Genomic DNA, 72,089 nt, shown 5'->3' with positions numbered 1-72,089 from the left:
AACAACTCCTGCTGCTTGTTGTGTTAAGTTTGGTTCTAGTTTTGTTCTTGGCAGTTTTCTTGTAATTCTCAGCTGTTTCTTCAACTGTGCCTGGTTAGTTCTTTACCTGCCTTTGTTAATGACCAGTTGATAGATTTGTTTGCATTTTGCTTGTTTTACTAGCTTGTGAACCCTATCTTTCAGAATTCATCCAGTCAAACTATTTACAAATATCTGACTTACTATACTTGTTTCTAAATGAGAAGCACAATGCATTTTTGGTAAGTAGTTATTTAGAATGCAGAAGAATAATACAAGGTAACACTTTACTTTGCTTGTCGCCTTGTAGATATTCAACACACTATCCGAAAGCTGGTCAACTTTCTGGCAACACAGGAGCAGTAGCTTCACTCAAGCTGTACTCAGCTGGGGTAGTAATTGCCCCCTCCTTTTCTATAAAATTCTATACCATCTTAGTTCCCATCATTTCCAAACCTTACATTTCCTTGGGAACCCTTATTTCCAAACATACATGAGATATGTTTTTTTTATTTTTATATCTTATCTTAGCTGTACCAGGATATTCCACTCTCCCAATGGCATTAGCTTTGACTGGTTGCATTGTAAATTCACCTACTCCAGAACTGGTTCTTATCTCAAGGACAGCTCCTCTTTCTTCACACAGCAGATTCTCACAAGCTTCTGGAGGCCTCTTTGCTAAAAAAGTTCCCATGCAAGCTATGGCCTATCTTACAGTGTAAAGACTACTATTCTTTTGGTTAATAAATGCTACTTGTTAGAACTATCAAAGATAAAGATTATTTATTCAAAACATCCGTCAGGTGTCAGACTCCATTTCCCTGGTGGAGGTCACTGAGGTACTTGGCCAGCTCAGTGGGAAGGCACCGGGGTGGATGAGATTCTTCCGGAAATGCTTAAGGTTCTTGAAGTTGTGGGGCTGTCATGTCTGGCACACTTCTGCAATGTTGCATAAATGTTGTAAACAGTACGCTTGGACTGGCAGACCAGGGTGGTCATCCCTATTTTTAAGCAATAGGACTGGAGAGTGTGTGCTAATTACTGTGGTATCACAATGCTCAGCCTCCCTGGGAAAGTTTATGCCAAGGTGCTGGAAAGGAGACTCTGACCGATAGTCCAACCTCAGATTCAGGAAGAACAATGTGGTTTCCGTCCCAGACATGGAACAATGGACCAGCTTTTTATCTTTATGCAGATTGCTGAAGGGGCATGGGAGTTTGCTCACCCAGTCTACATGTGTTTTGTGGACTTGGAGTAGGCTTATGACCATGTTCCCCAAGATATTCTTTGGTAGGTCCTCCAGGAATAAGGGCCACTACTCTGGGCCACTTAGTCTCTGTACTCCTGGAGTGAGGGTTGTGTCTGTATACTCGACATTAAGTCAAACTTGGTCAGTGTTAGTTTTGGACTCTGCCAAGGTTGTGCCTTTGTGATGTTCATGGACAGGGTGTCAAGATGTAGCCAAGGTCAGGAGGGCATTATGTGTGGAGGCCGGAGGAGATCAAATTTCGTCCCTTCTACTTACAGAGAGAGCACACAGCTGTTATTGTTACTGCAGCCTACACCCCTCCTGATGCTAATGCTAAGCTAGCTATGGAAGAGCTAAGTGAAGCAATCAGCAAAGAACAAACTGCACACCTAGATGGGCTCTTTATTGTTGCTGGGGACTTCAATCATTCTAATTTGCGATCTGTGCTGCCAAAATTCCACCAGAATGTCTCCTGCCTGACCAGAGGAGACAAAACTCTAGATCATGTCTACACAAACATTGCAGACTCATACAATGCTGTCCCCCTCCCCCAACTGGGACAGTCTGACCACGTCTCATTGTTTCCGCTCCCCAAGTATGTGCCACTCATCAAACATGTGAAAACATCTACAAAGACTGTTAAAGTGTGGCCAGAGGGGGCTGTCTCCTCTCTACAGCATCAGTTTCACAACATTGATTGGATTATGTTCTCCACTGAAGCCCCTACAGACTCTCACCTGGACTTAGACACATACACCTCAGCTGTAATGAGTTATATCAACTCCTGTATTGACAATGTCACCTTTGTCAAGTGGCTGAAAATCTTTCCTAATTAGAACCTAATTAGAATGCTTCGAGGATGAATGAGGTTCGGCTACTGCTGAAGACAGTTAGACCCAGTTTTCACTGACATCTACAACCTGTCACTGGCCCAGGCTGCTGTTCCCACATGCTGGAAGGCAACAACCATCATCATTCCGGTGCCAAAGCGTTCTTCTGCAGCATGTCTGAGAGACTTCCGCCCTGTCGCACTCACACCCATTGTGATGAAGTGCTTTGAGAAACTGGTTCTCAATCATCTGAAAGCAGTGGTCCCACCATCACTGGATCCCCCCCAGTTTGCATACCGCTCCAACAGATTGACAGAGGATTCCATTTCCACAGCTCTTCATTCTGCCCTCACCCACCTCGAAAATCAGAACACATACATTCGGATGCTGTTCATTAACTTCAGCCCCACATTCATTACAGTCATCCCAGTGATCTAGGAATCAGCACTCCCCCTGTGTAATTGGGTCTTGTACAAACAGACCCTAGGCTGTCAGATTGGACCATCATATGTCTTCCACCCTCACCCTGAACACCAGTGTCCCACAAGGCTCAGTCATCAGCTCTTCTGCCTGTTTACCCATGACTGCATTCCTCTGCATACATCGAACATCATTATTAAATTTGCAGACGATACCACAGTGGTTGACTACATCAGCAACAATAATGAATCGGCCTACAGGAACGTGATCCAGCACCTGGCTGCCTGGTGTACTGCCAACAACCTCTCCCTCAACACAGCCAAAACCAAGGAGCTCATTATGGACTACCAGAAAAACAAAAGCCGTACACACTCTGACTGAATCAACGGTTCTGAGGTAGAGTGTATCTCCAGCTTCAAGTACCTGGGAGCACACATCTCCGAAGATCTTTCATGGACACTCAACACCCCACACTTGGTTAAGAAGGCACAACAGTGCCTCTACTTTCTGAGGAGACTAAAGAAGGAACATCTGTCACCTCAGATTCTCACAAACTTCTACTGCTACACCATCGAAAGCGTACTGACCAACTGCGTGACAGTGTGGTACAGCAGCTCCACTGTGGCCGACAGGAAGGCCCTCCAAAAAGTGGTGAAGACCACTGAGCGTCACTGGCACACGGCTCCCTGCCATAAGAGACATTTACCACCAGCGCTGTGTGTGCAGAGCGTGCAGCATCATCAAGGACTCCTCCCACCCCAGCCACACACTGTTTAACCTCCTCCCATCCGGGAGAAGATACAGACGCAATCAGACCAGAACCAGTCGGCTTAGGTCAAGCTTCTTTCCCTCCACCATCACCCTGCTGAACTCCACACCACTCCACTAACCTTCTACTTGTATGTTGCACACAATATACTTAGTTATTATTTATTATTCCTACCATTTCTAAACAACAGACTGTTCACTGTATGTTCAATACAACACATAACTGCTTAGTCTAACAGTATGTAACATTCCGTATATATTGTTTATAATTTTATATATATATCATAGTCATAGAGTATTTGTAATTGTGTATGTTGTTTGTATGTATTGTGAGATGTTGTTCATAAAGGTATGTTTATATATATATATATATATATATATATATATATATATACATACATTTGTGCCTTTTATTGCACATTTGCAATGTCTGTTTTGCAATATTGCTGCTATTTGCACTTCTGGTAGATGCTAACTGCATTTCTTTGCCTTGTACTTATACTGAATAATGACAATAAAGTTGGTCCTGATCTTTGGGTAATGACTGAAAGAATGAGATTGCAGGTACAAGCTGTGGAAATGAGCTTTCTTTGCAGGGTGGTGGGCTACACTCTATTTGATAGGGTAAGGAGTTATTTTGGTCCTACCTTGGCTACATAAATATAATCCCTCTATTTTTGGTCAGACCTTGCAATATCCAATTGGTCTTCCTTTTGCCAGGACCAGTACCTTGATTACCCCAGCTTAGCTTTACCTTTTTGTACTAATGAAAGTCCTAATGTGGACAGTCTTGTATCTATCCCCTCTGAATATGAGGATCTTAACCCTTGTGGGATGTTGATGTTTTTGTTACTCAGTGATCTGGTGGACTCACTGTATTATTGTTGTTTTAAATCAATACAGCCATAACAATTTATGTTAAAATATCAGATGTTTAAAATTTCAAAAGCAGCCAGCGTAGGGTTCTCCTTTAGCAGCTGTAGCCAGTCAGCAGCCTGTCCATGTTGTCCACCCTCACACCCTCACACACACACACACACACACACACACACACACACACATATATACAAACAAATATACACACAGACACACAGACACACACACACTAACAAGCAGGCCATGTAGGAGGAGAACAGAGTGAAGGACACAGCACCTCCACACTTTTATTCCCTGTGGGTTCACCCAACACCACATGTGTACTATAAATGTATGGGGGGAGTAAAGTGTGAAGTCTTTGAAAATTAGTTATTTTATATGTTCTTCACTGAAAATGAGCAAAGGCCAAGAAATCTGGGGTTGTAATAATAAAAAATCACATCATTTTTTCTTTGTCAAGCACTGAAAATGGGTCCCACAGACCTGAAAACAGAAGGACCTTCAAGAACTTTAAAGAAGTCTTCAGTAAGAGTAAAGCCACTTCCTCCTCATCGTAAAAATGATTGTGCTATTAAGCTTATTGTTCCTCCTAAATCTAGAGTATACCCTCTCACCCAAGCAGAAGAAAAAGCTATGGAGGAGTATGTTCAGGAGACTTTAGCTCAGGGGTTTATTCACCCATCTACTTCTCCTGCAGCCACTGGTTTCTGTTTTGTTAAAATTAAGCATGGTGGCCTGTATCCCTTGCCTTTACTTCCTGTAGCCTTGGAGCAGCTTAGAGGAGCCACGATTTTCACTAAATTGGACCTCCTCAGTGCATACAACCTGATGAGTGAACTGCCTTCACCAGTAGGGGGCACTGCAAGTATTTAGTAATGCTGTTTGGACTATCTAATGCTCCTTCTGTTTTCTAGCCATTCATAAACAATATCGTAAGAAACATGCTAGGTAATTTGTTATCACGTACATTGATGGCATTCTTATTTACGCTCTTGATCTCCAGACACACATTCTCTATGTCAGCCAACCAATCAGTCATCATTTAGAATTCTAATCGTTGTCACCTGTTACCCCTTGCATCTGTTTTGCCAGTGTGTAAAGAGCCTTTCTCATTTGTTTGTTCTCATGTTATGACCTCGTTTTGCCTGTCATTGTTGTTTCTCAAAATGTTCCCTTTGGCTGAAGTTACCGATTTGTTTGCCTTTTGGATGAAACCCTTGCTTGTTCCCTCACAACTCTTTTTATCTGATCCCATGTACCATGTTCTGCTTGTTTCTGGTCTGGGGTTAACTCTACTCTTTTGGATTGTCTCCTTTTTAATAAACCTTATGGTCTGGGTCAGATATAATACTTCTTTCCAATCTAATGACAGAGTGCTCATAGCCTGCACTAAGAGAGGAGTGCTGGTTACCACCAATGACTTTCCATGCAGTTTTAACAACACTAGCTAATTTGTTCTTTGGCTGCGTTGAAAGATTACCAAACAAAACTGAAGTACCATATCTTAAAATACTCTCAAGTACTATCAAGTGTACTCTCAATATAGACACCCACCTACTTGTAAGACAAAACCTGAGACATAGTGTTATTGTGAATAACCACCAGATTGTGATTCCCAATTCCCTTTGGGCTGAAAACAATTTCATTTCTTTGTAACATTTATATGAAAGTGGTTCTTAATACACTGTTCACCAAATCCTTTTATTTCAGCAAAATAATTTGTGAGGCTGCAGTTTTTTCAGGCTAAGCTAAAAGTGGCAGTATCATTCAAAAATTTAAATTAAAAATTGTCTGGGTACATACTTTTACAATTACATTACATTAGTGTAAAGTATACATGATATTTGAGAAATAATGTAACCTTGTGCTACACCTATACTTAAAGGTAATGTAAAGTATGGGGTTATCAAAATGTGTAAAAATCATATGCATCAGGCTCACAATAGCATCATCTGTGCCCCTTTTATGCCTGTATGCAAACTGGAAAGGATCTGAAGGACATTTGAAAAATGGAGAACCATGCCACAGCTAACTCCACACTACACAAGTTTAAAATAAAAGCAGATATCACATCTGGCCCCAGTCGCCTTCTTCTGACAAAGTTTTGAAAACAGGGACTGCACTGTAATTTGATCAGTCACTAACGTTGGGCATTGCCCATCAATCTCCACTGCTGAGTAAGCATTCCCTGAGTCAAATCTACAAATAAATTCATTTAATTTATTAGCTTTCCCACCACATTCACTGTACTAATGCATGTCCTCCCTGTATCCACATTAGTCATGCTTTTTAATACTTCCCACATTTCCCTGAAATTCTTACAATAACACTGCTTCTGATGTAGTTTTGTTGTAACTGAAGTTTGGGGGGAGGAACATGGCTGAAACCCCTTCTTCTTCCAATCTAATGCCCTATAAATTCATATCCTTGCCTTCCGTTCCCATGACGACCTGTTCATCAGTTGTGTGAAACCAGTGCAGCTATGAGCTACAGACCTCGATTCTCTCTCCTGAATTTCCTTCACCGCCTGCCTGCTTAAGTCACTTCCTGAAAACATAATAGAAGTACAGGCTACCGTGAAGTTTGGGCATGATAGGGCTGGGCTGTGGGCTGGTCAATTCTGATGATTCCTGCCTGGATCATCTTCTGTACTTCCTCAACAGCCACGCTCCCGTGTCCACTCAATCACCATGCAGGTTGTTGTTCCCATGCATCACATCCCACTCTAAAACCATGGGCGTTAATATGGAGTAGCTCTCTTTGCAGCTATAACAGCCTCCATTCTTCTGGGAAGGCTTTCCACAAGATTTTGGAGTGTCTGTGGAAATTTGTCCATAATTTAGATAATCATTAACAGATATTAATAATCTCCATCAATAATGATGTATATTATTGGCAAAAGGACCCATATTATTCCTGTGGACTGCAAGCACCCTATGATGGTCTTCTGGCCTATATTATTGCTGTGATCCATAGTGGGCAGTTGCAGTCATTTTGTAGCAAAAATCAATAAGAAAGTATTTTCAAATTGTAACAATAAATACAAGCCCTGTAACAACAAAAGGTATAAAATACATCCCACTGACATTTCTCTCCTCCACTTATGACTGGTGTGAGCTGCAGTGGAGAGACATCTCTCTTCCAAATTTTTCAGTATAAAACAAGCTTACGTCAGCCTAATCTGTTAATACTGTATGTTCAAACATCTTCTATTGTGGGATTTGGCACCCAAACATCTGTGATGAAAACCCCTAAAATGAAACTGAGCTTTGTTTTCCTGTGGGCCTTCATGCTTTCTAATGATAACACAGGTGGGCTTTGAGGTGGAAAAGTCTACAAAACAAAAATTGTTGCAAATAATTATAAATATTAAACTAAAATTCTAATTCTTTGACTCATAGAAACGTGGAATCTTGGCAAGTCCAAACAGCTGACTCTCGTGTGGTTTTCAAACGCAGACTGAAGACAAATCTCTTTTTTTACAGCACTTAAGTGAGCACCGAGTTAAGTATTTATTGTAATGCATTGCACTGTGCTGTGTTTAACTCTGTTCAATTTTTCTATCAACATGGGCTTTTGTTTCTAGAAATATTTGAGCTCAGGACTAGCTTTTTCTATAACCTATTGGTAACTAGTGTGACCAAAAGAGTCTGAGCATTGCCTTGCACAAGTTTGCACCACCGATTTGTTATTTATATATTTTCTTATTTATTTATTTTTTTTATAAAATAAGATATGAAACAAGGACATGCCTTTCAAAATAAAAATACACCAATATACCTTTGAAAGACAAAATTGATTATTCAAACCAAAGGACATAAGATATAATCCTTATTCAAGCCTAAAATTTCCACAACACAATATGTCCTGCTTTAAACATCAAAAGTGGATCATCAAAAGGTATAATCTTATTTAAAAAAAGAGTAGAATCAAGTTTATTCCTTTATTTAAACCTACCCACTACACTAACCAGCATTAGCAAAGGGTAAGCCCAAGTGTTGGTGACTGCCTGTGGGGGAAGATTAAGAGCTCCAACACCTCATAAATTAGGTGTCACGCCAAACACACACACACACACACACACACAAAAAAAAACACACCACACAACCCAGTGCAGTGATGAGACGTCTAAGCGATCAAGACCACTTAGCCTAGCCCAATCCAGAAGAAAAAGAGGAAAGAAATACCAAAAGAGACATTTTCAACTAGACAAAGTTATACAGTTCATATACAACCTCAAGATGAAAACACTTAGAACCTTAAAACTCATCTTGAACAAAGAAAGTTCACTAAACAAAAAAAAGAAAAATGCTGAGAGATCCAACTGCTGTCTTAGAAGGCCACAACAAACAGCACCAAAGGCCAACAAAGTAAGCCGTTTAAGGACTCAGACACCTGCAACCAATTAATAGAAGGAGAACTACGGGAAATGGGAAGACTACTACAATAAAAGCCTGCAAAGGAATATTGCACCTATCATAATAAAAGGCAACCAAATACTTCATCCTGCCACACTAGTAAAGATGCTTTCTGTAGGTAGAAAACAAAGTGCTTTTTGTAAGTTGTTCTGGATAAGAGCGTCAGCTAAATGCTGTAAATATAAAAGTAAATGTAAATGCAATACTACAGTTCAACTGTTAGAACAAAAATATTGCAGAAGAAGTAGTATAGTTATTAATACAGTAGTTTTTGTCAGCATAAATATCTGACATATTCCAGAAAATTAAAATTTTCATGAACTTAAATTTCTGTGTAAGCTTTATAACTTATAAATGTTGTTGACTTTGGGTTATGCCAGTTGCCCAAAGTCTAAAACAGAAGGACTTTTCTGTTACATGACCTTTTGCAACAACAGCACTGTTTATAAGTCCTGTATTTCTGTTTCTGTCATTGTGATTCAGCGCCAACACTTTTGATGCAATCTTGTAGTGGTTATTTAGCAAGAGTTGGTGCAGGAGCTGTCCAAACATCAGGGTCATTCTCAGGCTGTTTTGGCCTAGGTTAATATCAAAGAGCATCAATTTATATGCTGATCAGGCAACTCAGAATATTTATGTTCAGCTGAACATTACAGAAGTGTTCATATTTAAGCATAAATCATGTCAAATCCTGCCATGTGTTGTCATGACCGACTGTGCCAACCACTTACATCAACAGTCCAGTTGACTACCTGTAATCATAAAAGTCCAGGACTTGACAGTGGATTGAAGGTCTGGCTTTGAAGACTTCTGCTCTACAGTTTTGCCATATGAGGTCAAGTGCCCAATTTGGAAAATTTAGTAATGGGGTGCACGCTGAAGCCAACAGTATGCAAGATATGGCTAATGTACAGTGCTAATATCCCAATTTGTTCTATTTTGCATATTTGTCATACGTGAATGTTTCAGATTATCAAAGTACTTTTAACATTACACCGAGTAAATTCAAATAGATGTTTTTAAATGATGATTTCATTTATTTATGGAAAAATGCTGTTCAGTCCTACATGACCCTGTGTGAAAAAGTAATTGCCCCCTTAGCTACTAAATCAACCAGTTAACCAAATTCAATTGATTGTTAAGTCCAGTTTCACTAGCCACAACCTGGCATGATTACCTGCTGAATCTAACCATCACTTAAATAAAGCTTGTCTAGTAATGAGATGCAGGCTAAAGGTCTCAAAAAGCAGCACATGATGCTACATTTTAAAGAAATTCATAGACAGATGTGAAACACAGTCACTGAAATCTACCAGTCTAGAAAGGGTTATAAAGCCATTGCTAAGGTTCTGGGGCTCCAGCATACCACAGTGAGAGCCATTATTATGGTGAACCCTCCCAGGAGTGGCCAGCCTATCAAAATTTCACCAAAGAGTGCATGGACGACTCATCCAGGAGGTCACAAAGGAGCCTAGATGAACATCTGAAGAACTGCGGGCCTCATTTGCTTCAGTCAAGGTCATTGTACACAATCCCACTATAAGAAAGACACCGTGCAAAAATGGCATTCATGGGAGAGATGCAAGGTGCAAAACACTGCTTCCCTTCCTTGTGTCCAGCCGTCATCTATATCACTTCCTTCTAGTAATTAACACAGGCAAGCGCGGCGGCATTTGGTTTAGCCAGGTCTTCTGCGGTGCATTGTGGAGCAAAACTGCATCTCATGAGACGTTCCATGGTTTGGAGTTCACCACACACGCATGAGTCAGATGTTATTATATTCCATTTCTTCTGGCATGCCTTACAGCATCTCTCACCGACTCGCAGGTGGTTCAGGGTTTTCCAGACAGTCCAGGTTTGGTCATGGGCGGAGGCAAGGTGTTCATTTAAGGTGATCCCTCTCTCCATCCATAGGGCTGTCTGACTGCCTAAGCTGTTCCATTGTTTAAGCTGTTCGCTGACCCTGGCATTTGCTCCAGTACGTCGGTGGTGTCCAAAAAACTGCTCCTGGAGCTAAGTCGTTTATGGGCAAGGAGTAGGTGCTGGATGTAATTGGCTTGCTTTGTCCACTCAGCTTGGGTGGTAATTAGGAGCAATGCCTGAGAGAGCATAGAGACAGGGTACTGGAGTTGTTTTAGGGCACCCAGTCACTATCCTGCAGGTCTCATTGAGGATAGGGTCGATTCTGTGTGTGTGGCAGGATCTGCTCCATACTGGACAGGCGTACTCAGCGGCGGAAAAACACAGGGCTAATGCTGTTGTTCGCAGTGTGCTTGCGTGGGCCCCCCACTTAAAGCTTGTTAATCATCGTAGCAGGCTGTTTCTGATGGAGACCTTGGCTCTTGTCTTCCTAATGTGTTCTCTTATACTCAGGGTACAGTCTAAGGTTACTCCCAGGTATACTGGATACTGGTTGTTTTCTAGTTTCATGCCGTCCCAGGTTATGTTAAGCTCCCGTTTTGCTTCCCTGTTTTTGAGGTGGAAGCTGCAGATTTGGGTCTTCCCAGGGTTTGGGCGCAGATGGTTTTGTAGATAGTATGTTGACATATCTGAGAGGCCTTTTTCCAGGGTTGACTCAGCTTCTGGGAAGCCATGCTGCTGCATTGCCAGGGCTAGGTCATCCACATAGATGAACCTGCTGCATCCTCCCGGTAGGGGCTGGTCATTGGTGTACACATTGAACAGGAGAGGTGCCAAGACACTGCCCTGTGGCACCCCATTAGTCTTGTGGAACCATCTGGTTTTCTTGTTGTTGAGTGTGACATAGAACATCTAGTTGCTCAGGAGGCATCTGATTACACTGCATAGTTTAGCATCTCATGTCATGTTGTATAGTTTTTTGATCAGCAGCCTGTGTTGAACAGTGTCATCGGCTGCTGTCAAGTCGACAAAAGCGACGGTGTTTATCAGCTTCTTTTGATATCCATCTTCGATGTATTGGGTTAGGTTCAGCAATTGTCCTGTGAATGACTTTCCGGGTCTAAAGCCAGCCTGGTCATCAATTAGCTGGGCATCTATCTGTGAGGATAGATGTGTAAGGAGCAGTCTCTTGAACAGCTTGTAGGTGATACATAGTAAGGAGATGGGCCGGTAGCTTTTTGGGAGGTTGGGGTCTTTCCCTGGTTTTAGCAGGGTGATGGTGATAGCTTTCCTCCAGTGAGCTGGAATATACTGGGTCTGAAGGCATATGTTAAACATATTTAAGGACCATAGTTTGGCGACTGGGCCTAGGTGAGTTATCATCTCAGTCATTATGTAGTCAGGACCCGTCACTTTGTCCAGCTTCATGGTGCTAAGTCCTGCTTCAAACTCTTCCATTGTGAAAGGCTTCGTTAGTATAAACATGTTCTGTTGGTTTCCTGGGATGTTTGTATAGTGATGGTATCCTTTAGCCCTGCGCCTGCCTATTCGTTTCCCATTGGCTACCAGTTGGCTCCCGACCTTGTTTGGTGTGATGTCCGGTATGGTTGGTGGTGTGATCTTATCTCCACTTAGTTTGTGGATGGTGGCCCAGGCTTTTTTGCTCTTCTGAGACATATTGGTGATTTCTATGAGGTCTTGCCAGGTTCTCTGCCTCTCATTTCCCAATAGTTTATGAGTGCCTCTCCTAATTCATGAGTGGTATCTGAAAACGGGTCCTTTTCAAACTCTGTTTCATATTGCTCCAGCAGCTGTGATGATTCCTCTATGACGCCAGCTATGTGATTTTTTCCAGCATCCGCGAGGAATATGAGCACGTGCTGTCTTCTTTACAGCCTGGACAAACCAGGCATAGTTGTCAGGTGAGCTTTCAATGTCCAGAAGAGCATTTTCTATTTCCCCTCTATAGTAGTCCCATTTGGCCTTCCTGAGGTTGTAACGGCATTTAAAGGGGACCTCAGACTTTGTTATGGCAGACTTTATAGTGATTGAGATCGGGCGGTGTTGTGACTTTGGGAGCAGTTGTAGCACTGCTTTCTCGCTCAGATGTGCTAGTCTCTGGCTGGTGCAACACAGGTCCGGGTTGTAACCTTTTTCCAGCAATTTTCATGAACTTAACTTTTCATGTAAGCTTTACAACTTATAACTGTCATTGCTCAATATAATGACTTTGAGTTATGCCAGTTGCCTGAAGTGTGAAACAGAAGGACTTTTCTGAAACAATGACCTCCTACAACAACAGCACTGTTAATCAGATAAGTCCTGCATTTCTGTTTCTGTCATTGTGATTCAGTGCCTACACTTTTGATGCAATTTTGTAGTGGTTATTGGGCAAGAGTTGGTGCAGGAGCTGTCCAAACATCAGGGTCATTCTCAGGTTGTTTTGGCCTAGGTTAATATCAAAGAGCAACAATTTATATGCTGATCAGGCAACTCAGAATATTTATGTTCAGCTGAACATTACAGAAGTGTTCATATTTAAGCATAAATCATGTCAAATCCTGCCATGTGTTGTCATGACCAACTGTGCCAACCAGTTACATCAACAGTCCAGTTGACTACCTGTAATCATAAAAGTCCAGGACTTGACAGTGGGTTGAAGGTCTGGCTTTGAAGAATTATGCCCTACAATTTTGCCATATGAGGTCAAGTGCCCCATTTGGAAATTTTAGTAATGGGGTGCACTCTGAAGCCAGCAGCATGCATGATATGGCTAATGTACAGTGCTAATATCCCAATTTGTTCTATTTTTGCATATTTGTCATATGTGAATGTTTCAGATTATCAAAGTACTTTTAACATTACACCAAGTAAATTCAAATTGATGTTTTTAAATGATGATTTCATTTATTGATGGAAAAATGCTGTTCAGCCCTACATGGCCCATTGTGAAAAAGTAATTGCCCCCTTAGCTACTAAATCAACCAGTTAACCAAATTCAGTTGATTGTTAAGTGCAGTTTCACTAGCCACAACCTGGCATGATTACCTGCTGAATCTAACCATCACTTAAATAAAACATGTCTGGCAATGAGATGCAGGCTAAAGGTCTCAAAAAGCAGCACATGATGCTACATTCTAAAGAAATTCATAGACAGATGTGAAACACAGTCATTGAAATCTACCAGTCTAGAAAGGGTTATAAAGCCATTGCTAAGGTTCTGGGACTCCAGCATACCACAGTGAGAGCCATTATTATGGTGAACCCTCCCAGGAGTGGCCAGCCTACCAAAATTTCACCAAAGAGCGCATCGATGACTCATCCAGGAGGCCACAAAGAGTCTAGATGAACATCTAAAGAACTGCAGGCCTCACTTGCTTCAGTTAAGGTCATTGTACACAATCCCACCATAAGAAAGACACCGCACAAAAATGGCATTCATGGGAGAGATGCAAGGTGCAAAACACTGCTTCCCTTCCTTGTGTCCAGCCATCATCTATATTACTTCTTTCCAGTAGTTAACACAGGCAAGCGCGGCTGCATTTGGTTCAGCCAGGTCTTCTGCGGTGCATTGTGGAGCAAAACTGCATCTCATGAGACGTTCCATGGTTTGGAGTTCACCACACATGCATGAGTCAGATGTTATTATATTCCATTTCTTCTGGCATGTTTTACAGCATCCCTCACCGACTCGCAGGCGGTTCAGGGTTTTCCAGACAGTCCAGGTTTGGTCATGGGCGGAGGCAAGGTGTTCATTTGAGGTGATCCCTCTCTCCATCCATTGGGCTGTCTGACTGCCTAAGCTGTTCCAATGTTTAAGCCGTTCGCTGACCCTGGCATTTGCTCCAGTATGTCTGTGGCGTGGCAGGATCTGCTCCATACTGGACAGGCATACTCAGCGGTGGAAAAACACAGGGCTAATGCTGTTGTTCGCAGCATGCTTGCGTGGGCCCCCCACTTAAAGCTTGTTAATCATCGTAGCAGGCTGTTTCTGGTGGAGACCTTGGCTCTTGTCTTCCTAATGTGTTCTCTATTACTCAGGGTACAGTCTAAGGTTACTCCCAGGTATACTGGATACTGGTTGTTTTCTAGCTTCATGCCATCCCAGGTTATGTTAAGCTCCCGTTTTGCTTCCCTGTTTTCGAGGTGGAAGCTGCAGATTTGGGTCTTCCCAGGATTTGGGCACAGATGGTTTTGTAGATAGTATGTTGACCTATCTGAGAGGCCTTTTTCCAGGGTTGACAGCTTCTGGGAAGCCATGCTGCTGCATTGCCAGGGCTAGGTCATCTACAGAGATGAACCTGCTGCATCCTTCCGGTAGGGGCTGGTCGTTGGTGTACACATTGAACAGGAGAGGTGCCAAGACACTGCCCTGTGGCACCCCATTAGTCTTGTGGAACCATTTGCTTTTCTTGTTGTTGAGTGTCACATAGAACATCCGGTTGCTCAGGAGGCATCTGATTACACTGCATAGTTTAGCATCTCATGTCATGTTGTATAGTTTTTTGATCAGCAGCCTGTGTTGAACAGTGTCATCGGCTGCTGTCAAGTCGACAAAAGCGACGGTGTTTATCAGCTTCTTTTGATATCCATCTTCGATGTATTGGATTAGGATCAGCAATTGTCCTGTGCTAACTTTCTGGGTCTAAAGCCAGCCAGGTCATCGATTACCTGGGCATCTATCTGTGAGGACAGACATGTAAGCAGCAGTCTCTCGAACAGCTTGTAGGTGATACATAGTAAGGAGATGGGCCAGTAGCTTTTTAGGAGGTTGGGATCTTTCATTGGTTTTAGCAGGGTGATGGTGATAGCTTTCCTCCAGTGAGCTGGAATATATTGGGTCTGAAGGCATATGTTAAACATATTCAAGAGCCGTAGTTTGGCGACTGGGCCTAGGTGAGTTATCATCTTAGTAATTATGTCGTCAGGACCCACCGCTTTGCCCAGCTTCATGGTGCTAAGTCCTGCTTCAAACTGTTCCATAGTGAAAGGCTTGGTTAGTATAGACATGTTCTGTTGGTTTCCTGGGATGATTATATAGTGATAGTATCCTTTAGCCCTGCGCCTGCCTATTCGTTTCCCATTGGCTACCAGTTGGCTCCCAACCTTGTTTGGTGTGATGTCCGGTATGGTTGGTGGTGTGATCTTATCTCCACTTGTTTGTGGATGGTGGCCCAGGCTTTTTTCTGTTCTGAGACGTATTGGTTTTTCTATGAGGTCTTGCCACGTTCTCTGCCTCTCCTTTCCCAATAGTTCTACAAGTGCCTCTCCTAATTCATGAGTGGTATCTGAAAACAGGTCCTTTTCAAACTCCGTTTCATATTGCTCCAGCAGCTGTGATGATTCCTCTGTGACACCAACTATGTGTTTTTCCAGCATCCACGAGGGACATGAGCACGTGCTGTCTTCTTCACAGCCTGGACAAACTTGGCATAGTTGTCAGGTGAGCTTTCAATGTACAGAAGAGCATTTTCCATTTCCTCTCTATTGTAGTCCCATTTGGCCTTCTTGAGGTTGACACAGTGTCGAAAGGGGGCTTCAGACTGTTATGGCAGACTTTATAGTGATTGAGATCGGGCGGTGTTGTGACTTTGGGAGCGGTTGTAGCACTGCTCTCTCACTCAGATGTGCTAGTCTCTGGCTGGTGAAACACAGATCTGGGTTGTAACCTCTTTTCCAGTGGCCGCTGTTAAAGGACTTTGGGAGTTTAGCGTTGTGTATTAACTCCAGCTGTGTATTTTCCATCCAGCTTTCGACTAGTTGACTGTTACTGTCAATAGAGTCATAGGCCCACATTGTGTGGTGAGAGTTCAAGTCTCCAATCACAACAGCATACTTCTTTCTGCATGTGTATGTGTTCTGTCCTATGTGCTGACAGACAGATAAACTCTCTCCTTAACATCACCACTCTGAAGACAGTTGGCCCTTGTCCACAGGTTTATTGTTGCAAGGAAAGAGTTTATCTGTCTGTCAGCACATAGGACAGAACAGTGAAACCATGATGCTGTCATAGGCATTTGGATGTGTGCAGATCTCACTGGATTGACCGGGATACAATACAGCTAGCTCCCATGAATTGGACCTGCTCTCACTTCCTGCTATGTGAGAGGCTGCTGCATAGCTACTGACACCTAGTGGTCTTTCAGAGAACAACAACTAACTATTTATATATAATGTAAAACAGCTTTCACAAATGTATTGTGGCAGGACACTCCCCGTCTGATGTGGGTACACATCACTCGATAATCACGACACGTCATATATCTATGCATCTGGAGGACGAAGAAGTACCACCTCGGTAATAGGCCTAAGGAAAAGTGTAGCCTTACCAGGCTTCATGATCCTAATCTCAACCTGACGCACTTTCTTATCTTTGCTTGGGAAGGTCTGTGTTACTAGTCCAAGGGGCCATTCATTCCTAGGAACCTGGCTGTCCTTGAGGAGAACAACACTTCCTTTTTCAATGTTTGGTTGAATGGACTGCCACTTCTTGCATGCCTGTAAAGTTGGGAGATACTGCTTTCGCCATCTATCCCAGAAAGTGTTGGACAGGTGCTGAGCTTGTCGCCACTGGCGCTTGTAGAGGTCTGATTCTCCAAACTCCCCTGCAGGAACAGGAACAACGTTCACCTTTTGTGTCAGAAGAGTTGCCGGTGTAAGAATAAATGGATCATCTGGGTCAGTTGTCACGGGAACAAGAGGCCTGGAATTGATAATGGCTGATACTTCGGCCATAAAGGTAACCAGCACTTCATGAGTAAGTGTTCCTTTCAGCTGGAGAAACATGGAGTCCAGAATTCTCCTTGCAAGACCAATCATTCTTTCCCATGTTCCTCCGAAATGGGAAGCGTGTGGTGGATTGAAGGTCCATGCACAGCCATGGTCAGATAGGTAAGTCTTCACAGCTGCACCATCAATGTTCGAAGGTATCTTTAAGACCTTGCAAGCGCCAACAAAGTTTGTGCCACGATCCGAACGGATATGTTTCACTGGCCCGCGCACAGCAAGAAAACGCCTTAGCGCATTGATGAAGCTGGATGTGTCGAGGGATTCTATTACCTCAATATGAACAGCTCTTATACTCAAACATGTGAAGATCACAGCCCACCGTTTACTTTGTGAGAGTTCTGCTCTGGTTCGGCGTGAGGAGACACTCCAAGGGCCAAACACATCTAATCCCACATTTGTGAATGGAGGATCTGTGGAAAGACGATCTGCTGGAAGGCTGGCCATTTTTTGGTTGCCAAGTGGAGCTCTTAGCCGTCTACATGTTACACACTGATGTATGATGCTGCTTACTTTCCTCTTCCCACCAACTATCCATAAGCCGGATAGCTCCTTCTGTGAACAAACGGCCTTGATGTTGTGTTTGTTCATGGTGCTGTCTGATAAGTAAGGTTGCAATGTGATGTTTGCCAGGTATAATCAAGGGGGTCTTTTCACCCTGATCAAGGCTTGACTGGTAGAGACGATCTCCAACTCTCAAGAGGTTGTGAGCATCGATGAAGGGGTCCAGATTTTTGAGAGGACTACTTCGCGGTATCTTCTCCTGCGTTTTGAGGCATCTGATCTCTTTGCTGTAGACTTCCTGCTGTACTGCTTGAATGAGGATTGCTGAAGCTTGACTAGATTCCTCAACTGTGAATTTAGCTGTGCAGTAATGCCAGCCCCTGCAGGAGCTGGTTTTCTCCTGTGTTGTCTTGAAAAGTTTGACTATGTGTATGAGGCGAGTAATAGCACGAGTCAGTGATTTCCAAGAAGAGAACTTGGTGAATCTGTGAGAACCCAGCTGCTTAGATGATGATGTAGTGCTTAAAGTGGACACTAAAGGCCGGATGTCTGGGTCTGAGCTTGGATCAACAAGCTTAAAGCTGCTCTCAGAGGTGTTTGGCTGGGGTGCAGACAGAAATGTGGGTCCACTTAGCCAATTTGTGTCTTTCAAATGGCTTGCAGTCACGAAACGTGTTGCATGATCTGCAGGATTCTGGTCTGATGGCACATAGTGCCACTGGTCTGGATGGGAGGATCTTCGGATGCGAAGTACCCGATTATTGACGTAGACATAAAAGCGCCTGGTTTCATTACAAATGTAGCCCAGAATGACCTTGCTGTCCGAGTAATAGGTTATGGCATCAATCTGAAGGTCTAGTTCTCCTGAGATTAGGTCTGCCAACTCAACAGCAAGCACTGCTGCACAAAGTTCCAATCTCGGTACTGTGTGCTCAGGCCGGGGGGCCAGCTTGGCTTTGTCCATTACAAACCCAATATGACTGTTGCCAGCAACATCTGTGACTTTAATATATGCCACTGCAGCAATAGCCTTGGTTGATGCATCCGAAAAGACACACAATTCCCTTCTGACAGCCGCTGAAGGTGAAGTTTCAGTATAGGGTCTGGGGATGGAAAGATTGGATAGCTCTCCATGACACCCAAACCTCCTCCATTTCTTGGGTTAATGGCACATCCCAGTCACTGTTCTCAACAGTGATTTCTCTAAGAATCTCCTTGCCCTGGATTGTTACTGGGGCTACAAACCCAAGAGGATCATAGAGGCTGTTGACTGTGGATAAGACACCTCGTCGAGTGGAAGGTTTTATCTCATCAGATACACTGAAGAGGAAGCAGTCTGTTTGGAGGTCCCAATTGAGTCCCAGACTGCGTTGCACTGGCAGCAGATCTACTCCAAGGTCTAGGTCCTTAAGGTCGCTTGCATGATCTTTGGACAGAAAAGCTTTCATGACCTCTTTGCTGTTTGCTGCAATTTTATGCAGCCTCAGGTTTGATCTAGAGAGAGTGTCCTGTGTCCTTTTAAGCAAGTCAACAGCAGCTTCCACGGCAGGCATAGACTTCAAACCGTCATCGACATAAAAGTCACGCATCACAAAGTGCTTAACATCTGGGTCGACATGGAACCCTTCGCCCTGCACTGACTGGTGTAGACAATGAATAGCCACTGCAGGCGAGGGGCTATTACCAAAGACGTGGACCCTCATGCGATAATCCACAATTTCTTTGGAAACGTCATTGTCCAGATACCAGAGAAAACGGAGGAAGTTCCTGTCATCTTCTTTTACCAAAAAACAATAGAACATCTGTTCTATGTCTGCTGTAAAGGCAATTGCTTCTTTTCTGAAGCGTATCAGTACACCAATCAGTGTGTTGTTTAGGTCAGGCCCAGTTAACAGTACATCGTTGAGCGATACACCATTGTATTTGGCACTAGAATCGAACACCACTCTGATTTGCTTTGGTTTCTTTGGATGATACACCCCGAACATTGGCAGGTACCATCGTTCTTCTTCCTCCCTGAGAGGAGGAGCCAACTCAACATGGCCATTCTTAAACATCTTGTCCATGAAGCTGAGGAAGTGATCTCTCATTTCAGGCTTCTTGTCAAAGTTGCGGATGAGGGACATAAGACGCTTAAGTGCTTGGGGTCTGTTGTTGGGGAGTCGCTGCCTTGGACACTTAAAGGGTAATGGTGCAATCCAGCTGTTGTTTGAATCTTTCTGTAGTCCCTCATCCATTATTTACATGAAGGATGCATCTTGGATTGAAGGAGCAATCTTATTGTCATCCTTGGTCCTCTTGAAAACAGTGCATCCCAGGTGGTCAGTCTCACAGGAACAATTCTCCTCAGACAATGGGGGACAGTGATTAAGCACCTGGACATCGCTGTACTTTTCTTTGATATGGAATACATTAGGACAGGGATCAAAGAGCGTAGGGCGCTGTAGCTCTGTGGTGTTGGTGTAGAAAGTGCTGATTGCCTGGGGTTTGTGGACGCTACCTAGACATACATTGCCTACAATGACCCACCCTAGATCCAGCTTCTGTGCATAAGGCAGGTTGTGTGGACCATTCACCTGTTTGCGGACTTTATGCACTCTAATTATGTCCCGACCTAGAAGAAGCATAATTGGGGCTTGAGGGTCGACTTCTGGGATGAAGTGTGCCACTGACTTGAGGTGTGCATGGTGAAGAGCCACATCAGGAGTTGGTATCTCATCTCAGTTATTAGGAATGTCATTACATTCTATAAGACTAGGCAATGGAATATGGACAGTTCCATCCAGGGATTCCACTTCATAACCACTGGCTCGTCTTCCTACCAATTCCTTTACCCCTGCACATGTTCTCAATGTATAAGGAGCCCCTGGGCTTGGATCATTGAACACCTCGAAGAACTGTGAACGAACTAAGGACCTGTTGCTTTGTTCATCTAGGATCACGTACAGTTTCACTGCTTTGTTTCTGTGACCAGCTGGATATACCTTTACCAGGCATATTTTAGAGCAGGACCGGTCTGTCAGATCTCCACCACAGATCTTTGTGCATTTGCTGGTGACATCAGATTGAGATGTAGCTTTCACATTCTCCCCGCCGTGCTCTGGAGCAGGGTCCACCTTTTCCTTCCATGGTGCAGGTCCAGAGTGAAGCACTGCATGGTGTCTTTCACTTTTGCATTCAGAACACTGAACTTTAGTTTTACAATTCCTAGCAATATGTGATGACGAGGAACAGCATTTAAAGCACACATTACTCTCCTTTAAATATGCCTTACGATCTTCAATGGGCCTTTCTCTGAATGCACGGCATTCATGCAGAGGGTGTGGTCTTTTATGAATGGGGCACAGCTTGTTGCAATCATCACCCTTGCTTGGATACTCAACAGAATGAAAAATGCCACTGGGCAACACTTCTGTCTTATGAACAGCAACTTCTCGTAGTTTGTTTGACTTCCAAACTGTCTTCTCTGTCCTGGGAACCATATCTGTATGTGACATGAAGTTGAAGCTTGGATCATTTCCAATGCTAGCTTCCTGTTGAACAAAGTCTACAAAGTAGGCAAAGGGAGGGTAGGTAACATGCTTTTGCCGCTTGTAAGATGCACCAACTGATGCCCACTTTTCCTGCAAACGAAACAGGAGCTTCTGTACAATTGGGTTCACTCCTCTTGCTGTGTCGAGGAAGGAGAGACCAGGCAGGTCTCCTTCGTCCTTGGCTGACAGCAGTTCCATTAGTAGATCACTCAACTTTGTTAGTTTAGCATAATCGCGATTTGTTATTTTTGGAAAGGCATCAACGTGTTTGAACAGAGCATCTTCTATTACCTCTGTTGAGCCATAGATTTGTTCAAGCCTGTCCCATGTCATAGCCAACGCTGCTTCTGGATGGTTGATATGTATTGCCCTTATCTGTTCAACATGTCCTGCTGACTCCTTGCCTAGCCATTTTAGCAGAAGGTCCATCTCCTCACTTGGTGTTAGATTTAATCCACTTGTAGCTGACTGAAATGAACGTTTCCAGGCTCTGTAATTCTGAGGTTTATCATTAAACTGAAGTAAACCTGTAGCTACAACTTCACGTCGAGCAAGGTATCTCATAAAGTCATGAACATATGAGCTGCCATCACCGGAGTTTGGGCCCATAGGATAGGGTGAAGGAGTGGGACGATTTTCATCTTTTGAAGGTGTGAAATGTTGCACTGAAGAAGCATGGTTGCTCTTGAACCTAACTTTATGTGGTACATAGTGACCTTCATCTTCACAGGTATAAGGCTGTTGTGAGGTAAGATGAGATGACTGGGAAGCAGTGTTGATTTGGTCTGGAACGAATGGTTTGGCTTCAGGTTTAAGATGAGAAGATGGAACACTGTAGCTAGAACTTGGCTCTGTTTTTGGTAAGAGACCATCCCCATCTTGCTGGAACTCTTTCTCTTGTACTTGGGCTTGCTCGACAACATATTGCTCTGTTCGCTGTGCGGCATCCAAGGGAACAGAATTTAAACTTAACCTGCAGCTAAGTTTCTCCATATTGAAGTCAGCTGCAGCTTCGAGTGCTTCTGCTTCGGCAATGGCAGCAGCAGTCTCTTTCTTGTAATTTAGCATTTCCATAGATGCTTGCAACTTAGCCTTTTCCACTTTTAGGCTAAGTTCTTCTTCAGCAAAGGAAAGACGTGCTTTTGCTGCTTCTGCTCTCGCTTGTGCTCTGGCTGCAGCAGACCCGGTTGATGATGTACTAGATCGTACTGAGGAACATGAAGCACGAGTCTTTAAGGAAGAGGTTTCCTCCATCTTGGCACAGTTTAGTATATCTCTGTTTAGGCCAACTCTGACAGTCGTTCACTGGTTGTGTGAAGACGTTACTGTTATCTGCCAGTCTATACTGCGTTATCCCATGCCCGCCAGAAAGACGTGGTTTCACTGTTCTGTCCTATGTGCTGACAGACAGATAAACTCTCTCCTTAACATCACCACTCTGAAGACAGTTGGCCCTTGTCCACAGGTTTATTGTTGCAAGGAAAGAGTTTATCTGTCTGTCAGCACATAGGACAGAACAGTGAAACCATGATGCTGTCATAGGCATTTGGATGTGTGCAGATCTCACTGGATTGACCGGGATACAATACAGCTAGCTCCCATGAATTGGACCTGCTCTCACTTCCTGCTATGTGAGAGGCTGCTGCATAGCTACTGACACCTAGTGGTCTTTCAGAGAACAACAACTAACTATTTATATATATAATGTAAAACAGCTTTCACAAATATATTGTGGCAGGACAGTATGGTAGTTCGGACCATATAAAGCGGCTGGCAGGTGGTTTGTACAGAGAGTTGATTGAAATCTCTGGCATGTAGATGGTGATAGTCCCCACGTTTGTGTCTGAGCTGTTGGTATGAATGTCACTGACATCCAGCTGGGGCATCGCAAATACTGCTGATCCATACTTTGGATGATGGATTTCAGCTACCAGTTTCATGCCTGGTAACTTTGGCCGTTTGCTCATTGGGCCCAAATGGGTCTCCTGCATACAGACAATGCTCGATCCATTACAGTGACTAGATAGCGCATCGTCATTTGTTATAGTGTATCCTTCAATGTTAATTGAGGTCACTACTAGCGCTGGCATCGTGGCTTGCAGTGTTATCAAGAAAAGCCTTGATTCTCGTTGGCGGTCAGTGGGTGCAGAATTGGCTACTTCAGTCAATTACTGTAGCACAGCTCCTGTCATCAGCATTTCCCGGGATGCGCTACGTGGATGCTTTTGCATGCATCCCATTTTGCTTTTGTTTCAGCAAAACACTGCTGACCAAAAAGAAGCCAAAGGCTCGTCTTGCATTTTTTAAAAAGCATAGATAGAAAAACATAGACTAGATTACCCCCAAGACTTTTGTGATAATATTCGTAGACTGCTGAGTCAAAGATGGCACTTTATGGAGGACATGGGTCCCGTTACATCTGGTGTAAAGCTAGCACTGCATTCCACCATAAGAACATCATACTAGCAGTCAATCATGGTGGTGGTAGAGAGATGGTCTGGGGCTGCTTTGCTTCTGCAGGAACTGGACGACTTGTCATAATTGATGGAACCATGAATTCTGCTCTCTATCAGAAAATCCTAAAGGAGAATATCTACCCAACAGTTTGTGACCTAAAGGTCAAGCACAGTTGGGTTATGCAGCAGGAAATTGATCCAACGCACACAAGCAAGTCCATCTCCGAAAGGCTAAACAAAAATTAAGTTTAAGGTTTTGGAGTGGTCAAAGTCCTGACTTGAATACCATTGAGATGCTGAGGCAAGACCTTAGGGTTGTTTAGCCCTTTCTAACCAATAATGCCATTCTTTGCCAACCCCATTTCCAAAAAGTTGGGATGCTGTGCAGAATGTAAATAAAAACAGAATGCAATGATGTGCAAATCTTTTAAACCCTACATGCCATTGAAAATAATACAAAGGCAACATATCAAATGTTGAAAACTGAGAAAATGTATTGTTTTTTGAAAAATATATGCCCATTTTGAATTTGATGCCAACAACACGTTCCAAAAAGTTGTGACGGGGCCAACAAAATGCTGTTAAAGTTGTGTAATGCTAAAAAAGCACCTGGTGGTTGGAATGATATGCAAATCATATAAACCATATTTTTCAAGGAAAAAATTTGTCTAAGTGAGGGACAACAAATTTGCTAAGCATGTTCCTGGGCACATCATTAATAAACGACTGAGGGCAGTATCACAAGGCCGAATGGAATTACCAAATACTCATAATATCCATTGTTGATCTTCCACTCATACCGCTCCTTTATTCAGATAAGATTGTACCCACCTTTCTTCTTCCCTGCAAAAAATAATATAAAAAATACATACAAGTGAAATACATGGATGTATAAATTCTTGCTGTAAAGGTTCTTGGATATATTCCTCCATAACCTTATTCTCATCTTGAGTGAGGGGATAAACTCTGGCCTCAGGAAGGGCTGCTCCCTTTAAAAGCACTATGTCACAGTAATGGGGTGATGGAGGATCTTGGTGGCTTTGGTTTTACTAAACACTTGCTCAAGGTCTGCATACTCAAGGGGAATGTGTATGTGTGTCAACATACAGACTTTCAATGGAAGTGGACTGCAGAGCTACTTGGGGTTTTCTAAGGCAATGTTAGAAACAGCAAGGCGACCATGATAGCATCTCTCTTTTGGGCCATGAAATCAACAGATTAATCCTTTTGATATGAAGAGCGCTTGTGTTTAGAGTGATAGGGACAGTAATTCTTGACACTACCCTGGTGCCCAGGGGACCTCCATCAAGAGCTGAGAGCAAAAAGGACTTTTTTAAGGTTCCACAGGAATGTTCTCCTCATCCACTACTACAGCATGTATGAAGTTCCCCTCAGCTCCAGAGTCGATCAGGGCTGAAAATACAGAAGCACTGGTAGACTAACGACAGTGTATAGTAACCGTGAGGAGAAAGTAACCTTGATCCCAACCCCTTTGTGGGAATTCTCACCACATTAGGGCATGGAGATTTGTCCACACACTTTCCAGGAATCGTCACTTGAAGCTTATGCGGACGAACACTACAGTCACATAAAACATGCACGACCAGCTGAGCCACAGTACATGCATAAACCTCTGTGAAAATGACAAAGCCACTCCTCCTGAGTCAGATAGTAGTATCCTTGCTGGATTTCTAGAGTGCTGAGATGTTGAATTGTTGGAAACAGCGCTGGTCTATAAAACACGCTGCCCCCGGGTACGCAGTAGCTTATCAAGACCAATTCCAAAGAACAAAAAACAGTTCCTCTAAGGGTAGTGCTTTGTCTGAACATGCCAACTCTGACTGTGGAAAGTGATTAACAAAGCTGGTCTATTCCTGCCACTCCTGACTGTGAGAGTTCAGAATTTTAACATGTAATTTACTACAGACCTGTTATGTTAATGTATCTTAGTGATCAATGTTGTACATTCGACCAAACAGCAGTAGCCCAATCTAGAGCTTTTCTGGTTAAGTGACAGACTGGGAACAAGATACGGGCCTGATCAGAACAGGGAGGTGAATTACTAAGATATAGAGAACACTGCAGCAAGAACCCCAAATGGAACGAGGACTATTAAAGTTGGCTGTGACCTGAGGCTGAGTCTCAGAAGGAGATGACTGTAGCTGAATAGTAATATATTAGAGGTGATCAGCTATTAACATCATTTGGCTTTGTTGTTGACTTTGTTTTTGAGGTATTAGAGCCACACACCAAGACAATTTCATAAGCAACATCTGATGTTGACCCAACATCGTCACAACCAGAAGGTACACAAACCAAAACAAAAAGAGCATCGAGAGACAAGGTCAAGAGGCAGGCAAGGTTCAAAGACATGAGGGAGACACAAAAACTGAACAATTCTAAAAGGGGAAAAGCAAAAACATAAGTCAAGGTAATACAAAAAACTGGCCATACACAATGAGGCTCACAGGCAAGATTATGCTCAGTACACAGCTAGTATGCTGCCAATATTGGCTGACTACTAACTAAAGCCCGGGCTTATATACTCTCAAACAAATGACATAAGATGGTGTGTGATCTAGTACTCTGGTGATTTGAAATGTTTGAAAAAGTTATTGGCTTATGGTGATGAGTGTTGTCAGGTGGTCTTCCACTGTATCATGGGAAAGCTTAATTTACATCTATTACACCTGATTTTTGGAACATCCTTACATCAGCCTAATCTGTAAATATTATATGTTCAATGAAATATGTCTCATATTGAAGGGGGTAGGCACTCAAACATCGCTGTAATGATAATTTGACCTAAAATTAAACTGTGTTTTGTTTTCCTGTGGGCCTTCATGATTTCTAGTGATACATAGTTTCGGCTTGAGGTGGAAAATGCTGAGAACCCCTGATTTACATGACATCTATAGTATAGTATAGTAGATTTAGGTAATATAAACTAGACACCAAAGGTATTAATAGATGTTTTATTCTATATTTCAGCTACATTGTGATTAAGTTCATTTAAGACTCAAACACTATAACAATGTTAATAGTTTAAGTGAGATATTTAAAAAAAAAACAGCAGTGCAAACAGCGCAAAATACGTTGGGAACAACAAGAAGTTTTTTCAAGCAATATAACATGATTGTGAGTGTTCACCTTAGTTTATCAGATAAGTCCTTCACTTCTGTTTGTGTCACTGTGCTTACTTGTGCAAACTTTTGCGGTTGCGATGTTGCAATCACAGAGCAGATGTTTAGCAAGAGCGTACAAAGGATATCTGATTTAGCCATGACTATGTTGCCTCCAACAGTGACATCACTATTATCAAATTCGCTAATACCACTATCATGGGATTGATCACTGGGGGGTGGTGAGATGGGCCTATTGGACTGATGTGGTCGACCTGGTGGCATGGTGCCAGGTCAACAATCTATGCTTAAAAGTTGACAAACCAAAGATGATGCTTGTGGACTGTTGGAGGAGGGCAAAGCAGTATAAACCACTGCTCATTCAACAGATGAGGTTAGAGAAAGTGAGCACCTTCAAATTTCTTGGTGTCCACGTCAGAAAAGATCGCACTTGGTCTCATAACACAAGACAACTGGTCAAGAAAGCACAACAATGACTGCATTTCCTGTGAAGGCTAAAGAAAACTGGCATGTCATCCAGAATTCTGAAGAGCTTCTACGGTGCACTGATGAGAGTATTCACACCAGCTCCATCACTGTCTGGTTTGGAAACTGCTCCACCTAGGATGACAAGTGTCTGCAACAAGTGGTCTGGACAGCCCAGACAATCTCAGGTACAGCCCTCTCACCACTAGAGGACCTTTACTACTCCAGGTTCTCATGAAGGCCCACAGATTAATCAAGAACAAAACCCACCCTCAATACAATATTTTCACACTCCTCACAGTGTGAAATTAAGGACCACCACATTACAAAACAGTTTCTATCCCCAGACCAACAAGACCTTGAACATCTCACATCCAATGGCCCTCCCTCCAACCACCATAACACATCATATTCCACTGATACAAGCATCTGACCAGTGGTGTGTTCTCAGACCCCCCCCTCCACACCCCCCCAAAACCCATTACCTTTCTCCATTAATGACTTTCACACACAACACTGTGCAATTCAACAGTGGCTGCTATATAATATGTTGCCCAATTGCACATATTATGATTACACAATTACACAAAATGCACACCTGTATATAATGGCAACTTCAATTTACTACTTTTCTGTAATAAAACTGTATATTCTGAATGATCTGCTGTATTAAACATTTTATGTGTAATATTATGTTCAGTGTTATAATATGTATGTGATCTGTAAACTGTGTATGTTTCATGTTAGCTGTTCCTGGGAGGACATTGTGAAGTTATTCTTGGCTGCCTGTGTATAGGTTAAGAACAGCTGTTGCTTCTGTATCTAATTTGGCAGTGGTCCAGGCAACAATGTGCCTGAGCCAGGCTTTATAAACATGGCCATTTTCTATGTCAAGCAGGTCAGTATAGCTTCTGTGAACTGTATGCACAACAAAGAAATAAAGATTAATGCCACAGATGCAAGGTTGGGCTCCTGGTCATGATTCTGATTAATGAGTCTGATTGAAAATTCTATAATTTATACACTTTGTATTTACAGTGTGTGTATGGTACGCATGCAACATACACTATATGGGCAAAAGTATTGGGACACCTACACATTACACCCACTGGAGATTTTTTGGCGCTCCATTCTAAATCCAAAGGCATTAATATGGAGCTGGTCCCCATTTTGCAGCAATAACAGCTTCCACTCTTTTGTAGTGTGTCTGTGGGAATTTTTGCCCATCCAGAAGAGCATTTGTGAGGTCAGACACTGATGTTGGATGAGAGGGCCTGGCTCACAATCTCGGTTTTAGTTCATCCCAGGTGTTTGATGGGATTGAGGTCAGAGCTCTGTGAGGGCCAGTCAAGGTCTTCCACACTAAACTCACCCAGCCAGGCCTTTATGGAGCTGCTTTGTGCACTGGGGCTCAGTCATGCTAGAACGGAAAATGTTCTTCCCCAAACTGCTCTCACAAAGTTGGAGGCGTACAATTGTTCAAAATGTCTTGGTCTGCTGAAGCATTAAGATTTCCCTTCACTGGAACTAAGGGTTCTAGGTCAACCCCTGAAAAAACAACCCCATAGCATTATCCCTTCTCCACCAAATTTACAGTTGGCACAATGCAGTCAGGCAGGTAACATTCTTCTGGCTTTTGCCAAACCGAGACCTGTCCATCAGACTGCCAGATAGAAGAGTCCAGAGTTTGCATGGTCTACCGCATTGTGGCTAAGATGTTGCTCCTAGGTGCTTCCATTTCGCAGTAATGCCACTTACACTTGACAGGGGCAGATTTAGCAGGACAGAAATTTCACAAAGTGACTTGTGGCACAGGTGACATCCTATGACAGGGCCATGTTTAAAGTAAAAGAAAGTTTAAAGTTAAAGATCTTCAGTACGACCCATTTTACTGCCAGTGTTTGTCTATCGAGACTGCAAGGCAATGTGCTCAGTTTTATCCAGCTGTTAGAAATGGGTTAGGAGGTGCCGTGACAAGGCACAGCGGCGGCATGGTTGGTCAAGGCCAAGTATCGTAGCTCCAGCGTACACAAGCAACAGCCTCTGCTCTGCCGCCCCGGGGAAGAGATGTGGCCCTGAGGGAGGACTGGTGATGTACATGGTCATAAGCATGTGCACATGTTGTGTGTGTTTGCTGGGATGGTGGACACTCTGTAACCCTTCTGTGCAGTGACTGTGAGGTGGGAGGAGTGGCGTTTCCCCATGCACCACAAGTCTCTCTGCTCAGACTTTGTTCGGACTTTGTGGGGTCGCCAAGATGGCTTCTGTGAAGTGAGGGAGCAATGTAGCATCACACTACCAGCTTGTTCAGCTGTGGATGTGTGGGAGGCATAGCCATGTGAAGCAGCGAGTATGGAGCACCATGGGTACCACTGTGGCAGCAGTGAGAGAGACTTTAAGACATGTAAATATGATAGGACTTTGGGCTGGTTGGGTGGTTTTAGTGGTCACCATGAACTGGCTATGTGTGGATGGAGATGACCTGCCCTGCTTTTTGGCCATTCAGCCAGTCCTTGTGGCAAATGTTCCCTGCTCCATGGTTAATAAAAGAGCACTCATTTGATGCAGTTTTTCTACAGGCCATTAATTATCAGAGTTAATATTAAAGTACACCAATAGTTTACAGTCTGATCTTAATAGTAAATACACAGAATATTTGTTCAGCTGAACATTACTGACTTGTTCAAATCTAAGCATACATCAGGTGAATCCCACCCATGAGGTCGTTTGCTAGTTACAGAAATTTCATTAATGAATTTTCATGCTGACTCATACGTGTTGTAGTGTAGGAGGGGTTTGAGGGTCCAGCAGGGTTTAAAAGCTTTCGAGTATGAACACTTGTCTAATGTGAAAAGCAACACCTTACAAGTAAGTTACATTTTATGTTTTAAATTCAACATTGATAGATTATGTTCTGTAATATAACAAGGTATTGTTACCATTACTAATAAGTATCATGACAAGATGTCATAATGTTTGATGTTATAATGGCTAACAATGTAGCAGCTTAAGTAAGTAAAGTGTTAACACTGCCACAATATGAAAACAAAATCACAAGTTTCTATGTAAATCCTCATGCTGTCTTCATGTTGAATGGACATACAAGTTTGTATATTATATGTATATAAGTTTGTGTATTATTGTTTAATTCTGTCCAGGTCCAGGTCTGCTTCAGAATCAAGCTTCAGAGAATCGAGGTCTTTGTCTGTTGAAACAGCTGCCTTTAAAAAAAAAAATGACAGTAAGCGATAAGGTACTCTCAATACTCTCAACTTGCTTATTCTAATGTGACTATTCTAAATGAGGGTTGGACTTCTGTGTTTGTTAACCCACATTTTTTTTCTCATAGATGCAAAAAACATCTTTGAAAGAAAATTAAAATGTACCAAATAACAGGTAGTTTAGTCTGAACTTCACTCAACATACCTGAGTAAATATCAGTTTATGAGTTTACTGCACTTTCATGCTTTCTAACTGTTTCCCAAATGTTTTATTTTCTATTGGTGTACTAATATTATACTAATATTATATATTATATTAGTATGTTGTAATTTTTACAATTTTAATATTTTAATGTTTATTATGTCTCCCAATCTCTTTTTCTACTCTCCAGTTCAGAGTGCTTCTGGCTCTTGTGCTCCCTCTGTTGGCTGGGAGTGCCTCAGTTTCTCAGACCGACTGCTCTGATGTCTCCACTAATGCGACACTGAATGGTGTTTACACCATCTACCCTGCAGGTGACACACCTGTACAGGTGTACTGTGATGTGGGCTGTGATGGACAAGTAGAGTATAAGAAGTGGACGGTATGTTAGACTTTATCTCTACCCTAGAACTGCAGTATTGAGGTCAATTCCTTTTTACAGTCTTAGCAACAACATTATTAAAGAAACTATGGATAGCATACAGTTATATTTATAAAGACATCCAAAATGTGTAATCTGTGTAATTTAACAAGTCACTGATAGAAACACTTGTTAAGTATCAGTGGTGGACTGTAATAATAAGCCATTAATTACTGTACATAAGTACTTTTGCAGTATCTGTACTTTTATAGAAATTAACTTCACTGCTTTCAGCAGGATACTGTGAAGTAAAATATAGATTTTCTGGTAATGCTTTGTTTTAAGGTCAGCTTCTTAACAATTCATTAACTATAAACAAGCAATTAATTATACTAATGGAATTATTATTACACTTTCAAACACAGTGGGCACACACTAGCATTGTAAAATAAGTTTTCAGCCATTTATGAGTTCTGCTTAACAGGACAAACATTCATAAATTGTATAAGTACACTTGTGTCTGACCATTTATTAGCATTTCTATCATATTTGCTCATTGTGAATTCAGATAATTATCACCTGTTCGTATTTCTTAATTAAGGTGTCTCATAAAGACATAACAGGTATGCTTTTAACTAAAAGACTACAAATAATTGACACTAAACTCATTGGACAAAAATAATAACTCACCTTGATAACCTGTCTTATAAATACTGTAGCATTCATTGGTATTAAAACAGGCATAGCTTTCACACAAGTAGTAGTGCTTTATTAACCAGCTGTTGTTAATAAGGCCACAGCCACACTGTACATAAGCAAAGCTCAGAGAGCAGAGCTCTCTCTAAGCTTCAATCCGGACTCATGTCTGCATTCTATCAGCTCGAAGCTCTGACTGACCCACAGTTCTTCCTGTTCTAACACACACATACCCTGCCCCCCCCCACCCCCGAAAAGACAGACAAGCTCCACCTTCACAGTAAGAGTCTTACAATGTGAATAAATGCAGAAGTACTGATAACTTAAAATGAACTTGCATACATTACTTAAACACGCTACAATACATTTATACTTCATTTTAAGCTGGTTTACAGATGGAATGTTTGTATTTATTAGAGCATTATTAAATGTTTGCTAATAGTTTAGTTATCATTAAGAAGAAGATCTTAAAATTGTAACGGTGGCAGGCGCAAACAGATGCTCACAGACTAGGCTAGAGTTCAGAACTTTAATATTAAAGGGTTGATCCAAAAGCACAGTCGAAAAACAGAAGCAAGGAGTTGAAAACCAGAAACCCAAAACTAAGCAAAAGGGCAAGGCAAAAATCAAGGTCAAAAACTGAATGCCGGTCATACACAAAAAAGGAAAAACAGACATCAGTATGCTCAACATGGAGACAATACTTCAGAATGAGTCTTTGTAAACAGGCAGTTTATATACATGGAAAACAGATGTGTGTAATCAGAAGTTCGGTGATGCTGAGCGATGATAGGTGGATCCATTGTAGTTCTGAGTCATGTGACGAAGCAAGGGGTTTTGAGAATTGTAGTCTGAGGTGGCTGTGTTGGCTGTAGTTTCAGCCAGGTTGGATGGAGGCTTAACAAAAAAAGGGTTTCCAATTTTGCATAATATACAAAAGGATATGATGCACTTTTACAATCCATATCACTCCCCTGAACATTGAACCTTAAGTCATAGCTGTAACTAGGCCTGTGCAACCTCAAGAAGCTTTCAGAACTAAAGGAAATGCCATAGTGAAACGCCTGTGTGAGGTATTTTGAAATCAGCCAATACCACAAAGGTTTAACCTGAACTGAAGACATAAGAGAAGAGAAGAAATATTGGATCATTAGAATATCACACTTCTGTATTTTTAGCCAACTAAAATATAAACAGAGCACTTACACTTTTGCTTGAGAAATATTTTACTATAGTATCACAACTTTCACAGTGAAAAAAATCCACCTGCTCTATACTGTTTAGATGAAAATGTACATTTATTTTAGTCTGAGGAAGTTCTGTGAGAAGTTTTTACAGTGCATACAACTGCCTTATTCTACTTTAGAAATTAAGGTTATCTTTACACCAGGTGATTCAGAGAAGAATGGATGGCAGTGTGAACTTCTACAGACCATGGGAGCAGTACAAGAAAGGATTTGGGAACTTGAATGGAGAATTCTGGCAGGGTGAGAATTCATTATCTTTCAGAAACACTGTGTAGAGACCAATTCATTTCATTTACGTAATAAATATTGTAAATTACTTGCACTTTTAGACTACAACATTCATAAAAACTTTCATAACAGACTTTTTCCTGTGCACCCTCAGGATTAGAGACTCTCTACCAGCTCACCAGCAAGAAAACGTATGAGCTGAGAGTGGACATGGAGGACTTTGAGGGAGCGAAGGCTTATGCCCTGTACTCTTCTTTCTCTGTGGAATCTGAAGCCAACGGCTACAAACTCAACGTTGCTGGATTCTACAATGGAGGAGCAGGTGAGATAGAATTTATGATATGGAAAATATTGGAGATGGATGTTGAAGCAAAGTGAAGACTTTGTCATGATCGTACTTCATCCTTCATATGTATATGGGTGAGACAACAACTGGGACATAGTTAGAAAAACAAATTAACCAAAGGCTCGACTAAACAGGTAAGTTTTTAGCCTAGACTTAAAGATGGAGGCTGTGTCTGAGTCCCGAACACAGACTGGTAGGTTATTCCAAAGCTGGGGGGCTTTGTATGAAAAGGCTCCTCCCCCTGACGTAACTTTATTTATTCTGGGTACTAATAATGAGCAGCACCTTGTGATCTAAGTGGGCGTGTCGGTTGATAATAGGAAATAAGGTCACTGAGGTACTGAGGAGCAAGGCCATTCAAAGCTTTATATGTCAGTAGAAGAATTTTGTACTCAATGCGGAATTTAACTGGCAACCAATGTAAGGTACACAAAATTGGGCTAATGTGGTCGAATTTCCTGGTTTTGCTGAGAACTCTGGCTGCAGCGTTCTGGACTAACTGAAGCTTGTTAAGGTTTTGGCTGGAACAACCAGAAAGCAGATCATTACAGTAATCTAACCTGGACGTGATGAAGGCGTGAACTAACGTTTCTGCATCCTGTAGCGACAGTGCATTTCTTAATTTAGCGATGTTACGCAGGTGGAGGAAAGCTATTCTGGTAATATTGGTAATATGCTCATCGAAGGCCAGACTGGGATCAATCGTGACACCAAGACTTTTTACAGATGTGCCTGGTGCAATTGAGAAACTATCGAGATTAAGAGTAAACGTAGGCAGATCATCCCTAGCAGCTTTTGGACCCAGAAGAAGGACTTCGGTTTTGTCCAAATTTAGTAATAGGAAGTTGCTTGACATCCATTCTTTAATGTCTTTGACACAGTCCTCTATCTTATTAAGTTCAGTTTTGTCCTCTGGTTTAGCTGAAATATATAATTGTGTATCATCGGCATAGCAGTGGAAACTGATGCCATGTTTTCTAATGACGGTACCTAGTGGTAGCATATATAAGGTAAATAACATGGGTCCTAAGACAGAGCCGTGTGGAACACCATACTTTACTCTTGTGAGAGCTGATGGTTCACCATTTACATTAACAAACTCAAAGCGATCACTAAGGTAAGATTTGAACCACGAAAGAGCTTTACCTGTCACTCCTACTAGTTTCTCAAGCCTGTCTAATAGAATGGAATGGTCTATTGTGTCAAAAGCTGCACTAAGATCCAGTAAAACCAGTAAGGATATGTTTCCTTTGTCAGCGGATAATAAAAGATCATTTACAATTTTCACTAACGCTGTTTCGGTACTATGGTGAGGCGTGAAGCCAGACTGAAATTTTTCATATATATTACTCCTATGCAGATGGGAACATAATTGTTTTGCCACTGCTTTCTCTAAAATTTTTGATAAAAAGGGAAGATTTGAAATAGGTCTATAGTTTGATAACTCAGAGGGGTCAAGACTGGGTTTCTTTATTAGGGGTTTAATTACACCTAATTTAAGAGATTTTGGAACATACCCGAGGCTGAGAGAAGAGTTTATTATAATTAGAAAGGGCTTAGTTATTTCTGGCAAAACGTCTTTAAGTAAACCTGTAGGAATAGGATCTAGTATACAAGTTGTTGTTTTTGTAGATGAAATAATTTGGATGAGCTCTGTTTGTTGGAGTAAAGTAAAAGACTCCAGCTGAATAGTAGTCTAGGATTATTCTTGTTATTTTCAATCAATGACGAGAGATAGGCTGAATGTGCTGACTTTAGTGCTTTTCTATAGTCTATAAGACTCTCCTTCCAGGCAGAATGGAAAACCTCAAGTTTAGTCTGACGCCATTTACGCTCTAATCGCCTAACAGTCTGTTTCATAGCTCGAGTATGGTCATTGTACTATGGAGCCTTTTCTGCCTTATTCTTTTACTTTTTAATGGAGCCACATTATCTAAAGTGGAGCGAAAAGTGTCTTCTAAACATTTAGTCAGTATATCTAATTCACTGGGTTCAGACGGACAACTAATTAAGGACGAAAGATCTGGAACGTTTTCAATAAAGCTATTGGGTGTAGACGATGTTATAGTACGTTTAACACTATAGCGTGTGGATGAACATATATTACGACTAAAACTGATTTCATATGAGATTGAGTAGTGATCTGACACTGCTGTGATCTGAGGAAGGATGGCCAAATGCTTAATGTCTATACCTAAGGTCAATATTAAGTCTAGAGTGTGGTTACAGTAATGAGTAGGCCCCATAATATTTTGAGTGAAGCCAAAACAGTCTAAAATAGATATGAATGCCTTACTTAGCGGATCCTGTGGTTTGTCTATGTGGATATTAAAATCTCCAACAATTATTACTTTATTCGAGATTGTTATTAAACTAGATAACAGGTCAGTAAATTCCTGTAAAAACTCAGAGTAAGGCCCCGGTGGCCTGTAGATTATGATAAGCGAAAATGAGCTCTCATTTGTTCCTCGACTGCTAACGTTGAGAAACTGAATTTCAAAGGAAGAGAAACTACGGTCTGCTTTCTGGTTTAGTCCTAAAGTATTGGTGTAAATGGTTGCTATGCCTCCACCCCGACCGTTTAAGCGAGGACTATGTACATAGCTATAGCCTGTTGGCGTGGCTTCATTTAAAGCCAAGTACTCTTCAGGTCTAACCCACGTCTCTGTTAGACACAGAGCATCAAAGTCGTGATCAGTAATAATTTGATTAACAATGACGGCTTTAGAGATCTTATGTTAAGCAGTCCTAGTTTTAGACCAAAGGTGCGGTCATGGCAGAGTGGTACAACTGGTCTGATATTAATCAAGTTACTAGAGCAAACACTTCGAGGCTTTTTGATGCTTTGTTTTATTCGGGGAACAGACACAGTCTCTATTGGGAGAAACCTATGAGCATTTATATTTATAGAATAAGCTTTTATATCAGCACTTGCCTTATTTATAGTATAAGTGCTAGTAATCGTCTTATTTTCAGTACTAACACTAGCATTATAAGCTGTAGCATTTCTATTTTTGGCGCTACTTACGTGGCCTTCGCTGTGTAGTCAGTGGATGGCCCTCTCGATGTTCCGTGAGAGGACAACAGATCCTACATGACTGGGGTGGAGGCCGTCCCTCCGGAAGAGCGCTGGCTGCTCCCAAAACGAGGCCCAGTTGTCCACGTATCCCAAGCCGTTGAAGGCGCACCAGCCGCGGAGCCAGGACTGCAGTGTGAACAGCCTGCTGAACCGCTCGGATCCCCTCCTGTAGGTGGGAAGCGGTCCGGAGATGACGATCCTGGCGTCCGTCTACTTCCTGGCAGTGTCCAGCAGCGTCTGGTAGTGCTCCTTCAGGACCTCACTACGTCGGTCGAGGATGTCGTTGGTCCTGACATGGATCACCACGGTCCCGAAGGCGTTTCGTCTGCTGAGAGCCGAGGGGAGGCGCCTGGCTATGTCTAAGACACGAGCACCTGGAAAACACGAAACAGTGGCATGGGTGTTTATAACCTTTACTTTAACGTGGCGGACAATGGAACTACTGATAACGTAAACAGAGTCCTGTGTAGAGCGTGAGGGCGTATGCGATGTACTGAGGGCGGCGAAACGGTTGCCGGAGGTGAAGATCGGAGGTGAAGGGCGGCGGTGAGGGTCTGCAGGGCCCTCTGTGGCGCTGGCGTTCCCAGGGACCATGCGGGGCTGGCGTGAGAACGGCGTCTCCCGGCGTGCGGAAAGACGAGGCCGGCACCACCACCGAGGGGGAAACTTCCTGGGCGGCTTCGAGCATCGACTTCTGCCGAAAGGAGCTCATCCTGCTTCTTCAGTAGGGCGGTGATCTGCCGATCCAGCCGGGCCAACTCTGCGCTCAGGGTCTGGAGGGCGCGTTCCTGGGCAGACGCCATGGTGGATGGGCTGAGGGAGTAACTGTGAGAAAGATAGAAGGAGAGGGGGAGAAGACAAAATAAGAGGGAGAGGCGTGAGGGGGTTAGCAGCCTGCTAACTGCAGAATTTTTAACTAATTTTATAACACTGTACCATAACACAGTGTTTCACTGCATCACAAGTATGTAAGCTTGCAAGTGCACAATGTTTTATGAGCTCTGAAAACTGGCTAGAGCATCGGCAAGAACTGCCTATTTTGACAGAAAGGGGCCGTTTAATAGACATGAAATATTGCCAAACACAAAACATTGTTTTTGAGTTCAAACAGGCCATTTTTAAAAACAGTGCTACAACAAAAACAGCCCAGCAGGAAACAAAGCAGTGTGCATCAGCAAATATGCAAGATTGTCTCAATTACTAGCCACAAAATACTTCAATGTAAACTGTTGAAAGACTATTAAGGATGTGAATCCCCAAACTTTACATACTTTTTTCAGTCCAGTCATTGTGTCTCACTCTGAAAGGCTTATCATTGTCAGAGAGTGCACAGTGGGCAAACTCAATTTTCTTTTTTCTATGCTGAATAAAAAAAAATAAAAAAAAACCACTCTATGAAAGTCTGTACAGATGGCTATGGGTGGGGGTTACTTTAAAATGTATTCTGGTACAGATTACCTCTTAACCTAATTCAAATGATTACTATATTAAAATTGTAATCTGAAAACCTTTACTTTGGGATTACTTCTACTCTTTTTAAAGTCAGATAATTAAATAAAGATGAGAAAAGTAATTTTAAAAGCACTGGAACGTAACACAAAGTAAACTTCACTCTTTTTTGTAGCAAAATGACAAATTGACGGTGTTAACATTAGTAAACATTAATGTTAGCTCAGTTCTGCCAATAAATATACACTTACTAAATTTTCTATAGATTGGCTGAGTAAAAGACTGTGAACTGCTACTTCTGAGGAGGATTGTTTATATTTCTCTGCTGGCGGAAGCCCTGACCCCCTCCCAAAATGAAAACTCTTCAAATCTTCACAACTCTTGTGACATATTTAACCCTCAGAATAGGAAATCTTGAGAGAGTGTTGAGTTTGCTTTGTATGTGACTGAATGTAATTCTGCTGGTAATAACCCTGTTTTTATAATGTATCTGTAATCTGATTAATGCCTTTTTTACTGTAACTGTAACAGAATGCAGTTACCTCTTTTTGTATCCTGATTACGCAACTCTGTTACAGGTATTCCGTCACTACCAAACTCTCCACATGGCTGTCTGGATAGCCAATGAGAATGTATCTAAAATTCCAATAGAGGTTGTAGTCTTAGCCTACAATAAACATCAGACTGAAAGGAGGTTCTGAAGCCGAGACTGTTGATGTCAAAACAAAGACTATAACAGTGTTCACATAAAATCAAAAGTAATTTTTACATAAATTTATATTAAATATGTTATAAAGTTGTTGTTTACTCTGTTTTGTGATATTTGAATGTGGAAAGCATGTCTGTGCTGACAGATCCTTCTGTCTGCAGGTGACTCACTGGAATACCAAAATGGACAGAAGTTCTCCACCTTTGACAATGACCAGGACTCTAGTAGTGATAACTGTGCTAAACTCTACCTCGGAGCATTTTGGTACAATACTTGCCACCATGCTAACCCCAACGGTATATATGTGTGGGGACAGCACGGTAAACATAATGCTATTGGAAATGTGTGGTCCCACTTTAAAGGCTATGAGTATGGTCTCAAGTTCATCAGTATGAAGATCAGACCTGTGGCTTAGATCTATATGATGCGTTCCTCTTGCTCAAAATAAATTCTGAGTTCAAAATATTCAGGTCAAAATCATTGCTCACACTGTTACTTTATAATCTTAATTTTGTGTTGAGCTGCATTTTTTATGCTAATGTTTGTTTAAGCTCTCCAGATGTTTTCACATTGTAAAGTTTTCAGCAGAAAATAAATGTTTGACCAGGGACACGGAAAGGTGTTTTAAATTGGGGGTGCTGACATTTTAAGCAGTGCATACTCAATGGTGATATCATGCAAAATTATTTGCCTTATTTTTTTTCTTTTATGATTATTTGCATCAATCAGATGTTGCACATTCTGCTCATTCTTTTCTTAACAAACCTTATGCAAATGAGCTGAACAAATTAGGTAACTGATCAAATTGTCAATGTGTGGTGCAGGAAGCAATTGTGTCACGGCCACAGCCGCACACTTAAATTCAACTCTGAGCAGGAGACAGAATGGCCGATTAAAGAAAAAAAACAAAACAAATGTATCCAAAGTGCAGGATATAAAGTTCCATTTTTTCTGAATTAAAAAACAATATTAAGCTGCTGTGGGGCTTGTAGCAGCTCTGCATGCATTTTCCCTCTTTACTCCTCAACCTGTTTGTGTTTTAACAATACAACCCCAAAGCATCCAGCAGCCAATGGTTGAAGCCATTTGGCTTCCTGTAATGAAAACGCAAATCAAAAAATGAAAACTTAAACAGTGCTACTGCCGCACCCTTTAGCACCCCCACTTCCCGCATCCCTGTACATATTACATTTTAACGTGCTATATATATTGAATGTATTGAATGAACTCTTCTGTTGAATGCAAATAAAACAATCACTGCTAAAATATCATGCATATTTTTGATATTTTCATCTGTGACCATTCATTAAATTTCACCAGTTTAATAGTGTTGCAAATTCAAACTACATATACAATTAAATAAATTCAAGTTGATAAGCTGGCTTCGAGGTGAATGTTAGAAGCTGATTCGCCTTGAAGAGCCAATGTTATTTTATTTTTATAAATTGTTTATTTTGTAAAGTAACGCAAATAAATGAGCATATGTTATACAGCTGTAGCATCCATTGACCTCTTTTCTGGATCTTTTTGCTCTGCCCCCTCGTTGTCACCACACCTGCTGCTTGTTGTGTTACATTTGGCTCTGGTTTGGTTCTTAGCAGTTTTCTTGTAATTCTCAGCTGTGTTTTAAACTGTGCCTGGTTAGTTCTTCACCTGTCTGTGTTAATGATCGGTTGATGGATTTGTATGCATATTACTTGTTGGTCTAGCTTGTGATCCCTATTTTTCAAATTTCATCCAGCCAAACTACTTAACAACATCCGATTTACTAGACTTGTTCCTAAATAAAAAGCACAATAGATTTTTATTAAAGTAGTCATTTAGAATGTAGAAGAAAGTTTTATTAAAAATTAGATGAGAGATAACTGTGATGAAGCAGACTCAGAAACTTGTGAAGAATCCATGTGCAGATTTATTAACAAGGGGGCAGTCCAAAACTCATGATAAAAAAGGCAAAGCAAAAAAGGTCGCAACAGAGAAATCAGTCCAAAAGGCCAGGCAGACAGAGCAAAAGGGACAAAAAGCAAAGGCAGAGGTTTAAAATACCAGAAAGACAGACAAACAAACGCTCAGTAGTCAGACACGAAAGAACTGGCAATGCTTTGCACACACTGGCTGAATGGGAGGAGTTTTTAAGGTGTGACTGATTAGAGAGATGATAAGATACAGAAGGCTTGATTCTGGGAACAGGGCTAGTACTCGGGGAGGGAGACTTCTGGGCCAGATAGTGAATTGCTAACAGTACTTTCCCACGAATAGGCAGCTCCTGATGCCAATTAGCCCCACCGCCTGGGTCGACCCCGTGGGTGTGGAGCAGGATGGTCAGGATGGTCCTGGTGAAAATACCTGATGAGAGAGGTGTCCAGAATGTCCTCTGATTTAACCTAGCATCATTCCTCTGGACCACAGCCTTCCCAATCAACCAAATATTGGAGAGTCCTACCACGCCGCCTAAAATCCAACAGGGCCCGGACCAGGTATGCAGGTGACCCATCAAAGTCCAAGGGCAGCGGGGCCTCCAGGGGGTAGAAATCTGACGACCAGCAGTAGAAACACATTTGAGTAATGAAACATGAAAAGTGGGTGAAATCCTATAGTAGGTAGGCAACTGAAGCCAGTAAAAACAGGATTAATCCTCCTGACAATCTTAAAAGGCCCTATACACTTGGGACTTTACATGGTAATTTCACCTTCAAATCCTTGGTGGACAGCCATACTCTCTGACCCACTTCATATGTAGGGCAGTCTCTGCGATGGCGGTCCACTTGGATTTTCTGTCTCCTTATTGCCCTCTGTAGACGAACATGAGCTTCCTCCCATGTTTGCTCACTCCGTCTCATTCAGTCATCTACGGCCGGAACTTCAGATGGCTCTCCAGACCAGGGAAACAGAGGAGGTTGGTACCCTAGGACACACTGAAATGGGGTTAGGCCTGTGGATGTATATGTTAATGAATTTTGTGCATATTCTGTCCATGGCAAATAAAGCTCCAGTCATATTGAGAGTTGCTGCAATATGAATGGTTGATTCCAATTGAATTGGTTGATTCCAATTGAATTGGTTTTCCATTTGCCCATAAGATTGGGGATGATTACCAGAAGACAAGCTGACTGTGATGTTCAACAACTTACAAAAGGCTTACCAAACATGGGAACATACTTTGCGAAAACAATGTCTCAGCAGTTTCCATGGCAGTAGGCAGCTTACTTGATGGAATAAGCTGACACCCCTTGGAGAATCAGTCAGTGACCACCATAATGACTGTATGGCCCTGAGATGAAGGGAGGTCTGTCATAGAATCAATAGACAAATGGGACCATGGATGATGAGGAATGGGAAGGGGCTCTAGCAGCCCTTTGGGCGATTGACGTGGTGTCCTGCTTTGTGCACAAACGACCCAGGCATTAACAGTTGATTAATGTAGTAAGAAAGTGCTTGGGGAACATGAAGCTTGTCACGTGGGCAGTCTGTGGATGGCAGATTAGACCCATGTGCCTGTTGTATTTGGTCCATGATTTCCCACCTAATGGGCGCCACTATACAGGAGGAGGGGATGATGGTTTTGTCACCAACAGAGGCATAATCTGGTTCGTGGAGACAGGAGAAAGCATCTACTGTGGTATTCTTGGATCCAGGTCAGTAAGTGAGGGTAAAGTTGAATCTGGTAAAAAAAAGAGCCCACCGGGCTTGACGTGGGTTTGACGTGGCTTGGCTGCCTTTATTGTATTCAAGGTTTCGGTGACAGGTGAGAATCGTGAATGGATAACGGGCCCCTTCTAACCAGTGTCTCCATTCTTCCAATGCTGCTACCAACATCGTAGTTTCACTCAGTGGGAGTGAGTTTTCTGGAGTAGAAGGTACATGGATACATACACCGTGATGTTGCAATAGTGTAGCCCCTATCCCCATGTCAGATGCATCTACTTCCACAATGAACGGCAGGGTTGGGGCTAGATGTTTCAGAATGGGAGCAGTAGTAAATCTGGACTATAGTTCTACAAAGCCTGTTTCAGCGGCTTCATTCCATTTCAGCGATTTGGGTTTTCGCTGTAACAAGGATGTCAAGGGGGCAGCAATTGCTGAAACCACGGAAGAATCACCAGTAAAAATTTGTGAACCCAAGAAACCTTTGCAGTTATTTGACAGAGTGGGGAGTTGGCCGATCTTTAATAGCTTTTTGTCATTGTCCTTCTGAACCCATAACCCAGAAAGGAAATCACAGGGAAGTCACATTTGCTCAAGTTTTAAAAAGCCATTTCAGATCTTAGTGCTTCATTTAGGCCATTGCAGTATACTGTTTTTAAATTGTTGTTCCAACCACTTATAGCTGTTAGGGTGCGAAAGCTAAGCGAGTAATCCAAAGCCGTGCTTTTCCCTTGTTTGATGTGGAGGTGTCACTGCAGAGAATGATCCACTATTTAAATAATAGCTACTCTGTGGGGGTCTGGACCATTAAAGTACAGGTGAAAGGGGGCTAACAAAGTATATAGAGAAATAGATGGTCTACATTCTGTAAGTGTAGACCTACAAAGGTGAGTATGGTAAATAGAGCTGGTAAAATGGACAATGAATGTAGAAACAAGGTGGGTTTAATGATTTGGCTGGTCCATTAATATGAATATTTATGCAATATGCAAATTAATTGTAAATTAATTAATTATTTAAATAATTATTTACTGTAATATTGTTGTATAAAGATGTATAAATAGTTTGATTGTAAGTAAATGATTACTTAACTGTTTATATTCTATTAAAACTTAAAAAAATATATAAAACAGTATCTATCATCATTATTTATCTAACTGGCAGCTAGGTAAGTGACGAACCTTGTTTGATGTGGAGAAAGTGGTTACTGTTACATTTCCCCCTCAGAGTGCTTAGAGGAATGTTTACCTTCATAAATTTAAACTGTCAAAGAGCAGCAAGTAGTGCTCGAATTCTTAGATTTCGGCATTGGACTACAACTCCTGTCTAATCTGCTGTTTCATTCAGAGCAAATCCAATTAAAAATGCTATAAAAACTGTCAGAGCAGGATCCATGGTCATAAAATGCTAAGGCGATTCTTATGGCTGAGGTAAGTTAACACTGGTCATGTGCAGTGGGCAGGAACAAGCGGCAACATCATTGCTGTCTAACTAGAGCGTTTCATTAATCTGTTTTATAAGGTTGGATGAAGGTTGGAATGCTGCCTACTTAGACAGCTGCCTAGACAGTGGACAGTGGCTACTAAGAGAGCTCACTAAGTAGTGGGACACATCCTAAGCTTTTGATCATCCTCATGAGGGACACTCTAAAGGAGGACTTGTTGTAAAACTTTGACAGCGTAATCAATCTCTGGGAGACTACACCTTAGAATTTCGTACATTGGCTGCTGCTAGTGGTTGAAATGAGCCAGCCCTGTTGGTAACATTTCATGAAGTTCTTAATGTGGACATTAGAGATGGCTTGCAAAGATGATGAACTTTCTTTAGTTATTTGTCTACATCAGCTTAAACTAGCCAATAAAACCACCGCACATCAGACATCAGCAGCTCAGTGATTCCACTCACCGATGCAACGTAATTCAACCCATCTCTCACAGGAGGAACGACTCTATAAGTGATATGGAGGACTATGCATGTACTGTGGCGCTGCTGGTCATGTTTTATGTGACTGTCGGGTGCAACCGAATAGACCTCAGGTGCTGACCCCAGGAAAGCGTGTGGAGTTGACTTCACATGCTAATGTAGTAAGTACAAAGAGGTTGTTTACGAAATCATTCCAGTTACCATTCCAGTCTCTGTCTTTTCAGCCCTAATTGATACTGGAGCTGAAGGAAATTTCACCAGTCTCTTGTGGAACAGTTCCAGATTCCTGTGGTTTCTGTTCAACCCTTCTCTCTGTCTGTCAGCAGTGGATGGAGACCCAGTAGGAAAGTAGTCTATCAACACACTCACCAAACCTGTATCCCTATATATCAGTGCTCTCCATAAAGAGGAGATTAGTTTATTGTGTTAGAATCTTCAGCCTACTCTGTTATTTTGGTCCTAACTTGGCTACATAAACATAATACCTCTACTTTTTGTTGAGATTCTCTGTGAAAAGATGTTCTTATGATGACAAATGCCTTCAAAGCCTGTCCACCCGAAAGGAGTCAAACGAGCTGGTAAACAAACTGAGTGTGATTGATCATCTCCCTCAGGAGGCAAGATCTGAGGCCGTGGAGTTGTGGTTTTCACAAAACCACAGTAAGTCAGAAGAATCTATCCTCAGTATCAGTGGTACTGCTAAGCTAACATCTTTGTGTACAAACACTGTAGATTATAGCACATCTACTCAGTGTAGATGCCACAGATCAGTGTAGATGCCACAGTGTGGTTTTCAAAAAAATACTTTAACTTTTAATAATTTTTGCAGCAAAAGTTGGTAAAGTTGAGCTCCTGGTGGAATGTGACCGCTGACGTATGTTGTATATTTTGGTGCTAGCTCAACCAATCACATTGTTGATGTGTGGTGCAGGAACCACAGGGAGCTGTGGACCAGGTCATATACAACAATATGAGTACATCCACTAGACGGCAGTCCAAAGTACAATGTTTTGAAAAAAAAAGGATGAAATTAATGCAGAGTGTAGACAGAAGGCTCTGTTTTTATCCGGATCTGTATTTAACGTGGGGCATAAATGAGCCTTTAGATTCAGCCAACACCCTTCCTGGTCTGCCTTTTTACACCACAAACTGTTTGTGTTTTAACTGCAGCACCCTCAGTGCCCCCACTCCCAAGGTCAATGTGACATACACATTGAAATTAAATAACTGATTATATACAGTATTGCATGAACTCTTCTTTTTAATACAGATAAAACATTCACTGCCAAAAACATCTACACCAAAACACATACTGTTCGTGCCATGCACAACATTGATACTTTCATCTATGTTCATTTCCTAAACTTTGCAGGTGAGATAATGTCACAATACAAACTATTAATATACTTTTTTCTCAATGTATAACTTTTGGCATGACTTTGTTTTTCTAGTATGTATGCTGCAACACTCTAATTTCCCTTTGGGGTTTAATGTTTTATCTTATCTGATCTTGTAGGCAAATACAAGTCAGGGCACACCTACAAAAGGCACTTTGTTGTAGGTCAGGAAAACACATGAACAGACATGTGTGTAACCCATTTAAATTAAATATGGAAAACTAGCTGCTAGAAAAATTATTTAAATTTAAATAATTAAACAAATATTATGACGTTACATTCTCAATTATTTTATTCATGCAGATTTAATTATGTATTGACCCATGCATACATACTTATATTCTGAGCTGAGATTCAGCCTTGACTGAAAGTACATGGCTATAAAAAACTTTTAAAAAGCTATATAAAAATAACTGATAATAATAATTTGAGTAACACAGAGAATCCTTTGAAAAAAAATCTTAGTTAAATTACAATTTAACTTTAAATTTAAAATTTTTACAGCAAAAGTTGGTAAAGTTGAGCTCCTGTGGGAATGTTCCACTGACAGCCTGAATTATCAGGCCTCCTATTTAAATCAGCCATCTTCAACACCCCAACTGGACTGTACAGAGGTTTCAGCAAAATTATGGAATCCTGTGACTACTCACCTTAATCACATTTTTACTGATTTATTTATTTTTTTTATTTAAGCACTTTGTCTTTATTTTTCCTTTTGATTGTTCTTTTCCTTTTATTTATGTAAACACATTGCACATTGCAGGGGTAACACTCAAAAACAGTGATGCAATTTGTTGTAAATGAGTTTTGTTTTCCTGTGGGCCTTCATGCTTTCTCCTAATATATGGGATTTGAGGTGAAAAAGGCTGAGAACCTATGACTACATCTGCTTGCAGATGACACCACAGTAGTGGACCTCATAGCCAATGGTGATAAATCTGCCTCCAGAATGGAAGTCGAGCAGCTAGTCTCCTTGTTCAGCACCAACCACCTGCTGCTAAACACGCAAAAGACTGTGGAGATGGTGGTGGACCCCCCTCATTGCCCACTCTGAACATCAACGGCTCTGTGGTTTCCACTGTGGAGTCACTCAAATTTCTGGGCACAAGTAGTAGAGGAACATGGTCTCTTTAGCCAAGAGAGCACAGCAGAAAATGTTTTTTTCTGAGACAGCTAAACAAATTCAACCTGCTGAATTCAAGTCTGATGATCCAGTTCTACACAGGGATCAATGAGTCCATCCTCATGTCATCCCTGACCATCTGGTTTGGTTCCTCCACCTCACAAGTACAAGCCAAACTCCAGTGCATAATCAGAACATGGATCATCATATGTTGCAATGCTTCAGGACATCTACATCAACAAGGTGATGAAGTACACAGGCAAAATTACAGCTGACCACTCTCACCCTGAGACCCCCCTCACAATTCAGGGCCACCTAAGGCAGAACAACCAGACATGTTAACAGCTTTCTCCCCACCGAGTGTTAGATTGGGCTAACAAAGTTTATCTTAATGTACACAGTCTTTTGTATGATCAATTTTTGAATGATTTTTTGTAGTTCTTGATCATGGGCATGAAGGAAAAGTTAGTGTAGAATTATTAACCAAACTCCATCAAGGTGTTCACTCTGTTTCTGATTATGTGCTAGAGTTCCATTTTGGCTGCTAGCAGTGGGTGGAATGAACCTACACTACTGGTAATGTTTCAACAAGGACTCAATCTGGAAATTCTCACTGAACTTGCTTGTAAAGATGACAATTTGTCGCTAGACCAACTTATCATCCTATCAATCTGGACCAACTCTAAAATGATTGCAAAACACATAGAACCAGGATTGCCCACAAACAAGGCCCAAATATCAGACTCCCTGTCATCAGGGATCCAGTCATTCCCATGATGTGAACAACCATGATGAAACCATGCAGTGCAATTAATTCAAATGGAGGATTGTGCATGTATTGTGCTGGTCACATTCTGCATGACTGTTGGGCCTGTCCACAAACCTCAGGCATCGACCCGGGGAAAAAGTGTGGGGTTGACTCCATGCACTAATGTGGTGAGGTTTCCCACATGGTTTTGAAGACTTTTCTCTTGCCTGTGACTTTGTACTGCCATCACAAATTCTCTGTCATATCAGTCTTGACTGATTTCAGAGCTGAGAGCAACTTGATCCACTGAAGACTCATCGAAGAGCTACAGATTCTAGTGGAACCCCTGAAATTACCCTTGAGTTGCCGCATTAGATTGGGGACCAGTGGGAGCTGGATTCATCACTCTTAAGACAACACCTGTTAGATTAAATACTAGTGTCCTTCACAGCAAAATGATAGCCTTTATAGTACTCAATTCTACCAAATTTTCCATAATACTACACCTATCATGATTGGAGAAGCATAATCCCTGTATTTCCTGGTCAGAAAGTGAATTGTTGTCCTGGTCTGAATTCTGTCTTGAGTCCCACGGTAACAATAAAGATCTACATCTATGCAAGTCCTGAGAATGATGCCTTAATTAAAATCTCTTCTGAATATGCAGATCTCCAGGAGGTCTTTATTAAAGGTTATGCCACTAAATTACCTCCCCATTATCCGTATATCACTAAGAGGTATCCTTACCCACTTCCATTATCGTTGTTGCTCTAGAACAGTTACGTGGAGCTCAAATCTTCATGAAATCAGATTTCAGAAGTGACTACAATCTCATTAGAATTCAAGAAGGGGAAGAATGGAAAGCAGCTTTTGTGATCACTAGCGGGCACTATGAATATTTAGTAATGCCGTTCGGTCTTTCTAACCCTCCGTCCATTTTCCAAGCCTTTATTAATGACATCCTAAGGGACGTGATTGGGATATTCGTAATGGCATATTATCCCTATCTACTCAAAAGACCCCAAAACCCACGTGGAACAGGTTCGCCTCGTTCCTGAATTGCTACTACAACATGTGTGTCAAAGGAGGAAAATAGGAAAGTGTGAATTCCTTCTTCAGTCAGTTTCCTTCCTAGGTTATTTCATCAGCACCAGTGGTGCCATTGCATATTACTCACACAAACTCCCACCAACCGAATGCAGTTGTGGGATACGCAATCACAAACTCTTGGCTGTTAAACTGGCTCTTGAGGAATGGAGACATTGGTTGCTGATGACCCCTATGTTGTCCTTACTGATCAAAAGAATCTTGGGTATCTATGTATAGCTAAAGGCTTAAACCCTTGTCAAGCTCACTGGTCTCTTTTTTTCTCCAGATTCAGATTTAGTATCAGTTTTTGTCCCAGGTCTTGGAATAACAAAGCAGTGGTGTTATCACATGTATTTCAAGAAAAAGAGTCAGAAAAAGTAGGTCTGGAGCCCAAGAACATTCTTTCCTCAAATATAACTATATTGTCTATTCATTGAGAAGTGGATGAGGAGATAGAAAAGGCCCTAGAGGGAGTCACAGTACCCAGTCAGATAAACTTATCACTTGGGCTCACTCTTCTCCAACATCAGGTCATGTGGGAGAGACATACACACAGAAACTCCCTTCTAATTGTTACCTGTGGGTGTCATTGACTACTGGTATAATAATTTCATATCCTCTTGCTCTACCTGTTCACAATGCAAAACTCCTAAGACATTACTGGCTGGTAAACTCATGCTATTGCCCCATACCTGTTAGACCCAGGTCTCACATTGCTCTTGACTTTGTCACAGATCTGCCTATTTCTCAGAGGTACACTGCAGTTCTCACTATAGAGGATAGGTTGTCATTCAGTGTTCAGTGTGTTCCCTTTTCTTCAGTGCCTACCACCTTTCAAACTGCAGAGACCGTCATCTAATAATGATGATCTGACAACACTGAATATTTCTGTGTGATCAACTGACGTTATTGACGTGTTCATATCTAAACATAAATCAAATGAACGACCACACCCAGGAGATCATTTGAATTTCTTTTGAATGTCCAGGAATTTTCACGCTGACTTACATGTGGTCTAGTTAGGAGGGGTTTGATGGTCCAAGAGGCTTTAAAAGCATGTGAGTATGAAAAGTTGAGACTGTGTAAGACCAACCTTGAAGGTGAGTTACATGTTATGTCTTTAAATGACTCATCTCTGCTGTTCTGTGTGATTCTGAAGGTGGCTATTGACCCAAATGCCTTTCTTTTAGAGAAAGAGGAAATATAGGCAGCCTTATTTACTTTAAAATCGTTTTCCCAATGGTTTCATAGCCACTTCGGTAACACTTTGACATAAACATGTCATGACAGGTGTCATATGCTGCCATGAATTGTCATGATGGATTGTGTTCAGTAATATAACAGTAATGACAAATTATGTTACGTAATGTAACAGTATCGACATATTATGTTCAGTAATATAACAGTATTGTGACAGATCAGTCATTATATTGATGTTATAACAGCTTATTTGTCAATACTGTTATATTACTGAAAAAAATCTCTCTTGACATCTACTATGAAATGTTTATGGCAAGATTACATCAGTGCAAATGTGGTGGACAAAATGAAAACAGAAATTACTTGTTCCACTTGTTAACTTCAAGCTGAATGGACACTTTTGCAGTTAAAAAAAAATATTATTTAATTTGACTGTCCAGGTACTGACCTAAACCCTGCTTCAGAATCAAGCTGTAAGTTTTTGTTTGCTGGAAGAGCTTCTGGAAACAACAATGACAGTAATTCAGAGTTTTCTCTCATATTGCTTAGTCATCTAGTTATTGTAATGTCACCATTTGAAATGAGGATTGATTTTACATTGACCAGCCATTAAAAGAAGCTCATTGTTTCTACACTCCTTGTACATTTTATCTGCTCTACATGTCTGATAGGTGCACTTTGTAGTTCTACAATTACAGACTGTAGTCCATCTGTTTCTCTGCATTATTTGAAGAGAAACAGATGGACTACAGTCTGTAACTGTACAACTACAAAGTGCTCCTATATGGTCAGTGGAGCTAATAAGATGGACAATGAACATAGAAGCAAGGAGGTGGTTTTAATGAATTGGCTAGTCTGTGTATATCAGTGTTCTGTGTCTCTTAACTGCCATTTTTTCAGACAGATGTAAGGAAATATAACAACATTTTACTGTTTATTGTAATTGTGTAGCTTTATTGTGTTATTGTTTTTTGTGTCTCTCAATCACTCTGTTTTTCCATCCAGCTCAGAGTGTATCTGGCTCTAGTGCTCCGCCTGCTGGTTGGGAGCACCTCAGTTTCTCAGGAACTGTTCCCGACAGACTGCTCTGATATTTACACTAACAGACAAACTCTGAGTAGAGTTTACACCATCTACCCTGCAGGTGACACACCTGTACAGGTGTACTGTGACATGGGCTATGACAGACAAACAAAGGATGGAAACTGGACGGTATGTTAGATTGTATTTCTCTAAAAGATTAGCTAAAGTATTGAGGTCAATTTACATCTGAGGCAATCTGTTGGAAATATTAATTATTACTGACTATTAGCAGCATCGGTATGAACGAACCTGTGATCTATCAGTATTAGCGAACTAGTGAACAGCTTGCAGTTATATGCATAACAAGTCCAAAATGGTCAGTGGTAAAATAATTAATTATTGTTTTAATTAGGTAAATACTTAACAGCACAGATGAAAAAAAAATAGTTATCAAATGTTCTTTTTTTGAGACGTTTACATTTTACTACTTTCTGTGATACTGTGAAAAAAGCTACATTTTCTCTAATATATGAAAGAACATAAAGCATTTTCACAAATAAAGCAAACCAACCATAGCCCACCTTTCACTAAACCCCACCCTTAAATATGAAATCATGCTACCAATCATAGCTAATTATATAACCAACCAGATAGCCAACATCTCAGGAGTTTGGAGGGGAGTCAAATTTTACCCATTTTTTAAAAAGACACAAGAGGAGAAGCGTTGCAATATCTCACGATACTTTACTTTTGATATTTAAGTACATTTCAAAGTACTTCTGTACTTTAACTCAGATGAAACACCTATTATTTTGCTTGAGTAAAAATACTAATGATGTAAATAAAAATAAAATTAAGCAAACGTAATTATATAAAATCCATCTGCTGCAAAAGTTTTGTATTTAAATTATATTCAGTCTAAAGTTCTATAAGAAGTCTTCATACTGCTTTACAGCATGTATGAAATGAAGTTTATCTTTACATCAGGTGATTCAGAGGAGAATACTGGCTGGGTGAGATTCATTATCATTCATTATCTCTCAGAAACACTGTGTAGAGACCAATTTTATCACAACTGAAACTGAAAAAATGAATTCTAAAGACAAATTTGAAAACAGATGAAACACATTTAAGTAAATGTTGTGGTCCCACTTTATATTAAGTGTCTTTAATAACTCTGTAGTTACATGAGAACAACATATGCAACAACAATGTAACTACTAATGATTTAGTCACTGTTACAGATGGATTACAGAAGTACAGCCTATGTAATCACACATGTGTATCAACTTCAATTTTGCCTCATGTAGATACACAAGTCTATCTTCATAGTTGTAACAGCCTATTCTCTCTCATGTAATTACACAAGGGTAATAGCTTAAATGTTATTACATTTGTAATCAGACTGGAACAGCAGATGTTTTTTTCAGCCCCAAAAGGAAGTGTGTAATAACTTACATTACAACATTACTTACACTGTATATGCCAGCTTTCCTAACAATTAGCTAGCATTTATGTTGCTAGTGCTGAGACACTGTAACCAGTTTCAGCTTTAAATCATTCTGTAATGTGACAGAACAGCAGACGTCCCCTTATCTTAATATGTAACTTTATGACATTAATTGTGTTGCATTATATTACCCCCAAACTGAAGAATGCACATGTGTAATTACATAAGCTGTGCTTCTGTAATCCACCTGTAACATTGACTAAATCATCAGTAATTACTCAATCTTAGTTTTTAAAGTGCACTTTAACTTCATTGAAATTACAATACAATTAAAATATAATCAGGACAACAGTTTTCTTATGTACATAAATATTAGTCAGGGTGGTCTGTGCACTAGTCAAAGGTAGGCAGCTGCCAAGGGCCCCATGAAAATTTCACTTAGATATACAGTACATGTTGATGTTAAATGACCTATTCTGAAATATATACATGACTATAGCGATTATTTTCAATAACTTTATTCGGTGTGACTGAAGACAAGCACAGCAGAGGAACGCAAAATGAAGGAAGAAAGAAAAGAGTCGATCTCTAAAGCTAACTTTGTTTTTTCAGTCAGAACAAAGTGCTCCAAAGGCTCAACAGGCTGTATGCAATGCTAAAGTTAATGTCAGTATAATTAGCTCCAGTGTTGAGGTATATGTATATGGGAGTCAATGAGTTCTCATACAACCTGCAGGTGTAGGTAATAAAGGGGTGCAGCTGGAATTAGCCATTCCAGTCTGGGCAGGTCCAACTAGAGACTCTCAGAGAGGAGTAGATGCTGTGACATAGGTTAATTACTCCAAAACAGTAATCCATTCAAGTTACTAATTACTTCTCTTAAACTGTTATCAATACATAATTATTCTTTTCTGGAAAAAGTAATCCCATTACGTCTACAATGCTCTGCACCAAATTATTTAAAAATGTTGGCAGATAGGTTTGCATGTTTCAAGCATTATTTCAATAAACAAACAAAAATAATCTGCCAACACAGTGAGAAAATTTCATTTAATAAAATTACTCAATAATGTCCAGAAGTAGTTTTATGCTCATTTGAGATAAAAATCATTGTGAAATCAAGTGGATTCGAAACACAAAATCATGTGCCATGGAGACTTCATTTGATCCCACTGGGTTATGGGATTTGTCTAAAATATTCCTTACAAGGGTATTTGCAAAGTCTCTTAAACTTAGAATCGAGCCTGAATATTCAGTTTTAGCACAGCAAAATAATAAAAAACTTTGGAAAATGAAGACTTCTTCATATTAGGGATAAGCTGTGTGTATTGCATCTTATGAAAAATAGTAACATTTTGGACCTGAATCTTCATGAATAACCTTTATGGCTGCTTTTGCCTTTGTATCAACAGGATTAGAGAACCTCTACCAGCTCACCAGCAAGAGAAAGTATAAGCTGAGAGTGGACCTGGAGGACTTTGAGGGAAGGAAGGTTTATGCTCAGTACTCTAATTTCTCTGTGGGCTCTGAAGTCGACGGCTACAGACTCCATGTTGGTGGATTCATCAACGGAGGAGCAGGTGAGATAGAATTAATAGCTATAGAAATAATTAAGGACAACAATAGTGATGGATACAGACAAGGCCATTGTCATGATCTTCCCTCGCAAATTTAATATTTATTCTGAACATCCCATTTAGAGCCACATATTTAAGCTACATATAGTGAATTAAATAGAGTGTAAAGAGACATTTTAATCTGTAAAAATGTAGTTGGTGGTAAACAAGTAGAATGAATAATAATCCTGTACGTTTATGCAACTACATCAGTATATGGGATTTCAAGTGGCCGCTGAATGTGCCTGTACCATTTTCCTGGTACCAGCTGGAGCACTACCAACTGTTGTTCTGATCATGTTACTGATGGTACAGTTTCACAATCAAGACTTCTCCCAGTCTCTCTGGTGGCAAGAACTGCCTGCTTGCTCAAACACTGGTTAAATTTACAGTCCCTTCCGAAGGTTTTGGAACCACAGTGCCAGCTCTTTTCTCTTTGTTATACATTGAAGACATTTGGGTTTGAGATCAAAAGATGAATATGAGATGATACCATAGAAATTCAGCATTGATTTCCTGATATTAACATGTAGATGTGTTAAACAACAAAGAACATGGCAGCTTTGTTGGCAGACCATGCTATTTTAGGTGGACAAAAGTATACAAACAAATAGTCTTAAAGTAAATTAACAACACTTAATATTTGGTCACATATCCCTTGCTAGCCATAACTGTATCAAGCCAGCAACCCAGTGACATCACCAAACTGTTGCATTCTTCTTTTTTTGATGATTTCAGTTTTTGTTTGCTTTGAGAGGTTTCAATTTTCAGTCTCCTCTTTAGGAGGTAAAATGCTGGTCAGTGTGTTGCATTGTTGCATGATGATGTTCCTCTTGATTAGATGTAAATTGACAGACAGAATGTTTCTGTACACTTCTAAATTCATTCTTTTGCTGCCATCGTAAGCTAAATTATCAATAAAAAGGAGTGAGTCTGTTCGAGAAGCAGCCATGTAAGCCTAAATCATGACATTACCTCCACCATGTTTGAGTGATGAGCTCATATGTTTTGGATCATGAGCAGATTCTTTCTTCCTCCACACTTTTCCATCAATTTGGCAGGAGTTAATCTTGGTCTCATTATTTCATAAAACTCTGTTCCAGGAGTTCTGTGGTTCACCTCTGTATTTCTTTATGAATTTCAATCTGGTCTATGTATTCTTAGTACTGTTTAAATCTTGTGGTATGGCCACTATGTTTCTGCTCCCCAAGTCTTCTTAGAACAGTGAATTGTGATCTCTTTACCCCTGGCCTGTGGAGTTTGTTGGTGATGTCACTGGCTGTTGTTTTTGGGATTTTCTTCAGAGCCTTCACAATGTTCCTGTCATCAACTTCTGTTGTTTTTCTTGCCAGACCTGTTCGATGTCTGGTTCTTAGTACTCTTACGTTTTCTTTCTTTTTAATCACATTTCAAATTGTTCTGTTTGATTTTAGCTAATTCTGTGTTTCAAAATACCTTACTTTTCTCCCACGGAAAGCGCTCTGGTCTTCATGTTGTTCATGTTTTTAGCAGGAAATGTAGTCTTCATACATACTCAAACCAAGAGTAGACATTCAGAGACTTATTTATTGAATTGTTCAAATAAATAAATCTAACAGGACACATCTGGGCAACAAGAAACACCAGTCAATCATATGTCCCAAAATTATTGCTCACTTGAAAAAGGAGTGGGCTCAAACAAAAGGTGTCACGTTCTGAGTTAACACATCTAGCTGTAAATATCAGGAAATAAATGCTAAGATTCTAATCTATTGTTTCATATTCATCACTTTGATGATCGCTATTTGTGATGTAATTTGTTGATGATCCCTAAACTCTCAGTGGTTAAAGTCCACTGAAATCAACATGTTCTAAGAATTTTAAAATGCACTCATTTCACACAAAATCTAAGTGGGAAGTGATTGTTTTAGTTACTAATAATGATGATTTACACATCTTAACATTTTGCACTTATTGGAAAAAAGAAATCATGTATGCAAACGTAAAACCAACTTTACTGATCATGAGACTCTTTCACGCTTCATTGTTCTTCCTTTCCATGTTAGTTAGAATATAAGTTAACACTAATGTGAGCTCAGTCTCTGCCAATAGAAAAGCATAATAATGAATGGCATAATAAAAAACTGCGAGCTGCTGCTTGTGAGGGGATTCTTTATCTTTCTCTGCTGGCAGCAGCCCTGATCCCTTACCAAACTAAAAAACTCTACAAATCTACAAAAATCATGTGACATATTAAGTGTGACAAATTTGTATGTGTTTTTAAAGGTAATCCTTTCCTCTTTCATTTTTTTCCTTATTATGTAACGCTGTTACATGTATTGCATTATTATATGACCCTGCACATGTCCGTCTGGATTGTCAGTGAGAACAGTGTTTATATAAAATATAAAGTGATTTTTAAAAATACATTAAATACCTATGTTTTGTGATATTTTAATGGGGAAAGCATGTCTGTAGTGACAGATCCTTCTGTCTGCAGGTGACTCACTGGGATTTCACAATGGACAGAAGTTCTCCACCTTCGATAAAGAGCAGGACTCTGATATGAATTGAAACTGTGCTAAATCTTACCTTGGAGCATTCTGGTACAATAATTGCCACCAGGCTAATCCCAACGGTATATTTCTGTGGGGAAAGGATGGCACCATTTTTGCTATAGGAAATGTGTGGTACACCTGGAAAGGCATTGATTATGGTCTCAAGTCCATCAGTATGAAGATCAGGCGTGTGCCTTAGACCCATATGATGGGTTACTCTTGTTTAAAATGAGAGGCAGAATCTGATATTCTTAACTAGCTTTTTTTTCTCTTTAGCATGTAAATAGATAGACACAAAGTTGAAATATTTTATCAGAAGAATGCTTTTCTACTCTCAAATCTGTGCATGTATTTTTCAATACATCAAGTTTAATAAAAAATGCTGTAGTACATGAAATAGTTTTTTGCATTATTTCTCAAAACCAAAGTGGTTTTATCAGAAGCATTGATCAGCAATCATTTTCTAAACTAAGATGTGATTATGATAAATGGAATTAGAAATAGTAAAGAGTTAACTAGCCAATTTGCTCACTTACACCTGCTCCAAATTTTCCATATTGGTCAGACAACAGTCAACAGCTCATTTCACTCTGCCTGTATCTCAGAGCCTGCGTTTCATAGCCTGTACCTGAAAGACATTTGAGTAATACACCGTTGCTGAGTCCTAATCGATGTAGGCACTTGTGGGCACCCACTTGAATTCCAAAATGAGAAAAGGCTTTTTGATCCTCACAGGCAAACACAAATGAGAACAACAAGATCACATTTGGACTTAATCGTTTGTCCCAAAGTTCACTCTGGCAAGTGTCCAGGTGTGTTACATTTCCCAAGCATGCTAAAACACAGTGTGCAAGACCACACTAAACACACACTGAACTCACACTTTCACAAAGACCTCATCAAAGAGTTATTGAGTTAAGTATGTATCCAATAGTTTGATGCATTGATTGTGTTCTAATATACTACTTCAAAAATACCAGAAAAGAATGCAAACATTGCGAGAATATCATCATATCTGCACACTCACACTCTTAACAAGCACTGACACACTTTTGACACTTAAGCAAAACCTCAAACCACAAGTGTGGACTCTGTGACAGACGAGGTGTACATCTACATTTGTTATTTCATTCTCTTTCTCTGGCTTCAGAGCTCCTCTTGCTGGTTTGGAGTATTTCCGTTACTCAACATCTGCTTCCTACAAACTGCTATTATGTTTGGAATAAGGACTCATGCCCCTGTATCAGGTGATTCCCCCTTACCATCGACATAGGCTGCACAGGCCATTATTCCAAAGACACACAAGAAACATATTTGCAATGGCAAAAACCTGTGGATGTTTATTTAGTGAAACTTAAAAATTTCAAGCAGTGAAATGAAGACAGGGTCTTAAAGTCACTTGCTGAAGTCATTACCAAAGTGCAATCTCTGTCAGGTTTGAGAACTCCTACAATAGGGCTGGGCTGTGGGCTGGTGGACTCTTTGATTCCTGCCTGTAACATCTGTGCTTTTTCACTAGCCAAGCATTGAGTTTCTGGCAGGTAGGATTGCTGCTGCACCACTTGCCTGGTGGAGTTTTGATCAACTGTTATGCATACATGTATGTGGCAATTGTAAGAGCAGAGTGCATCTGCAAATATGGGGCCCCACCTTCTTAATCTATAGCTGGATCTCCTCTATCCACTCAATCACCAGGGTGCAGGTGGTCTTTAGGGCTCCTTGAGCTCCTTGTTCAGACCTCAAAGGAAGGTAGCCATTAGTGCTGCCAAATCTGTCTTTCAGCAGCTAGTGTACTTAACTCCATAGCGTAATTAGCCAATGACCTTTTTCCCTGATGTTTGCAGAGTAGCCAGCAACCAACCTCTCCTTCGCGAACCAGGTGGTCAAAGACATGGCACATGGGGATTACCCAAGTGAGGGCTCGCCCTATCAGAAGGGAGATGACATATGACATTTTTGCTGTATCTATGGGGAATCAGGAGGATTGCTGCTCCAAAGCAGGCAAGAATCATAGAGGGAAGCTTTAGCACCCCCCCGACTCCCCTGAGTAACGCTCAGGGGCAGGCAGTAATGGCTGAACTGTTCAAGTAGATTCTTTCCTGGGAATAGGCCAGTAAAGCACTGTGGCATTGAAATTTGGGAAAGCCACAAGAGTATTTGTTTGGTCTTTTGATGTCTCTTTAGTTTTCAGGGTTTTTGTGAGTCATTGGAATTAGCCAAGCCACACTCTAGTGGCTTATCAATCTGGGTTTAACTACTCAGGTCACTGATCAGTAAGTTGAAAACACATGTGGATCTTCGCTATTATTTTAAGGCTCATCGTTTTTAACAGAAGGACATGAGAGCAAATGACAGTCTGTAAGGTGACCGATATTAAAATACTTAAATACTTAATGTACAATGCCGAAGGCACTGCTCCAAGAGAAGGAACGTGAGCTTTATTAATAAATTCCCTTGATTGATCACACAACACGCTTCCATCAGCAGTGAACTGAACCAGGGTTTGTTTGAAGCAGACCAGGTCAAAACGGAGCAAACTAAAGAAAAGTTGTGATGGTCCTTACCAGACAAGGTAGGTGAAAGCACCCTGAGGAGCTTCTTTAACTCTGGCCCTCGGCTGTGTTGTCCATGGTCCACAGGTTGAGAAACCCTGCTGTAACTGGTGCACTGGGGCGAAAGCCATACCCAATCTCTGCCTATCTAGTCCTATGAAAACTGTAAATTATCCCTTGCATTGATGGTCCCTTGAGGCAGAATGGAGTGTAGCACAAAGGAATGGACCCTGTGCAACCAGGAGGTGAATCAGGTCAGCAGTTCGAACGCCCACAATGTCAGAATAAAATACCCAGATACCTTGAGGACATTGAATTGAGCTTCCCCAGTTAAACAGAGTGCCTTCCCTCTGACAATTTCATATGCAGTACAGCATGCATGTGATCATGAAGAGGATATCTTATCATTCTAAGAGAGCACCACCCAAAAGGCTACCCCCACAGCCTTCAGCTTTATGAATAGTGGAAGCATTTATTCTCCTAACTCCATCTGTATATTGAAGAACTTAGAGATACAGAAACTGTAACAAACTTCATTTGTACATACTTTGAGAGAGAATTATTTGAGGAACCAGATAAATTCTATTACTTCTTGTGCTTACCCAGAAGTAGGAGCCTCATCACAGCACATAAAACAAAGAACCAGAGAATGTGCAATGCCCCTGCAATTGGTCAGGTAGTCAGAAACAGCTCCTTTAGTGGGTATAGAGGACTGGTACCAACCTAAACCAAGAGACACACTCTGTCCACGGAGTAAATGACAGTCATCCTAGAACAACACTTCCTCCTAATCCAGCTTCTATGCACCACTTATCATCACATAAACCAGTTCCTAATTCCATATTACTCTCTAAACAGACTCAGTGAGTCCTTCCGGTACCTGCACCACAGACCAAGTTTGCACCTTCAGCTGTGCAAGATTGTTCCATGAACATATATGATACATGTCTTTGACAAAGTAAAGGATAAATTACAGCTAATTAAAAAGCAGACAGAACAACTTTAAATTGCTGTAGGATTTTAAGCCAAGTCACCTCACATCAGTATAAATGTTTACCTAGAAACTATGCATCAACTTACCTGCCTAACCCAGTTGAAGATGATGGCCATCAGCTTAACAGCAATCTACTTCCTCCTCCTCCTCCTCCGCTTACTACAGTTACTCAAGAGGCAGCCTACCATGGGCTAAGCCATCAACTCCCTACTTCAGCCAGAAAGACCCTAGTGAGTTTTCGACTTGATGGGTTCTACAATGTCCTACAATATTGGTAGAATTCACAGCAATATATTCAGCCACAGCAGTGTCTTTGGACATAAGTCAACCTTTTTCCTACTTGCCTGCCCAGAGATCTTGAAAGACTATGGCGGTTAGATTCCCTTCCTTACTGCTGTGAAAAACTAGTAACCAGATCCAGAGAAGACTGAGCAGCCATTCAGACGTTAGAGACCAAGACCACCCTTGTGGAGGTCAAAGGAGTATTCCGGTATGCAACACCCCTGCTTCGGAAAGAGACACACTTTAGAGCCATGATGGAAGCTGTAATGCCACTTTTGAGAGATACAGAAAAAAAACTGGCTAAAGAGCCAGTTGTGTTTTACATCAACAATGTGAGTCGACTCAAAATGCAGCTTTTGAATTATCAGTTCATTTATAAAAGATAAAGAGTTATTCAAAACATATATCACCCATGTGAAAAAGTACTTACCCCCCTAAACCTAATAACTGTTTGTGCCACCTTATGGCATTTGCAATAACTTGTGATGAGTCTTCTACATCGCTGTGGAGGAATTTTAGCCCACTCTTCTTTTCAGTATTGTTTTATTTCGGCTCCATTGTAGCATGAACTGCCTGTTTAAGGTCTTGCCACAGCGTCTCAATGGGATTCAAGTCAGGACTTTGACTTGCTTGTGTGCTTCAGATCATTGTCCTGCTGCATAACCCAACTGCACTTGAGCTTTAGATCACAAACTGACGGGCAGATGTTCTTCAGGATTTTCTAATAGACCATGTTTTCTCAGACCATCACAATACCAAAACCTTGTTTGACTGTTGGTATGATGTTCTTATGATGGAATGCAGTGTTAGCTTTATGCCAAATGTCATGGAACCCATGTCCTCCAAAAAGTTCTACCTCAGTCCACAGAACATTATCCCAAAAGTCTTGGGGTCATCTAGATATTTTTTGGCAAATGCGAGAGAAGCCTTTGTGTCCTTTTTAGTCAGCTCTGGTTTGCGCCTTGCAACTCTCCATGGATGCCATTTTTGCCTGCTGTCTTTGGTATAGTGTACATTGAACTTAACTGAGGCAAGTGAGGCCTGCAGTTCTTTAGATGTTCATCTGGGTTCTTCTGTGGTCTCCCGGATGAGTCATCAATGCGCTCTTGGTGAAATTTTGGTAGGCCGGCCACTCCTGGGATGGATCATCACTGTACCAAGTTTTCTCTATTTGTGTATAATGGCTCTCACTGTGGTTCCCTGGAGTCCCAGTGCCTTAATAATGGCTTTGTAACCGTTTCCCGACTGGTAGATTTCAGTGACTTTGTTAGGCGTCAGTATTTGCATCTCTTTCGAATGTGGCATAATGTGATTCAGCAGGTCCAGCAGTAACCATGCTTGAAAGAAGCTAGTGAAATTGAACCCAATAGTAAATTGAATTTGGATAACTGGTTGATTTAGTAGCTAAGGGGGGTAATTACTTTTTACATAGGGCCAGGTAGGGCTGAACAGTGTTTTTCCTTCAATAAATAAAATCATCATTTAAAAACAGCATAGTGTGTCATCTTCTTTGTCTACTGCTAAAAATAACTTGATGATCTGAAAGTGTGACATATGCAAAAAATGAAGAAATTGGAAAGGGGCAAATACTTTTTCATAGCTCTGTACATACTGAATTTTAATTATTGATTATACAATGTATTGCATGAACTCCCAAAACACATACTGTTCATATCATGCATGATGTAATGTTGCTATGATCACTTCTTTAAGTTTTGCAGGTAAGACAGTGCTGCAAATGCAAACTACTAATATTTTTTTTTTCTTATTTTATTATCTTGGCCTGACATACGTGTATTCTATGTTTTGCATGTATGCTCCTGGAACACTCTAATTTCCCTTTGGGGATTAATAATGTTTTATCTTATCTGATCTTGTTGTACACAAATACAAGTCAGGGCACAAATACAATAGACATTCTGTTGTAAGTCAGGAAAACATGACCAGACGTGTGTAACACAGATTAATGAAACAAAGGAAACCAGCTGCTAGGAAATTATTCTACAAGGCCTGGGATCACTACCAGTTAAGCAGGCAATGCCCTTTTTTAGGTCTCATTGAAAGACAAAAAGTACCTTCTATGGCCCCTTTTTTTACTTTTATTTTTATTAAAAATGAATAATAATGTTGCATTGGTCAATTATTTCATTCATGCAGATGTAATTATGTATTGGCCCACATATACATACTTATATCCTGAGCTGGGCAAGTATGGGCAAAGTAGAAGGCTATACTTTACTTTAGGCTAGACTTTAAAAAAATGCAAAAAATGACAGAATTAAAAACTTGTGTAACACGACGAATCCGCAGAAATAGTGAGTTATGTGATACAGTGTGGCCTTGTAAAAAAAATTTTTTTTAGACTTTTTAGAATTTAACTTTTTTTTTTTTTACTGCAAAAGTTGAGCTCTTGTGGGAATGTTCCACTGAAATCCTGAATTATTAAGCCTCCTATTTAAATCAGCCATCTTGAGCACCACAACTGGACTGTACTGAGGTTTCAGCAAAATGATGGAATCCGGTGACTACTCATCTCAATCACCTTCTTACTACACTGCAGAAGGAGAGAGAGACATCTTCTTTAGAAGAAGTTGTGGAGCAGGTCATAAATTGAGTATCGTGAATAGTATGAACAACCAAGTTATACTTACATGTATATTAAATACCCTTATTTAAAATATTATTCTTGGCTTTTATGAAGAAAACACCAGTTGTTCAAAGGACTTCATGCTTCATGCTACAGCTCAAATGTTGGTGATGTGTTCATATCTAAGCATAAATCAAATGAACCACCGCGCCCATGAGGTCATTTGAATTACCTTTGAATGTCCAGGAATTTTCACGCTGACTCATACATGCTCCAGTTAGGAGGGGTTTGATGCAGGGTTTAAAGGCATACTTGTATGAACAATTGAGACAAACAATTTGTGTAAGACAAACCTTAGCGGTAAGTTACATTTCATGTCTCTATTTGATTAATCTCTGCTGTTCTGTGTGATTCTGAAGGTGGCTATTGACCCAGATGTCCTTCTTTTAGAGAAAGAGGACATACAGGCAGCCTCATTTACTTTAAAATAGTTTTTCAAGTGATTTTATTGCCACCTTGGTAACACGTTAATTTAAACTTTACTTAACATAAACATATCATGGCAGATGTCATATGCTGTCATGAGAGATTGTGTTCAATAGTATAACTGTAATTATGGAATTTTTTATGGATATTTAGTAATGCAACAGTATTGACAGATTATGTTCAGCAATAACAGTATTGACAGATTGTATTCAGTAATTTTACAGTACTGACAAAACATGATCAGTAATGTAACAGTATTGACAGTAATGTAAAAGTATAGACAGTATGTTCAGTAATATAACAGTATTATTAAAGAGAACTTCAACACCTGCACCACTTCAAAGACAGAGACAAGCTCCTCCATCAACAGAAAGGCATCTTCACTCTCTACCTCATTGTCGACAGGAGCTCCACCCACCCTCCTCCACTGAAAGGGAAGAGGTCACACCATTTTCACATAATTCAAATTGACATTTTTCGTGTTCATGCTGCTATAGTGATGTCAGCAGTACCTGTTTTCCAAACAAGCTCGGACCCTGTCTGCCAGAAATCTCTCACATTCCAGTACTTATGAGATGAATTATTTATTCTTTGAAAACCTATGTTTTTTAATCATGTTTATAATTTCTATTCTGCGGTACTTTTTAAATGACTTTGTATTTTCTCATTTGTAAAGCACTTTGAATGACATCAGTGTATGAAAGGTGCTAAATAAATATACTTGCCTTGCCTTGCTGACAGATTATGTTCAGTAATATAGCAGTATAAACAGATTATGTTGAATAATATAAGAGTACTGACTCTTTATTATGTTTGGTAAAATAAAAATATTGACAAATTATGTTCAGTAAAATTACAGTATTGTGTTACCATTCCTGGTAACTGTCATGGCAGATGCCACAGTGTTTGAAATAATGATGAATAACTTGAAAACACAGCAAAAATTAGCATGTTACATAATCTGTTATACCATTCAACATTAGGACACTGTTCTATTATTGAGCAAAATCTCTCTTGACAACTCATGACAGGATGTGATTATATCTACTATGACATGTCTATAGCATGATTACATCAATGTGAATGTGGTGGACAAAATGAAAACAAAATGTAACAAGTCCACTTCTTAACTTCATGTTGAATGGACACTTAAATTATACCTTAATTTGATTTATGTCCAGGTGCTGACCTAACCTCTGCTTCAGAATCAAGCTGTTGTTGTGAAGTTTTTGTTTGCTGGAAGAGCTTCTGGAAATAACAATGACAGTAAGTCATGACTACTGTGACTATTTGTAATGAAGATTGATCTTACATTGACTGGCCACTTAATTAAAAGAACTTCTACACCCTTTAAACATTTTCTCAGCTCCACTGACCATATAGGAGCGATTTGTAGCTCGTCAATTACAAACTGTAGTCCATCTGTTTCTCTGCATACTTTGTTAGCCCCCTTTTACCCTATTTTTCATTGGTCAGGACCCCCACAGAACAGGTACTATTTGGGTGGTGGATCATTCTCAGCACTGCAGTAACACTGACATGGTGGTGGTGTGTTAGTGTGTGTTGTGCAGGTCTGAGTGGATCAGACACAGCAGTGCTGCTGGAGTTTTTAAACACTGCGTCCACCCACTGTCCACTCTATTAGACACTCCTACCTTGTCAGTCCAACTTGTAGATGTAAAGTCAGAGACGATAGCTCATCTGCTCATCTGTTTGTGTTGGTCATCCTCTAGTCCTTCATCAGTGGTCACAGGACGCTGCCCACAGGACGCTGTTGGCTGGATATTTTTGGTTGGTGGACTATTCTCAGTCCAGCAGTGACACTGAGGTGTTTAAAAACGCTCAGACAAGCGCAACACACACTAACACACCACCACCACATCAGTGTTACTGCAGTGCTGAGAATGATCCACCACCCATATAGTACCTGCTCTGTGAGGGTCCCATGGGGTTCCTGACCACTGAAGAACAGGGTAACAAAGTCTGCAGAGAAACAGGTGGACTACAGTCTGGAACTGTAGAACTACAGAGTGAAATTATGGAAGTAGAGCTGATATAATGGACAAATGGATAAAAAGAATGTAGATACAAGGAGGTGGTTTAATGGATTGGCCGCTTGTGTCTATCAGTGTTCTGTGTGTCTTAACTGCCATTTTTTCAGATAGGTGTTAAGAAATATAACAATATTTTACTGTTTATTGTAATTGTGAAGTTTATTGTGTTATTATTTATTGTGTCTCTCAATCACTCTGTCTTCCTTCCAGGTCAGAGCGTTTCTAGCTCTAGTGCTCCCCCTGCTGTTTGGAAGCACCTCAGTTTCTCAGAAACTGTTCCCGACAGACTGCTCTAATATCTACACTAACGGACAAACACTAAGTGGAGTTTACACCATCTACCCTGCAGGTGACACACCTGTAGAGGTGCAGTGTGACATGGGCTGTGATGGACAAACAGAGGATGGAAAATGGACGGTATGTTAGACTGTATTTCTCTAATAGACTAACTAAAGTATTGAGGTCGATTCACATCTGAAACAATCCGTTGGAAATATTCATTATTACTGACTATCAGCAACAGCATCAGTATAAACTAGTGAACTATCAGTATTAGTGCACTAGTGAACTGCATGCAGTCATGTGTATGTATGAAAAGTCCTAAATGTGTAATTTGTAGAATTTAAATGTCACCAATAAATAGACACTCATTAAATATCAGTGGTAAAAAAGTACAACTAAATAATTGGTGTTTTAATTAGATAAATAGTTAACTCATTTTTTACATCTCTACTTTTATCCATTTTTTTTTTATTTGAGACGTTTACTTTTTACTGTACTACTTTTTGCAATATTGTGATTATGATCACAGCACACCTTTCACTAATTATCACCCTAAATATCAAATGTTCAGTTTATCATATTTTTTAAACCAGATAGACGTCATCCCATTTTGATACTTAAGTACATTTAAAAGCAAATGTTTCAGTACTTTTACTGTCACTTATGCTTTTACTTGAATACTACTACTACCTACTACTACTACTACTAATAATAAGAAGAATAAGAATAAAACAACAACAACAATAATAATAATAACTTGCTACTATATTATCACCACTTTTACTCTGCTGCAAATTTTAGGATTTTAATTTAATTCAATGTGAAGTTCTATAAGCATTCGTCTTAATACTTTACAGTAAGTATAACTGTCTTTATTCCACTAAATAAGTGAATTATCTTTACATCAGGTGATTCAGAGGAGAATGGATGGCAGTGTGAACTTCTACAGACCATGGGAGCAGTACAAGAAAGGATTTGGGAACAAAAATGGAGAATACTGGCTGGGTGGGAATTCGTTATCTATCACAAACACAGTGTAGAGACCAGTTTAGTTACAAACTGAAACTGAAAGCAGAAATGTGAGAAAAGAAATACTGAAGTAAATGTTGTAAGCAATTTATATTTTTAAAGTGTATTTTTTTCAAGAAATTTAAAATATGTACATAAATAAAAATGTAAATAAAATGAAAATATGTACATTATGTACTTGTGTACATAAACATTAGTCTGGGACAGTCTTTGCAGGCAAAGGTAGACAGCTGCAGCATGAAAATACAACTTAGATATACAGTATGTGTTGATGTCAAATAACATGCTAAATATATTCAAAGTGTTAATGTCAGTATAGATAGCTCCAGTGTTGGGGTATATGTATGTATATGTATATTAATGGGTCCTTCTTCCCAAAGAGGAGTAGGAGCTGGAATTATCCATTCCAGTCTGGGCAACTAGAGACTCCCAGAGAGGAATAGACATTATGACAAGGGGTAATTACTCCAAAACAGCAGTCCATTCAAGTTACTAAGTACTTTTCTTAATTTTGATTTTGATTATTTTTTCCAGAAATTCCAGAATTATATAATCTCATTACTTCTAAGATACTCTGTACCAAATCATTTCACTATGTTGGCAGATAGTTTTGCATGTTTCATGTAGTAATTCTTAAAACAAGCAAAATTATCTGCCAATTTAGTGAGATCATTTCATCTAATTTACTCAAATAGAAAATGTCCAAAAGTAGTTAAAGATTAATCTTCTATTATAAGACACTGAAAACATAGAAACATCACACAGAATTAGGTAAACACAGAATTAATAAGATAGTAGTGATTATAGTGTGAAATTTATATTGAACCTGAATTAAATTAAATCTTAACAGCATTTAATAATGTGATAAAACAAACACATCAAGAAACAAGTGGATTCAATAGACAAAATCATGTGCTATGATGCTATCATTTGGTCACACTGAGTTATGTGAGTTTTCCTCACAAGGGTATTTAAAAGGTCTCTTAAACTTAGAACCAAGGCTGAATATTCAGTTTTAAGACAGCAAAATCATAAAAACTTTGGAAAACGAAGACTTCTTTATACCATAAATAAGCTTTGAATATTGTCTCTTAGGTAAAATAGTCACAATTTGGATGTGAATCTTCATGAATAACCTTTATGGCTGATATATGTCTTTGTATCAACAGGATTAGAGAACCTCTACCAACTCACCAGCAAGAGAAAGTATGAGCTGAGAGTGGACCTGGAGGACTTTGAGGGAGGGAAGGTTTATGCTCAGTACTCTAATTTCTCTGTGGACTCTGAAGTCGACGGCTACAGACTCCATGTTGGTGGATTCATTGATGGAGGAGCAGGTGATAAAGAATTAATGATATAGAAATAATTAAAGAAAACAATAGTGATGGATACAGACAAGACCATTGTCATGATCTTCCCTCGCCAATTTAATATTTAAGCTGAACATCCCATTTACATCCCATTTACGGCCACAAATTTAAGTTACACAAAGTGAATTATGTAGAAAATAAAATGACATTTTGGTCTGTAGAAATGTAGTAGGTGGTAAATAAGTAGAATGAATAATAATCCTGTGCCTTTATGCAACTACATCAGTTTATGGGCTTTCAAGTAGCCATTGAATGTGCCTGTACCTTTTTCTTGGACCCAAAGCAAACAGGTGAGGGAAATAAGACAATCATGTATGACCTCTGAAGACTGGCTAAAGCACTACTGGCTGGAGCACTGCTGCTATAGTTTAACAACTCTTTCCACACTTCATTGTTCTTCTGTTCCATGTTAGTTAGAATATTAGTTAAAACCAATGTGAGTTCAATTCTGCCAATAAAAAAGCAGAGCGAATTCTATAGATTGACTTAATAAAAAACTGTGAGCTGCTGCTTTTGAGGGGATTCTTAATATTTCTCTGCTGGCGGCAGCCCTGACCCCTTACCAAAATAAAAACTCTTTAAATCTACACCAATCATGTGACATGTTTGACATTCAGAAAGGCAATTTTTGACAAAGTGTGACATGTTTGTATGTTTTAAATGTAATTCTTTTCCTTTTTTTCCTTATTACGTAATGCTGTTACATGTATTGCATTACTGCATCACCCTGCACATAGCCGTCTGAATAGTCAGTAAGAACATTGTTTATATAAAAAACTTATAAAAAATATCTACATTAAAAATGTTATAAAGTTGTTGTTTCTTATGTTTTGTGATATTTTAATGGGGAAAGCATGTCTGTAGTGACAGATCCTTCTGTCTGCAGGTGACTCACTGGCAACATCAAATGGACAGAAGTTCTCGACCTTTGATAAAGAGCAGGACTCTAGTATGGATCGAAACTGTGCAAAGAGCTATCTTGGAGCACTTTGGTATAATAATTGTCACCAGGCTAACCCAAACGGTATCTATCTGTGGGGAAAGGATGGCACCCATTTCGCTATAGGAAATGTGTGGTACCACTGGAAAGGCTATGATTATGGTCTCAAGTCCATCAGTATGAAGATCAGGCCTGTGGCCTAGAACCATATGATGGGTTCCTTTTGCTAAAATAAAAGCAGCAGAATCTGACAAGACATGTTTTCTTTTCTATTTTTCTTTAGAGCTAGACAGAGTTGAAATATGTTACCAAAAAGGTGGCTATTCTACTGTTTAAACCTGTGTATGTCTTATTCAATACATCAATTTTAATAAAAGTTGCTTAAGTACAGGAAGTAGATTTGTAGCCTTATTTCTTAAAACCAAAATGTTTTTAACTAAAAGCATTACTACAATATGATTATAATAAATTGAATTACACATATTAAGTAGTTATTTAGCTAATTAGCTTGTCTTAACTTAACTGATTTTCCAGAATAATGCAGCTCAATGACTAGACATAAATTTTGATTTACACCTGAATATCTTCTCTTCCTTGTTGGTCAGACAACTGTCAACATCTCATTTCACTTGGCCTGTATCATAGACTGCTATGACATCTGTGACAAAGGATTCACCCTCAGTATGGTGTACACTATCTACCCTGGAGATGATACCCTTGAACAGGTGACATGGGCTGCATTCTAAAGCCATACAAGGAAGAGATTTGTAATGGAAAAAACCTGTAGGGTGTTTATTCAGTGAAAGTTCAAAATTTTAAGCAGTGAAATGGAAACAGGGTCTTGAAGTCACTTCCTAAAGTTGTTACAGATGTGCAAGCTACCCTCAGGTTTGGGCACAGTCAGACTGGGCTACAGGCTGGTGGAGTCTTTGATGATTCCTGCCTGGAGCATCTTCTCTACTTCCTCAGTAGCCAGTCATTGATTTTCTGGTCTTGGGTCGGCTTGCTGCTGCACCATTTGCCTGGTGGAGTTTTGATCATATGTTGTCATATGCAGGGTTGGGCAAAATAGTTTGAAAAAGTAGTGATTGCTGAATATTTAATACACTGTCCTACACATTTTCAGGAATGTTTTCTATTAAAATGCATAAAAAGTAGCATATTTGGAATACATTTAGAATACATACACATTAGACATGGGAAAAACTCTGCTGTAATTTCTGTTTAATTCAAACTGTAAGTTATTCAAATGAAAACAAAATTGATTACAAAATTTTGTAATCAATTGATTTATTAGTCTACTCAGGCTTCAGCAACACCTTCAGTGTGTTTTAAAAAACACTTTTTGAGTCTTTCAGTGACATTTGGGTGCTGCGTCTTCGGTAACGGTACCACACAAGATGTTTTCCGCAGTTGTGGTACCCTCCTGAGCTTCAGGCTCATGTTGAACATGACCTTGTAGCATGAGCTATCCTGGGCTCAAGATGGACTCTGGAGGCAGGGTTCAGGGTCACAGCAACCATTTTACTTTAATTTCACACCAAATGAAACAAAACCAAAAATACACTGGCCACTTTTCAGTGGTTTCAACCAAGACTTTTTCAGTCCTTTCCTCACTGGAGCTTTTCAGCTCTATACTCCTCAGTCTCTTGCTGCTGCTGTTCATCCTTCTCTCTCTGTTCTCTCTTCTCTCTTTTTAAATGGCACTCACACCGTCAGCCAGATCAGTATCATCTGGCTGAGCCAAGAGGGAATGAGAGCTTGTTGCTTGGGCTCCCTGTCACCAGCCCCACCTTGGAGCTCATCCACCTGAATCAAATGTGAGGCAAACTAAACTGGTCTCACAGCAGAGAAACCAGTGGGGGGTGGCTGTGAGATGAGAGTTGTGGAGAGGGGGGCAAATGTGGAAGACAGGGAAGGGCAGTACACTGGGAGTGCAGAAGAGGGGAGTTGCAGCAGCGCTATCTGTGTACGGGAAGGTGAGAGAACAAGTCTATTGAAAAATATTTTGAGATTGTTCACCCACTTCTGCTCCCCTACAGCCTGGTGGTTGGGCTTCTTGTGGCCGGAGATTGTTTTAAGGCTTTTCCAGACCCCGCTGACATTGTTTTTCTGTAGCTGTTTCTCCATCTTCTTCCTGTAGCTGGCTTTTCCCTCCCTGATTTTTCCTCTCAGGTCCCTCTGCACAGCTCTCAGCTCCACCTTGTCTCCTGATCTAAAAGCCCTCTTTTTCTCCTTCAGGAGAGTCTTTATATCAGCGTTGAACCAAGGTTTGTTATTGGAGAAACACCAAACATTCTTGGTGGGTAAAGTGTTCTCCACACAGAAGTTAATGTAATTTGTTATACAGTGCGTGAGACTGTCAGTGTCCTCCCCATAAGTATCACACAGTTCTTCCTACACTGTTGTGTCAAAACAGTCTTTCAAAGCCTCTTCAGTCTCCTCAGATGATTTCTTCACTGTGCAGGTGAGAGCTGACTCCCTATGCACAAGTGGTTTGTACACAGGCAGAAGATGAACCAGGTTGTGATCTGGTCTTCTAAGAGGAGGTGATGAGTTACATGCCTACTTGGTGTTGGCATAAAATGGATCCAGTATTTTATTGTCTCTGGTGTGACTGGTTACATACTGGGTGAACTTTGTGAGAGTGACGGATGGAGAAAAATGGTTAAAGTCCCCGGAGATAAGAATGAGGGCCTGTGGGTGCTGTGTCTGCAGCCTGCTCACAGCTGCATGCAGGACATCACAGGTGGTGTCAGCATTAGCAGACGGGGGGAATTTGTGAGGACTTGTTTGAATGCCTTTATCAGATACCTCATGGCCTAAAAATGTCAACTGCCAATGACCGCTGCATGAGGTTGCACTTTTTGAGGATAAGGATGAGTTCTGCTTGCTGTA

The 72,089-nt window shown here is 40.5% G+C and overlaps 2 protein-coding genes and 1 pseudogene across 5 annotated transcripts; all 3 read left to right on the top strand.

Annotated features, from left to right (window-relative positions):
• The first annotated feature begins 28,200 nt into the window (after window positions 1-28,200).
• LOC118803131 (microfibril-associated glycoprotein 4-like) lies at window positions 28,201-39,299 on the top strand. Its single transcript, XM_036563640.1, has 5 exons — window positions 28,201-28,224; window positions 30,940-31,131; window positions 33,197-33,293; window positions 33,436-33,603; window positions 39,026-39,299. The coding sequence occupies exons 1-5, from the start codon at window positions 28,201-28,203 to the stop codon at window positions 39,277-39,279; spliced, it is 735 nt and encodes a 244-aa protein (XP_036419533.1). The 3' UTR covers window positions 39,280-39,299.
• An 11,128-nt stretch (window positions 39,300-50,427) lies between these two features.
• LOC118803129 lies at window positions 50,428-56,893 on the top strand (annotated as a pseudogene).
• Window positions 56,894-63,299: 6,406 nt separating this feature from the next.
• Window positions 63,300-69,538, top strand: LOC118803133 (microfibril-associated glycoprotein 4-like). 4 transcript variants are annotated; one of them, XM_036563643.1, is made up of 8 exons: window positions 63,314-63,390; window positions 63,861-63,957; window positions 64,698-64,782; window positions 65,781-65,987; window positions 66,761-66,857; window positions 68,051-68,218; window positions 69,001-69,003; window positions 69,138-69,538. In XM_036563643.1, the coding sequence occupies exons 3-8, from the start codon at window positions 64,777-64,779 to the stop codon at window positions 69,392-69,394; spliced, it is 738 nt and encodes a 245-aa protein (XP_036419536.1). In that variant the 5' UTR covers window positions 63,314-63,390; window positions 63,861-63,957; window positions 64,698-64,776; the 3' UTR covers window positions 69,395-69,538. The 4 variants fall into 4 exon arrangements, with proteins under 4 accessions (XP_036419534.1, XP_036419538.1, XP_036419536.1 ...); XM_036563644.1 differs by having other exon boundaries at window positions 63,361-63,390; window positions 63,832-63,957; XM_036563641.1 differs by lacking the exon at window positions 63,861-63,957 and having other exon boundaries at window positions 63,300-63,390.
• Window positions 69,539-72,089: the final 2,551 nt, after the last annotated feature.

The sequence above is a fragment of the Colossoma macropomum genome, unplaced genomic scaffold (genome assembly GCF_904425465.1).
Source record: "Colossoma macropomum unplaced genomic scaffold, Colossoma_macropomum, whole genome shotgun sequence".
Taxonomy (NCBI): Eukaryota; Metazoa; Chordata; class Actinopteri; order Characiformes; family Serrasalmidae; genus Colossoma; species Colossoma macropomum.
Note: the sequence above shows the minus strand (reverse complement) of the source record. Positions and strands in the feature narration are given on the sequence as shown.

Coding starts and splice junctions, on each gene's coding strand:
- LOC118803133 (XM_036563641.1), top strand. Junction 65,988..66,760: donor CAGAGGATGGAAAATGGACG/GTATGTTAGACT, acceptor TCTTTACATCAG/GTGATTCAGAGGAGAATGGA. Junction 66,858..68,050: donor AAATGGAGAATACTGGCTGG/GTGGGAATTCGT, acceptor TTGTATCAACAG/GATTAGAGAACCTCTACCAA.
- LOC118803131 (XM_036563640.1), top strand. CDS start 28,201: ATGGCCATTTTCTATGTCAAGCAG. Junction 31,132..33,196: donor TAGAGTATAAGAAGTGGACG/GTATGTTAGACT, acceptor TCTTTACACCAG/GTGATTCAGAGAAGAATGGA. Junction 33,604..39,025: donor ATTCTACAATGGAGGAGCAG/GTGAGATAGAAT, acceptor TTCTGTCTGCAG/GTGACTCACTGGAATACCAA.